Source organism: Benincasa hispida, chromosome 5 (assembly GCF_009727055.1).
Source record: "Benincasa hispida cultivar B227 chromosome 5, ASM972705v1, whole genome shotgun sequence".
Lineage (NCBI taxonomy): Eukaryota > Viridiplantae > Streptophyta > Magnoliopsida > Cucurbitales > Cucurbitaceae > Benincasa > Benincasa hispida.
Window position 1 is genome coordinate 381,430 of NC_052353.1, and position 72,089 is coordinate 453,518.

The 72,089-nt window shown below is 32.8% G+C and overlaps 3 protein-coding genes across 4 annotated transcripts; 1 reads left to right on the forward strand and 2 right to left on the reverse strand.

Moving 5' to 3' along the window:
* The first annotated feature begins 10,426 nt into the window (after nucleotides 1-10,426).
* On the forward strand, nucleotides 10,427-15,012 carry LOC120078251 (bifunctional pinoresinol-lariciresinol reductase 2-like). The gene is made up of 4 exons (XM_039032476.1): nucleotides 10,427-10,843; nucleotides 12,317-12,557; nucleotides 13,127-13,330; nucleotides 14,644-15,012. The coding sequence occupies exons 1-4, from the start codon at nucleotides 10,514-10,516 to the stop codon at nucleotides 14,805-14,807; spliced, it is 939 nt and encodes a 312-aa protein (XP_038888404.1). The 5' UTR covers nucleotides 10,427-10,513; the 3' UTR covers nucleotides 14,808-15,012.
* A 31,071-nt stretch (nucleotides 15,013-46,083) lies between these two features.
* LOC120078517 (MOB kinase activator-like 1A) lies at nucleotides 46,084-53,154 on the reverse strand. Of its 2 annotated transcripts, none has more exons than XM_039032787.1 (7): nucleotides 52,995-53,154; nucleotides 51,274-51,325; nucleotides 48,661-48,769; nucleotides 48,213-48,306; nucleotides 47,440-47,573; nucleotides 47,197-47,360; nucleotides 46,084-46,579 (listed from the first exon to the last, which is right to left on the reverse strand). In XM_039032787.1, exons 1-7 carry the CDS (start codon nucleotides 53,015-53,017, stop codon nucleotides 46,505-46,507), a joined length of 651 nt encoding a protein of 216 aa, XP_038888715.1. In that variant the 5' UTR covers nucleotides 53,018-53,154; the 3' UTR covers nucleotides 46,084-46,504. The 2 variants fall into 2 exon arrangements, with proteins under 2 accessions (XP_038888715.1, XP_038888716.1); XM_039032788.1 differs by having other exon boundaries at nucleotides 46,086-46,579; nucleotides 51,274-51,322; nucleotides 52,995-53,152.
* Nucleotides 53,155-55,478: 2,324 nt separating this feature from the next.
* LOC120077573 (cadmium-induced protein AS8) lies at nucleotides 55,479-59,874 on the reverse strand. Its single transcript, XM_039031511.1, has 4 exons — nucleotides 59,692-59,874; nucleotides 57,825-58,071; nucleotides 57,373-57,645; nucleotides 55,479-55,693 (listed from the first exon to the last, which is right to left on the reverse strand). Exons 1-4 carry the CDS (start codon nucleotides 59,692-59,694, stop codon nucleotides 55,680-55,682), a joined length of 537 nt encoding a protein of 178 aa, XP_038887439.1. The 5' UTR covers nucleotides 59,695-59,874; the 3' UTR covers nucleotides 55,479-55,679.
* Nucleotides 59,875-72,089: the final 12,215 nt, after the last annotated feature.

The following is a 72,089-nucleotide window of genomic DNA, read 5'->3' on the forward strand; positions in this document are numbered from 1 at the left end:
GTTCGCTCGATGATGAGCTATGTTCAATTGTCTAACTCGTTTTGGGGGTATGCAGTAGAGACCGCAATACACATCGTGAACAATTTTTCCTCGAAAAGTGTTTCTAAAACGGTTTTCGAGATATGGAAGGGGCGTAACCCACTTTGCATTACTTCCATATCTGGGGTTGTCCAACACATGTGCTTGTGACAAATCCTAAGATTGGAACCTCATTCAAAGTTGTACCAATATTAGATTTGATACTGCAATCAAATCTTTTTTTGGTTTTAACCAAAACATTGATGAGTCTTGTGTTTACAAGAAGATCATCAATAATAAAGTAGCTTTTCTAATACTTTATGTGGACGATATCCTACTCATTGGGAATGACGTAGGGTACCTGACTGACATAAAAAACTGGCTAGCAACCAAATTCCAAATAAAAGATTTGGGAGAGACACAATATTTTCTTGGGATCCAGATCATCAGAGATTGTAAGAACAAAACGCTAGCGTTATCTTAAACAATGTATATCAACAAGATATTGTCTAGATATTCAATACAAAACTCCAAGAAAGGTTCGTTGCCTTTTAGACATGGGGTTCATCTGTCTAAGGAGCAATTTCCTAAGACACCTCAAGAAGTTGAGGATATAAGACGCATTCCCTATGCCTTAGCTGTGGGTAGTTTAATGTATGTCATGCTTTGCACTAGGCCTAACATATGTTTTGCAATAGGAATGGTCAGTAGATACTAGTCCAATCAGGGTTAGACCACTAGACAATGGTTAAGAATATCCCCAAGTATCTTCAGAGAACGAGGGACTACATGCTAGTTTGTGGGCCTAATGATTTGATCCTTACGGGATACACGACTCTGACTTTCAGACTAACAACGATTCTAGAAAATCTACGTTAGGGTCAGTGTTCACTCTTAATGGGGGAGCTGTAGTTTAGAGAAGCATCAAACAAGAATGCATAGCAAACTCCACTATGGAGGTTAAGTATGTAGCTGCTTATGAAGCAGCTAAGAAAGCAGTATGGCTCCGGAAGTTCCTCTCATATTTGGAAATTTTTCCAAATATGGACTTTCCCATTACGCTATACTGTGATAACAGTAAGGCTGTAGCCAATTCGAAAGAACCCCACAACCATAAACGAAGAAAACATATAAAAAGGAAGTATCACCTCATACAAGAGATTGTGCAACGAGGAGATGTTATTGTCACCAAGATTGCTTCGGAGCATAACATCGCTGATCCATTTACAAAGTTTTCTCGGCTAAAGTGTTTGAGAGTCATCTAAAGGGTCTAGGTTTGTGATACATGTATATAGTATAATCCAGGGCAAGTGGAAGATGTGTAATGGGTATAAGGATGCCCTAGTTTATTGTGTTTGTATATTTACTTTCCATGTAATGTACATTATACATTTGACATTTCCAACTTTGGATTATTTTTATTATATCCCACTAACTAGAGTTTTAGTTCAAGTGGGAGTTTGTTGGGTTTTTACCCTAAAACTCGTTGATAGTCAATGTAACTTTTGACTGTTCATTAATAAATTACTATTAATGTTTTTCAATAAAACGTTATTATTTAATATTATGTTAATCATGCCTAAATAACTCTAATCCAATAAACTAACATCCTGGGTTTTTGTATGAGTCCTGAGCTGTATGTGGAGACATACAGAAATCACTGTTCAAGATACAAATTAAAGGGTCTATAGTATAAGGATAAGGTTGGGTACCTTATCCTGTAACACTATGGATACGACCTACTTTGTATTTGATACAAACAAAATGATTCAACATGTTCGTGTAGGAGACATGTGAGTGAGGGTATCCCATGCAATGAGTTTGCATGAAATTAGACTGTGAAATAGTAACCCCTAACTGTAACACCGTTAACTAGTTAGGTTTCTATTTCACTAGAATGACCTAGGCAACTTAGTCTCAATCCTGAGTGAGTTATGAACTCCTATTCATGAGGGATTGTCCTTTGATTTGTATGGGTGAGAGTGGCTAGTTCGCCGACTCAATAAATCTATCATTTTGGGGATAAAAACGAGTGGATAGCTGGGAATGAAATTTCATAAGATGGAATTCACTCCTTTCCGGGTCTTGAACAAAGGACCCTACCCTTTCATTGGCTCGAGAGGGATTTCTGTTTGTTAGTTGGACTAGAAACATGTTGTTCATTAGATGAGCACTGGTACTTAAGGATGTAGAAGTAACCCATGGGTAAAACGGTAATTTTGACCCAGCTGGTTTTACGAACACTTGTGAAGGTCTAACTTGCTATTATTAGTCTATATCCGTGGACACAGTAATATATCTACAGTGAGAAGAGTGCAACTGTGAATCTATAGTAGAATGTACCCACACTAACAAATATTGATTAACTTGGTTAATGAATTTAGTCAATTAATCTCATATCGTTGGAGCTTCTAATCTGTAGGTCCATTAAGTCCCACTAGCAGCCCATTCAAAGATATTGAGGAAATTAAAGTAATTTGAATCGTTCAAATTAACTAAGGAAAAATAATATAAATTAAAGTAATTTGATATATTATAATATAAATTTATTTTTGAATTTGATTTAAAAATTAATTTATGGGGGAATTAAATATTTGAAGGATTTCAAATATTAATTTTAATATGAATTAATTATTTTAATTTAATTATATTTAATCAAATATGATTTGATTAAATTAATTGAATTAAAACTATAGATAATATGAGAAAAAGATAATTGAATATGATTCAATTATAAGATTAAATTAAATATGTGATATTTAATTTAATGATTAATTAATTGGAGAATTAATTATTTTAATTTAATTATATTTAACCAAATGTGATTTGATTAAATTAATTGAATTAAAACTATATATTATATGAGAGAAAGATAATTGAATGTAATTCAATTATAAGATTAAATTAAATATGTGATATTTAATTTAATGATTAATTAATTGGAGAATTAAATATTTTAATTTAATTATATTTAATTAAATATGATTTGATTAAATTAGTTGAATTAAAACTATAGGTTATGTGAGAGGGATGTATTAGAATATGATTCTAATATGCATTTAATTAAACATAGGAGATATTTAATTATTATTAATTAATAATTATTTAATTTAATATTTTAAAAATTAAATTCGATTTAATTTATTTAGTTAAATTAAATATATATTTATTATTATTTAATTAATTAAAATAAATTAAAATTAGATTTACTTATTTTAATTAATAAGTATAATAATAATAAATTAAATTATCTCCCTAAGTTTTCTCCCTTTCCCTCTGATACTCACAGACGAGGCTCAGATCTCTGAGAATTAGTGTGTGTTAACAAAAAAAAAATCTCTCTTAGATTTTTTTTTCCCCATTATTCTCGCTTAATCCAAGATCAAGAAGAGAGGATCCCACAATCCCACCTCATCAGATCTGTGAGAGAATACAAGTGAAGGCTTCTTGGAGGTGTCGTTGATATCCAACAAGTTTTTTTTTTTTTAAGGTATGAATTCCTTTTAATTATTTTTTAACGTATATGTTTAGCCTAGGTTTATTTTCCAATACTAATTTTGTTTGATATTAAATTAGAGTTAGATTTATTGTCAAGAGTGGGGCTTTAATCCCTGCAATAAATATATAACCTATGGTGGGTTTTTAAACTATATGACATACAATATGACATATAATATAGAACATACATCATATGTATATAATAAACAGTTAATGGACCGGGGTCGAACACCTAAAAGGAAAGTTAAAAAGCTAACTACTACAGCATAAGAGTCATTCGGTTCTAATCAGGTGAACTAGACCTTGAACCGTTCGAACCGAACCGCCCTTCAATGAACTCTCTACAATGTTCATGTAGCAAACTTGTTGTACGATGTTGTAGCAAATACTACATGATTGTCTTGCAAAATCTACACGATGTTGTAGCATACAAGATCGTTTAGCAAGTGCTACACGATCGTGTAACTGTAGCTACACAATGTTGTAGAACTGCTTCGTCTTCTTCATTGAAGCAGAGCTCTAAATTCATCTTCGAAGCTTCCCAAGAACAGCATGAGCGACTCAAACAACAAATACAGACTCTTAGCAAAAATTACGCGCAAAACAGGACCTTTACAAACCAAATTTGTAAACGAAATAAAACCTTAAAACTAAGTATCCTATCCTGAAACATCCATCAACAAAACCACATTCAAGTATCTGACAGAAATTTGAATTTTCAGTTCTTGCTGCTTCGACCTTCTTCACTTCTTTCTTCAATTACATCCTAATTGCAACTCTAATGACTCCAAAGAATTACAGACATTTAAACACACATTAAGGCCCATAAAACAAGAGCCAATTACAAGAGTTACAACATTATTGAAAAGATTCAAATGCCAAAACACTAAAAAACTATATCAGTTCACCATTTTCATATAGTTTATGAAGAACACCCATCAAACTCAAATTAAAGATAATTGAGTGCTTAAATCATGCTTTGATACCAATTGATAGAGTATATTAAAATGCATCGAATAAAATCAGAATCAATAAGTACTCTAATTATACTTAATTTGAGTTTAAAACATGCTTCAAAATAACTATTACATAAAAGGATTTGTTGAACACAATATCTTTGATGAATCCTCTTCAACACCATCTAAGTTCCATGTAAAAGTGCTTCAACCTACAAGTAGACCCCCACGAAGATCTTCTATACTATTCTTTTGCAAGGATTGTGTGGTGGAAACACTAAATTGAGCTGGATGTAATAAAGATATGAAGAAGGTTTGAAAGGTTATGATTTCTGCAAAGTTCTTCAAAGAGTTCTTGAGAGTTTAATCCATTATTCAGCTCAACACTTTAATTTATAAAGCTTTCATCGTGCAAATTCATAGCTTGCATGAAGGCCAACTCCTACTTCATGGAAAAATTGGAATTTGGTGAATAAGGTACCTTGCACCATAGTGGAGATCTCCAACTTTCGAAAATCTCCACTTTGAGCTTTCCAAAATGTTTTTGTTTTCAAATTAGTTTTCCAAAAAATTGATTTCTAAAACCAATTTTTAAATAAACTAATTTATTTAGTTTTATAAAATTATTTCAAAACTAATTAATTAAACTTTTCAATTAATTTTGTTAATTTAATATCTAATATTAAATTAATAAAAAAACAATTCCACTATAATGAAATTAATTTCATACAATTAATATTTAAATCATATTTTAAACATTAATCGATCCTCCAATTTCCTTTAATTTCGATAAAATTAAACATTTCAATTATATCAAATATAATAAATAGAAACCCTAATTGAATTTGAACATTTCAAATTCTAAACCTTAATTTCAAATCTCATCAAGAATTACTCAATTTACTAATCCAAATGATGAACTAGTAGAGGGACCTTATGAACCTACAGATCATGAACTCCAACGATTTCTAATTAATTGATTAAACTCTTTAAACTGAATTAATCGTTAACTACCAAGACATTCCACTATAGCTCGATAGTTGCACTCTTCTCACTGTTGATATATTTCTGTCCATTTTAACCATAATCAGTAAGTCAATCCTTCACAAGTTATTTGTATTTACAGTTGGGTCAAAGATTAATGTTTTACCCCTGTAAATACATCTTGCTCCTTAAGCTCCCACTGATCCTCCATTGAAAAATTGACTAATTATAAATCATAACCCTCTCTTCCATGAGAGGGCAGGGTCTCGTTGTTCAAGAAAAGACATCAGCGCTTAAAAGAACAACCCATCTACTAATCCTAAATCGAGTAGGAGTAAATTCTATATTGCAAAGTTATGTCCCCAGTTATCTATTCAGTCTTATCCCTAAAATGGGAGGCTTATTGAGCAGTGTTGTTGGCTTACTCTCACCTATGCAGATCAAAGGACAATCCCGAATAAACAGGAGTTTGTAGTTAGCTTATGATTAAGATCGAGTTATCCTAGGTCATTGAGTTTGAGATAGTCAGCTCTAACAGAAATGGTTGTTTTAAAGAAAAGTGACTATTTTGAGGTCTGATCTTATACAAACCAATTGCACATGATGCCCCCACTCATTTGTCTCTAAATAAATGATTTTTGGATCACATCATTTGTATTAGTATATAAAATGGGCTGCATCCAATAGTGGCACCAGGATGAGGTAACCAATCTCATCTGTATACTTATAGACCATTTTGGCTACATACTAAAACTTGATCTATTTTTATATCGCCACATAAAGTTAAAGTATTCATGTTATAGTCATGGATTCGTTTATTGGATTTTCATAAAAAGGATGCAATATCAATAGTAATTTATTGAATAAAAAACTTAACAAAATTTTTATTGATAAATAGAATATGTTAACAACATTTACGAACTGCGAGTTTAGGACATTCCCAACAATCTTCCACTTGGACTAATACTCCAGTGAGACAAACATATAAATATATAATGTTTACAATGTTGAGAAATAAAGAGAGAAAAATACAATAAACTAAGGCATCTAAAATACTCTTTAACATTCTCTCGCTTACCCTAGATTATGATGCTCGTAGTCTTAGTCTAACCAGGTAGTCCTCGAACACTTTAGCCGAGAGGGCATTCATAAACGGATCAGCAAGGTTGTCTTCTGAGGCTATTTACGTGACTATCACGTCTCCTTGATGTACGATCTCTCTGATGAGATGATACTTTTTTTCGATATGTTTTCCATGTTTGTGAATTTTAGGTTCCTTGGAATTAATAACTACACCACTATTGTCACAATACAGAATAATGGGCAGGTGCATATTTCGAACCACTTCCAAATCTGTTAAGAACTTGCACAGCCACATTGCTTCTTTAGCTGCTTTGGCTTCCATCATGGAATTAGCTATATAACTTTGTTTAATGATTCTCCATAATATAGCTCCTCTGTTAAAAGTGGAAACTGATCCTGAAGTAGATTTTCTAGAATCTATGTCAGTCTGAAAATTAGAATCAGTGTATCTTGTAAGGATTAATTCCTTATGTCCATATACAAGCGTATTGTTCCTCATTCTCCTGAGATATATGAGGACGTTTTTTATAGTCATCCAATGACTGTGTCCTGGGTTAGATTGGAACCTGCTGACGATTCCAACTGCAAAGCATACGTCAGGGCGTGTACACAACATAACATACATCAGACTGCCAACTGCCGATGCATATGGAATTCTTTTCATTTCCTCAATTTCCTGAGGTGTCTTAGGACACTGTTCCTTTGACAGATGAATTCCATATCTAAGATGTAACATACCTTTTTTGGAATTTTGCATGTTATATCTTGACAATATTTTATCAATATAAGATGTCTGAAATAGTATTAAGGTTCTGTTCTTTCGATTTTGAAAAATCTAAATCTCAAGAACATATTGAGCATTTCCCAAATCTTTCATTTGGAACTGTGATGCTAACCATCTCTTTATGTCAGCAAGATAACTTGGAATTTTGTTGAGTTGTCTCATAGCAAGAAACCTATCGGATGTAAGTAGATCTATAAGATCAAGACTCACTCTGATGGTTCCATTGAACATTATAAGGCTTGTCTATAGTCAAATGGTATTCCCAGAAGTATGGTATCAACTATGAGGAAAATTTTGCTCTTGTTGCCCGAATGACTTCTGTTCGAAGTTTATTGGCAGTGGCTACTACTAAACGGTGGTCTTTTCTTCAAACGGATATCAAGAATGCTTTCCTTAATGGCACTCTATCAAAAGTAGTCTATATGAAGCCCCCATCTGGTGTCTCTTCTTTTCCTCAGAAGGTTTATCTACTTCTTCATGCTTTGTATAGGCTAAAACAAGCACCTCGCGCTAGGTTTACAACTTTCAATGAACTGTCACCTAATTTGGATGTCTCTAGTACTCATGATTCAGCTCTCTTTACTCATAAGACTCTACATGACATTGTTCTTCTACTTTTATATGTGGATGACATGATTATCATTGGTGATGATCCTCATGTTATATCTAATCTACAATGCTATCTGGGAAAACACTTTGAGATTAAAGATCTGGGACCCCTCAGTTATTCTTGGTCTTCTGGTCTCATTATATCCCGATGGGTACTTCTTATCTCAGGTGAAATATGCTTATGATCTTTTGGAGCATATGGTATCATTGATGTTGCCACTACACCAACATCATATTCAAATGTCCGTTTAACTACTTTTAATGGTGTTCCTCTTGAGAATTGTACTATGTATAGGAAACTTGTTGGCAGTCTTATCTACTTAACTGTGACACGTCCAGACATTACCTATGCAATCCATGTTTTCAGTCAATTTATGTCTGCTCCTCGCACTATTCGTTTCACTATTATCTTCATATTCTGTGGTATGTTAAAGGCACCCTAGGACATGATCTTTAGTTCTCTTCTCAGTCCTCTTTGATTCTCTCTAGTTATATTGATGCTAACTGGACTAGTGATCCTACTAATAGACAGTCCACCACAAGTTACTATTTTTATTGTGATAATTCTTTCATCTCTTGGTGGCGTAAGAATTAAACTATTGCTTCTTGTTCCAACACAAAGTCAGAATATCGTGCGCTTGCTGATGCTACTTCAAAGGTCTTATGGCTTCGTTGGCTCCTGGCTGATATGGGGGCTCCCCGAGCCTGTGCTACTATTCTTCATTTGACAATTGTAGTGCTATTCAAATTGTTCATAATGATATTTTCTATGAACGAACAAAGAACATCGAGACTAACTACTATTTTGTCTGTCATTATCTTTAAAGTCCCATCCTGCATCTTCAAGCCATATCTATGATCGAGCAACTGACTGACATCTTCACTAAAGCACTTTCCGTACACTTCAGTCAGTTGTCTTACAAACTCAAGTTGGTCTCTACTCTACCATCTTAAGTTTGAGGGGATGTTAATAATTATATAGTTGGTTGGTGTTGTTAAGTTGTTATGAGATTGTAGGCTAGAATATGTGGGTTGTTGGGATTCTCATGTATCTATTTTTGGGTATTCTATACAAATGCCTCTTGTATTTGAGCTATGTACCATGATACTGAAATATAATGGTATTTTCTAAAATAATTTTGAAGAAGTAAGAGGTGGTGGGTTTGGAGATAAGGATTGGTCTCATGGGAATAAGGTTGGTAAGGATGGTGATAAGAGGTCATTGGATTAAAAATAATGATTTTAGGTTCTATTTGGGAATTTAGCAAAATAAAGATATTTTTTCTCTAGTATTTTTAGGAGAAGGCCCCCTGCACATGATGATGATTTATGTTTATTCTTAATTATATCAACATCATATTAACTATAGTGTAATTAGTTATTGATTTTCAAAGATTTGAAGTAATCCTTACTTAAATTTTTGCTCCTGTTTCAAATTTGAAAATCGTATCCCACCTTTTAGAAGAGAAACTCTTTGTTGGATATAATATTAAATTTACATTCACCTATCATTTTAAACTTTTGAATCAATTGGTAATTTAAGATGGTATCAGAACATGTAATCTTAGGACCAATTTGCCTTCGTCTATCATCTCTACATTTTGGATTAGTTGGTGATTTAAGACTCTTATCTTCCTCTTATTCTATTTTTTTCTCAATTTTTTTTCATGATTTGATATTTGATTTGACAATATCTTTTTTCTATTTTTTTCAATTTTTTTTTGTGATTTGATATTTAATTTGACAATATCTTTTTTCTGACAATTTGATTTTTACTTTTTTTATTATAATCTAAAAATTTTAAACAATTAAACATATCTATCAAATAATTTCTTTTGTTATTCTCAGCCATTTTAGTCCTTTTATTTCATAGAATTACAGTATAGGCAACCCATAGCAACTTTTAAGTATGTAGGCAGCATCTATTTCTTTCTTGTTTACATATGTGTATATATAATATATGTGTGTGTATATTTATATATATATCAATTGTTTATTTGCTTTTTTATATGTTATTTTAATTAAAGTTTCTTGAATAGATCACTTCAGGTATTACTGTACTTAAGCTAAGGTTTGCATTCTAGAATATCAGTTTTTTATTCCTAATAGTTTATAAAATCTAAGGTTGAATGATTTAGAAAAAATCCGAACTTTTAGGATAAATTTATTTTAGGTGCCTTTTGAGGGTATTTCTATAATCTACTCATTATTAATTAATTATAAGCCTAAAATCACTTAAAAAAATGTTATTTCTTTTGTTAGCCCTACAAAATTTGAAAGTTTATAGTGTAAACGTGTATAATTTAACCTTAAATTAAGCATATAAAATAATGAACTAAAGATTGGAAGGGAAAAAAAAACTTGTCTTCTCTTCACTTCAAAGAAAAAGCAAAAAAAAAAAAAAAAAAAAGAGGTTGTAGGTGAGATTGATTTGTCAAGAGTGGAGAACATTTGTAAACAAAAATCATTTTAAACCCCACATTCTCTTCATTTCTTTATTTCTTCCCTCCACCATAGAAAAAAAAAACCCCACATATAATCACTTCCATTAGAGAGAAAGAGAGAGAGAGAGAGAAGAGATATGGGAAAGAGCAAAGTGCTAATAATTGGAGGAACAGGTTACTTGGGGAAGAGATTGGTGAAGGCAAGTTTGAGATTAGGGCATGAAACTTATGTTTTACAAAGGCAAGAAATTGGAGTTGATATAGAGAAAATAGAGCTTCTTTTATCATTCAAGAAAGAAGGAGCCCATTTGGTCTGTGCTTCTTTTAATGACCATAATACCCTTGTTGAGGCTATCAAGCTTGTGGATGTTGTTATTTCTGCTGTTTCTGGTGTTCATATTAGATCTCATCATATTCTCCTTCAACTCAAGCTTGTTGATGCAATCAAAGAGGCAGGAAATATCAAGGTGATCAAATTTTGATTTCATTTGGTTACTAGTTAGTTAGGTTTCAAAATTTTACACATTTAACACTTATTTTGAGTTCACTTCAATTTAGTTCTTAGACTTCAAAATTTACATTTTAACTTTGATTTTTCATTAAATATTCACTTTCAGTCATTAGTTTTAATGTCTATTAATTAATTTAAAATAATTATGAAGTGATCTTAATTAATTTTAAAGATAGAAAGTGAGTAGTTAATGAAAAATCGAGGTTAAAAGTCGAGCTTGAAATCTAGGGATAAAATTGAAACAAAATCCAAATATGAAGGATAAACTTTTAGCATTTTGAAACCTAAACACTAAATTGAAACCAAATTCAAAACTGAAAGATTAAATTCCTAACATTTTGAAACTTATGGTTCAAATAGAAACTAGACCAAAAACTTAGGGATTAGAAAAGTATTTCTCCCTTTTTTATTTTTTATTTTTTCAATTTGTGAGGTAGAGAGGTCAAATCTCACATAACTAAATTTTTTTTTCGGTTTTTGAACTTCTCTCGATGGTTTTTTTTCGTCGGAAAAAACTAAATTTCTTATAGTGTACTACTACATGGATATTGTGGGCATTTGCTTGGATTGAAAGAACCAAGAAAAATATAATTTTGTTTATTTGATCTTATTCTCAATCGAGATTGTTAGCGAGAAAGCATACAGAAACAAGTTCATTAAGAAGAAACTATTTGTCCGAAAAATAATTTGTGGTATTTATAGCATTCATAAAAACCCACTTTACAAAGATCAATCCCTCTCTTCAGGATCGAACATCAATTACCATGATTAGATAAACGGCTCATTGAGATAGATGTAAATATTCCAAAGTTATGATATATATTACCACAAGAAGAACATACAATAAAAAAGATATTATTAATTTTTCCCTATTTCCCTTCACGTGTTAAATCTTGGAAATAAAACACTGTACAGCAACCAAGAATAAGAGAGAGTTAAATATTAAAATCCTAACCTATTCATCAAACTTTTAGATTTAGTATTAATTTAGTACTAATATAATTAATATAAATAAAATAACATTAAACAAAAAGTATCATTTTTATGTAAATTCCTCGATCTTTTTTGCTTTAATTTTTTAATATTCATAAAACTACACTTTCATCTATATTTCTAAATGCTTTATATGTTTAGTTCTAGACTTTTTTTTAGACACCCATAAGTATTCAAATATTAAAACAAAAAAACATGTGAAACTTTAAAATTTTAATGACAATGTAATAGATGTCAAAATTTAATGACTAAAATAAGATTTGTGGAAATTAATTTGTATTATTCTCTCAATGGTAAATTGTTTTCCCTTCAACCCGTGGATGTAGTTAACATACTTATAGTGACCATGCAAATCTCTATGTCGATTTTTTTTTGCTTTTTTTATTTTCTTTATTAATCGATTCTATAACGAGATTAAAAGTTATTTTTCTTACAGAGATTTTTACCGTCGGAATTCGGGACAGATCCAGCAAGAATGGAAAATGCAATGGAGCCAGGAAGAGTGACATTTGATGATAAAATGGTTGTAAGGAAAGCCATTGAAGAGGCTAAAATTCCTTTCACTTACATCTCAGCAAACTGTTTTGCTGGTTACTTTCTTGGTGGTTTGTGTCAACCTGGTTCAATCCTTCCTTCCAAAGATCATGTTGTTCTCCTTGGAGATGGCAATCAAAAAGGTTATATACATACACATACACATATATATACATACATATACATCGACTTTTTTAGGTAATTAAGTCGTAAAAAACCTTTTTAACTTTACTCTTGGTTTAAAAAAATATCTTTTATTCTTTCATAATATCACCTTTAAAATTAGTTTTATTTTTCTTTTTTGTAAAATATATTTTTTTTAAATAAGTGTCTATTTGATCTCTAAAATTTCAAAAAGACACTCACAGTATTTTGTTCAAAGCATAACTCCTTATTTGTGTCTTCTTTAACTAAACTTTTTTTTCCTTTTCCCCCCTTCAAATCCATAACTATTTGTTTTAGTGGACGAGGAGATCCAAACTTTTTATAGTACAAAAGAGATGGGAAGATTCACATCACAGTCCACATATTTCAGGGTCGTCATTAATACATACTATATATCAGTTTAGTCATACTCATTTTATCAAGGGAAAGATTCAAACATTTAACTATTTTTCTTGATCGAAAATATGTGTCTTAACCAGTTAAATCGTACTTAAGATTATTTTATACGTAACTTTTTTTATATGAACCTTATGATGAATGGTGACAGCAATATATGTGGATGAAGATGACATTGCAATGTACACAATGAAGACCATAGATGACCCTAGAACTCTAAACAAAACAGTGTACATTAGGCCACCCAAAAACAGTTTATCACAAAGAGAAGTTGTTGACATTTGGGAGAAATTAATTGGAAAACAGCTCACAAAAACCTCCATCTCTGCCCAAGAATTTCTAGCTAATATGAAAGGTGAGCTCTCAATCAATCTCATTATATATATATATATATATATATTATTTATTTTCTCCCTACATATTTCTTTTTTTTTTTTTTTGGTTAAAACATTTTACTCCATGATGTTTTAGATGTTTTATTAAAATAGGTCCTTCTAATCTTAGAATTTGCAATTTTGTTCCTTACGTTTAGCATTTGTAAATAATATGGGTTTAGAATACATTTTCAAGTGCTTAATTTAAAAATAAATCATTTTTGAAGAATTTGAAGTGTTTGACATTTACTTAAAACAATTTTTCAAGTATATTTTAATCAATTTTTATCAAAAGTGTTTAAATAAAAATGAGTTTTTTTAAAAACACTTTTTTTCAAATTATTCCAAATGGGTCCTAAGTATGTACCATGTTGAGCATCATGAGTCAATTTTAACCTTTATGGACGAATGTTATAATTGGAAATTGTTAAAATATGAAGGATTAAATTGAAAATTTTTAAACAAAGTCGATAAAAAAAAAAAAAAAAAAAATTGGTTATACGATTTTACCTTTGAGATTTGAGTTTTGTTTTAATATGAAAATTTACATTTCAAGATTTACACTTTTAACTTCAATTTTTTTACTAAATACTCACCTTAGTCTTTGGCGTTAATATTTATTAATTATTTTAAATTAATTTTGAAGGAAAATTTTAAAATCAATTTTAATAGTGATGAAAAAATAATGAAGCTTAATTAATTATAATTTTTAAATTTTTTTTTTAAAAAATTATTTAATAGGCATTAACACTAAAAATTTAAGAATAATTATTTTAAAGAACAAAACCACTATAAATATTTTCAAATATAATATAATATCACTGTCTATTATAGACAATGTCTATCAATATCTATATTTGTAAATAAGTTGACCCAAGACTGAATATGTAGTTAGTGAAAAATTGATACTAAAATTATAAATCTTGAAACCATGAAACAAAATTATAACAAAACTAAAACTTCAATGGTATACTTGTAACGTTTTGAAACCTATGAACTAAATTAAAATCAAACTCAAACTTAAGGATTAAATTCAAAGACCAAAACGATTTTGTTTTCCCTTTTTAAGAAATGTCACCTAACACTAGAGAGTAAGACATATATATTTAGTACAATTTAGTCTACCTAATGTTTTGTATTATCAATCTCATGAAGGTTCGATTCTTTGGTAAAAAGTAACTTTTATACTTCTTTATTCTTGCATGTAAAATCTCGATAATGTGGTGATTGTGTTGACTTGGACTTTTTTCTTTTATCTTTTTTGGGAAATTTAAACCTTTTTTTTTTCTGAAAGGTCAAAACTATGCGGAGCAAGTAGGGTTAACTCATTATTACCATGTATGCTACGAGGGTTGTCTCGCAAACTTCGAGATAGGAAAAGATGGTGAAGAAGCTTGCAATCTCTATCCAGAAGTCAACTACACTAGTGTGGAGGAATACATGAAACGCTACATTTAAGGGCTTAAATGCAAACCCTAAAATAAACCACAAGGGCCTATATACAAACCCTACAAATAAACCATAAGGCCTTATATGCAAACCCTATAAATCACAACCAATGTCCTAAACTCATATGTTCAATGTCCAAATCTCAAATTTATGTGTATGTTTAAACTCCATTGACAATATTGATGGAAATGTCAAAGTCTCCTTTATTTATTTATCATTGTTGGCACTCAGATCTCGTTCGCTTTGAGTTGCCTTGCGGGTGTCCTAAATGAGATCTCTCCTAATATGGGATTATAAAGAGATTGAGTGTATATTGTTTTGGGTATATTGGGGACCAAAACTTTAAGGTCTCTTTATATACTAGTTCAAATAGAACCTCATACCACAAGATTGATAATATGAACACTAAGCCAGTTAGCTACGCTCTTGTTGGCATATGTAATAGTTTTTTATTTTTACTTTTGAATATACATTAAATATAATATATATTGTAATTAGTGGTTGGGTTTTCATTTAATATTTTTTAATGGTATCCTCCTACTATAAAATCACTATATTGTAGGAGTATTTTTAGGTAAGTAGGTTTAACAATATTTGTTGTATTGCACGTTGCCATTGTTCGTCCGCCGTTGGTTAGGTTTGTCCGATTCTTGATTCCATTTCCAATCTCCAATTTTTCTTATACGTTTTCATTTACTTTCATTGGTCAATTTACCATTTCAATTGTTACCGGACGTATCTTCAACTTTGGGTAATCTGTATCATTCATTTTTGTTTGAGTTTTCGATGGGTATGTTATTGAGTAGGATTTTTTACACTAATAGCCTAATTTAATTGAGAAGGGCTTTCATTTATGTTTTTTATTTACTATATTTCTGGGTCAAATCGGAGATCCTAATTGGGTCCCCAATCGGGGACAGGGAGAGTATCTCCACCCTTTTTTATTTTTTATAATATATATAATTTTTAACATATATATATATAGAGAGGGATGAGTGCGGGACCGTTTCCCAACAGGGATGAGGGAAAATACTCCACGGGGACAATGATGAACCATGATATGTGTTTTGGTAAATCTTATTTGATTTTTAAAATATTTGATGCTTTGTTTTTCATTATATAATGTGGTATATTCGAGATAAATTTTTTAGTTCATTGTTTCACACCTTGTAACTTGTAATATATATTGTGTTACATTCGAGATAACTTTTATATTTCATATATAGTTGGACATAGTTCTTGTTATATTCATATTATAATAAATATGTATATTTATTATATGGCAATGCATATTATATCTTATATTTGTGTTTTGTTATATACCATAGTTTATTTAACATATTGATTGAATTCTACATTATTTTACTATAGGTAATTCGAGTGTCTCTATTTGTCATCTATTAGTATAGGATGTTTCTTATTTGATAGTGTTACTCGGCTAAAAGAACTGAGAAGGTATTGGCTTCTGCGTATATCATTCTAGCCTCCAGGAAACTCTACACGAACCATGTTTCCCATTGCCTTAATAAATACATAGGAAATTAAATATATGCATATTAGTATATATCATGTGTGCATAGTATATATATAACACTAAAGAACAAATACCCATATTAAACTGTATATTAACCACATTACATTAGCCATGTATTTTAATCAGAAAAGAATATACAATAATATTTATAGAAATGAACATATCTAATAAAAGTTTATGTTGAACATATAACTAAACAAAGTAGGTCCTTCTTTCAAGCCATGATTTACACATATCAAACCAACAATATAAGTATACAAAGGGACATGTAATACCAATGTATATTAAATATATAACAGAGCAACATAAAGTCATCATTGATAATATATAATATATATATATAATATATATTATATATATATATATATATCTCGACACAAGTTGTAGATAAAAGGATTCATGGAATATAACAGACCAATAAGGATTCTAAAAGGATACAGGAGTACCCCTTGTGGAAGTGATCACATCATGATTCTAATTTTACATAACATGCAGAAAATATAAAAGATGGAAACAAGATATACAAGATCTATTATGCATATATTTATGTAGAAATTAAATAAGAAAAAGAGATTCAAAATTCGCATATCCTTGAAAATTAATTTCTTCTCAATTCCTCTTCGGAACTCGAACACAACGAACACTTTGATCGTAAAAATGCAGCAATTAATCAAACACCACCACGTGGAAATCTCGTTATTCTCAGGGTAGATAATCGATGAGAGTTGTGGGCTTCAAGATTAATTTGGAGAAAGGATTTGAAGGAAATAATTTGAGAGAACAAGGTAATATCACACCCCACATCCAAAATCTACACACTTTAGGTGTATTTATAAATGGGTAAAAAGAAGATAAAAAAAATAATCTATTCATCTTCCATATGCCAACTAATGGGAAAATATGAAGAGAAAGGTTATTTAAAGCCAAATTTCTAATTAAAAAATATATAATTAAACAAAAAATATTAAGTTTTCTTTAATTAATAGATATACATAAATTCATTCATCTTCCATATGTCAATTAATGAAAGAATATGAAGAGAAAATGTTATTTAAAACCAATTCTCTAATTAAAAATATTTAATTAAACAAAAAATTATTTTTTCTTTAATTAATATATACATATACATAAATTAACTAATTTAATATATATAAACAAAACACGTTCTCTCATTTAATCAACAATATTTAATATGGACAAAATTCATACTAATATTTGAATCATATTCAAATAATTATTTTTCTCTCAAATAAAACTTTATATTGTAATATATTATATGCATTATATTATATCTCATAATTATATTTTATATAATTCATCCCGTTTATTAATTTGAACAATTCAAACTAATCTAAATGAATTTGATTCTCTTATCTCAAATGAGTTAACGAATGGACTTTATGGACCTATAGCTTGAGTACTCGATTAATTAATCAAACTATTTGATTAAATTAATCAACTTCCATTAATTGTCGGTCACTCCACTAAAGACCGACCGCTACACTCTTCGAACTATAAATATATTTCTGTGTCCATTGGATATAACCAATGAATAGTTTATCGACCCTTCATAAATTGCTCGTAAGTACAACTAGGCCAAAATTACCGTTTTGCTCTTGTAGTTACATCTAACTTTCTTTAAGTATCATTGATTCTTCTAATAAATAATAAGTTATAGTTTAACTATAACCAAACCCCTCTTCGGCAAGGAGAGGATGTGGCATTGTTCAAGCCTAGAATCAACTCTTAAGGAATAATTTCTCTACTCACTCTAACAATAGAGAATGAGTGAAATCAGTTGTGTTCTTAGTTCCTCAATCAAATGAATCCCAAAATGGTAGGCATATTAAGTCAGCGAGACTGACCACTCTCACCTATGCAAATCAAAGGATCACCTTCATAGATAGAAGTTCACAACTTACTCAGGATTCAAGTCAAGACACCTATGATCATCTTGGTGAAATGTAAGTCTCATCTATCAAAGGTATTATATAGAGAGACTATTTGTTTCGTGATCTGGTCATTTACAAATTCTTTATATATAATACCTCTGCTAACATGTCTCCACATGAATGATAAGAATCAGATCATTTGTAGTACTTTACAACAGTTGCAATAACTACAAAGTCGGTCGTATACATAGTGTCACCAGAATAAAGTATCCAGTTTTATCCATCTATTATAGACGGTTTAGGTTATCATTTAAACATGATACAACTGTATGTCTATATATATATTTAAGTTACAAATGATAACTCTGGATTTTAGTTTAAAGGATTATTGCCTGAGTTTCATAAAACTAATCGACCATTGATTCAACTAACATATAACTATGAGACTTTAGGACATACATCCCAATAGATGCTAATTTCAAGCGGTAATTTACATAAAACAGAACAATATAAAAAGGGGTTTTGATACTCAATATACCAATAATTTTTCGTCAACAAAAAAGAGTTATTTCACGAAATATAACAATAAATTGGGGTTAAAAAGTTTGATTTTGTCAACAAAAAAGAGTTATTTCACGAAATATATACCTTGTCGCCAGAGAAGTCTTATTAGATAAAAGTTGAAAAAAAAAGGGGAAAAGGACTTATTAGATAGACGGAAAGGCTCTTCAAGAAGAGGTTTAATGTTCTTGCGATTATTGTTCGAAACAAACGAAATATACAAATGAAACCCCCAAATATACCGACAAATGTTAGGATTTAAAAGCTTAATAATTACCTATATGTGAAGCTCACCGTCGGCGAGTTCCTTTTTCGGAAAGCGGTAATTACAGGTCGGCAAAACCCTAAGATTTTATGTTGGTTTTATTCTGTCGAGGGTCTATGGTGAGCGGAAAACGGTACTGAGCATACATAACATTATATCTAGACATATATATACTTGAGCATATATTAGACTTCCAACCGCTAATGCATAGGGAACCTTTTGAATCTCCTTAGTCTTGAGTTTAGTCTGGAGGCATTAACCTAAATGAAATTTATCACCTTTAGCGACATGGATATCTCTTGGTGCACAATCTTTCACGTCAGATCTACTCAAAAAAATTTCAATGTAGTTCTTTTGTGACAATCTTAAAATACCTTGAGAACAATCTCCCAATATTTCAATTCCTAATACAAAAGAAGCATTCCAAAGATCTTTATCTCAAAATTCCTTTTATGAAATCCCTTAGTATTATGCAATAAGCTTATATCGTTACTTGATATGAGTATATCATCGACATATCACATCAGAAAGACAGATTGACTCCCACGAAACTTGTGATAAACATAATCTTCCACTATATTCACCTCAAAACCAAACGAGGTAATTACTTCATGGAATTTATGATTACCATTGATGAGAGGCTTGCTTGAGACCATAGATGGATTTCTTCAATTTGCCCACTATAGATTTGAATTACCAGACACAAAGTTTTCTGGTTTCACTATATGAAACGTCTCATCAATGTTTCCATTGAGAAATGCAATATTTACATCCATCTAATGTAGCTCTAAATCAAAGTGAGCAACAAGTATCATGATTACCCTAAAAGAGTCTTTGGATGAACTGGTGAGAAAGTCTCTTTGTAATCAATACCTTCCTTTTAAGTAAAAGCCTTAGCAATAAAATGAGCCTTATATCTTTCAATATTGCCTTCTGAATCCTTTTTTATTTTAAATATCCATTTACAACATATGGGTTTCACTCTTGATGACAATTTGACAAGTTCCCAAACGTCATTATCTTTCATGAATTTTGTTTCCTCTTCCATAGTATTTATCTACTTGTGAGAGTTAGAACTTTGTAGTACTTGTTGAAAGTTGATTAGATCATCTTCTATCATATCATTCTAATGTTCTTGAAGAAACACAATATAATCATCTGGAATTGCATTTTTTCTCTCTCTCATAGATTTTCTTAGTTGCACTTCTTGAAGTTGTTGGTCTGAACTTCAGATTTAACAATAAGAACTACAATGTTGCCTTGTTCTATAATTGACTCAATAGTGATGAAGTCAAATATCAAAGCCTGAACATCATCTATAACCACATTAAGGAAAGAAGCGAATTCCTCTTCAAAGACAACTTTCCTTATGTTATTTTCCCCTCCAAACTCAACATCCTCAAGGAATCTGGCAATTCCTATATTGAACAATGATCTAGAAGTGGGATCATAAAACTTGAAACCCCAAGAGCACTCAGGACACCCAACAAAATAGTAGCTAATAGTTATTGAGTCTAATTTTCTTTCATTAGGGTTGTAAGACCTAATCTTAGCTAGACAACCCACATGTGGAGATGCCTAATACTAGGCTTTTTTCCTGTCGACAACTCATAAGGTGTTTTAGCTACTGCTTTACTTAGTATCTTATTAAGGATATATGCTGCAGTTTTTAGTACCTCACCTTAGAAAGAGATTTTGGTAAAGAAGAATCACTAATCATATTTCTCACCATATCCTTAAGTGTTTTATTTCTCCTTTATGCCACACCATCCATGTTGGGCTTGCCCAGAATAGTGTATTGTGGGACAATTCTGAAGGAAATCGGATTCGAGATTTCCATGAGCAATAGAAGAAAGATTATTCCAAATCACAATCATGAATCAATAATACATTTACAGTCGACTTTAAACAAGCAGTTATAAAATTCACAGAGAAATTACAGCATGAAAAAACTCAAATGCACAAAGGGAAAAACTGTATGAACAATGGCAGAAACGTCTCCACGCTCCTTTGTGCACGACCGCTCAAACAACAGCAACTTCGAACACTCGATCTACACGACCACAAATCAGCAGCACGATCACCGCACTCATCCTCAACGAATGCCTCGACCACGAACTCCTCAACAATAAGCACGAACGGCCTTCAGAAAACCTCGACGGTGTCGAGTTGAGTCTAACACCACCAACAAGGCTACCTTGGTATTCTCGGTATGAGAATCCAGAGGATGGGCTCTGTTCGGACTTGGTGTGAGGCAGATGAAGGAGGACACACCGATCGTGTACTCAACTGGGCAAGTGAGAGATGGCGGAGACCTATGCTATAGGTCGATGCCTAATTGTTTAGATAAATCTAAGCGATCGTCTAGCAAAAGCTATGCGATCGTTTAGCTCAGTCTGTCGCCTACAGATACTACACGATTGTTTACTTAAGGCAAGCGATCGTCTAGAACATAAGTCATAGTTACATATGTCTCCTTATGTACCACTGATCTCTCTAATGAACATAAGTCATAGTTCTACTATGACTGAGTCTTCTCTTCCAAAGAGAAGTTGTGGTCACTATGTTCAAGCCCCAGAATCAGCCCTTAAGGGAGCAATCTCTCTACTTATTTCTGCTTCGGGAAATGAGTGAATTCCATCTTGTGGATTGAGTTCCCAGCTCCTAGATCAAACAAGTCCCCAAAAAGGTAGGCATGTTGAGTTGACAATCTAGCCACTCTCACCCATACTAATCAAAGGACCGCCCTCAAAGGCAGAAGTTCCCAAAACACTCAGGATTGAGATCGTGTCACCTATGGTCATTTAGGTGATATGTAAGTCTCTAGTATCAACGACGTTATATACAGAGTCTAGTCATCTCGTGGTCCAGGTCTTATACGAAATTTTTGTATAGGACACCCCCGCTCGCACGTCTCACATGAATGGTTAGGATCTACCATCTGTAGTAGTTTACAACACTTGCAAACTTCTACAAAGTGGGTCATATCCGTAGTATCACCAGGATCAGGTATCCCATCTTAATTCTTATACTACAGACCTATTTAGGTTATCACTTAAGACATGATCCATTTGTATATCACATATACATGCTTAAGTTCACATAAGATAACCAATGAGTTTTGCTTATTGGATATGAGTAAATGTCAGAATTAAATAACACTTATTTTATTCATTGAACAATGTGTATCTTTATAAAACAACGAGACTCCGAAAGAATTAGGACATCAATCCCAACATCTACATACATGTCTAAGTTACAAAGATAACCTTAGATGTTAGTTTATTGGTTTATGGTTAATGCAACTAAAATATAATATATTCTATAGATAATGAATAAAATATCATATATTTTATTGAGTTTGTTCAATAAAGTTTACAAACTATAGGACCCTACGAGATTTAGGGCATCAACCCCAACAGCTACGTGGAACTGTCCCTAGACATAAAAGATGGCATTACCACTAAAGGATCCCAAACTGAAGGGAACCATGAGTGGAAGAAAGATCGTCCCAAATCCCATTTGTCATTGAATGTAAATTTTACAGTAAATCATGAACAATGTATTTACATAAATTACAGCATGCTATATAATTAGGTTTTAGAAACCTTACCTTTGAAGACTTTTCTTCAAGAATTCCTCGAACAGTACACGAACGCCTTGAAGACTTTCTTCAAGAAAACCTCGATCAAGAGCACGAACACTACCACAAAGGCTTCCTCAGTATTCTCAGGTAGAGAATCAGGACTGGTGGGCTCTGACTATTTTGGAATGAGGGAAAGTTTTGAATAGAGAGGAAGAAGTTTTGAAGATCATTCACTAACAAAAACAAACCAAACTCACAGAACTCTTCTGTCTTTTCTCTTTCGACCAAGAAGCCACAAAATCAGGAGGAAAAAACTCTCCTTTTCAAAAAGCTAAATATAACAACCACCCATTTACATGGGTAGAGAGAAAAGAGGGGGAGGGAATTATAACTCCCTCCCTCATTTTTATTTAAAATAAAAAAAATATATATTATATATATATAATTATATGTTATATCAAATATACATATAACCTATAGTTTTAATATTGTATCACATACAATATAACCTACAGTTTGTTTTCTCTCTTATATATCATTTAATATAAATCATATTTATATTAAATTTAACAATTATGAATCTAATTCATATTAATAATATTTGAATCATATACAAATATTTATTTCCTCTCAATTAAGCTATAATGTATCAAATACATTATAATAATTATATCACATGTAATTAAAATAACTTAATTATATCATATATAGTTCAATCCATTTATTAATTTGAACAATTCAAATTAGTCCAAAAACTTATTCTCATTTTATCCTATTGAGCTACCAAGGGGACCTCATGGACCTGTAGCTTGAAGCTCCAACGGTGCATGAATATTTAATCAAACTCTTTAATTAAAATATTCATCATCCATTAACTGTCGAACACTCTATTAAAGATCGAAAGTTGCACTCTTCGCACTACATATATGTTTCTGTGTCCACTGGATATAACTAATCAACAGTATGATGATTCTTCACAAATTGCTCGTAAGTACAGCTAGGCCAAAATTACTGTTTTGCTCCTATAGTTACATCTAACTCCTTAAGTACCACTGATCCCTCTAACGAACAATAGATCATAGTCCAACTATGACTAAACTCCTCTCGAGCCAGAAGAGGATGTGGCGTCACATTGTTCAAGCCCTGGAATCAGTCCTTAAGGGAGCAATTTATCTACTTACCCTGACCTCGAGGAATGAGTGAATTCCTTCTTGTGTAGCTATGTTTCCAACTCCACAATCAAATGAATCCCCAAAATGGTAGACTTGTTGAGTCGGTGATCTAGCCACTCTCAACCATACAAATCAAATGACCACCCTCATAGACTCTCACAACTCACTCATGATTCAGGTCATGTTACCTATGGTCATCCTGGTGAAATGCAAGATTGTAATTTTGTTAGAACACCTTTGAGCACCAATCAGAAATTTTGTTTGGAAGATGGGGGAGAGAAAATTGTTAGTCATCTTTATTGAAGTTTGATTGGTAGCTTGTTATATCTCACAAATGGTAGACCATATATCATGTAGGCGACTAGTTTGCTGTCTCGGTTCATGAAGAAACCAAGTAGAATTCATCTTGGGGTTGCTAGCAGAATACTAAGATATTTAAAGGGAACAATTTCTTATGGGATTTAGTATTCTGATACTAATAACTTTAAGTTGTGTGGCTATTGTGATAGTGATTGGGCAGGTTCATGAAGATCAAAGAGTACATCTGGCTATGTCTTTAATCTTGGTTCAGTTGCCATTTGTTGGAGTTCAAAGAAATAACCATCTACTGCCTTATCATCATCAAAAGCTAAATACATGGTCACTTCTTCAGCAGTTTGCCAAGCAATATGGTTACAATGGATACCAAACGACATGTAGCAAACACAAAAGAATGCATGACCAACTTTTTGTGATAATCAAGCAACAATTGCTATGATAAAGAATCCAACGTTCCATAGTCGCTCATGACATATTGAGACTCAACGTCACTTCATAAGGGAACTAGTGGCTGAAGGAAGTATAAAGGTTGATATTGTAACACTAATGATCAAATGGAAGATTCATTCATGAAGGCTCTACCTTTAACTAAATTTGAATACTTCATAAGCATGTTAGGTGTTGTAAATTTCAGAATTATGGGGGAGTGTTAGAAAGAATGCTGAAATTAAGTTGTGAGTTTGTTAATTTTCAATTAGTTTGTTATTATCCTAGTCTTTTGTTTAGTTGGGTAGTGCTTCCTACTTTATAGGGAGATGAGTTAGGTGATTTTCATTATGGCTTGAATTTAGGATTTGTAGTTGAGCTCTTTGTATTTAAATTCCGCCTGTTAGTCTAATAAAGTTGTGCTCTTAAGATTTTTTACCTCTCTATTTTATAATTAGAAGATTGTGAGTTGAGTTCTAGAATTTCTTTTACAATTTAGGGGAGAAGAAATGTCCACCAAAAGAAGGAAAAGGGAAAACAAACATATGATATATGGCCTTCTACTTACGTTAGAGGGCACTTCTAGGGTTCACATTCATATCAGGTTAAGGATGAACGATCTACTCCAATGAATTTTCCTAAGCCTTAAACCAATTTCATAATAAAATCGGGATGAATATTTTTCACATTTTTTCCCATCCAACATCGGATCACGGTAGGGAAGCCAAGCCCAGCTTGATGCTTTTCCAAATCTCTAACCCAATTTTAAAATAAAACCATGATGAATATTTTCACATCTTTTTCCATCAAACATTGGATAGTGATAGGAAAGTCAAGCCTAGCATGACAAAATTTCCAAAACCCTAACCTGATTTTAAAGTATAATCGTGATGAATATTTTTCACGCTTTTTTTCATCCAACATCGGATCGCAATAGGGACCCCAAACATAATCCAACGACTTTTCCAAATTCCTAACTCGATTTTAAAGTAAAACCGCGATGAATATTTTTCACGCTTTTTTCCATCCAACATCGGATCACAATAGAGAACCCGAGCTCAGCCCAACGATGGCTTAGCCCTAACCTGATAACATGGCCCAACTCGGCGACATTTTTTCAACTTTTTTCTCTCATCATTACTCGGGGTAGGGAAGCCCATCAAAGTCGAATGGATTTTTCAAAGCCTTGGCCCGATTTTGAGAAAAAGCATGATGTATAAATTAAAGTGTTCAAAATTCCATTCAACGTTGTTTCACTAATATCGACCGTTGTGGACTCTGCATTTTCTAAAGAAGCTTTTTCTTTTTCTTCTTCTCCCTACTCTTTTCAGTCATCTTCACATCTCGAAAAAGATTAGACCATAATCCTTCTTTTGATTTCTCATTGTTATGTTGGTCAGATTTAAATACTTTTGTCTGTGGTAAAATAATGTTAATAGAATTAGAATTTTCTATTTGGAAGGAATTTTGTTGTGTGAAATCATGATTCATCGTGTGTCATATTCATGTTTGTTCATATGAAAGTAGGGCAATGGGGATTACATTGATGCTCAAAATACCCATATATATTCTAGGGCACGGTTGTTTTGTTAGTAATCCCGATTCCTTAGTATTACCTAAATCTCACGTATGGCATCTGTTTCGATTAAGTGTAGGTAATATATAGTACCAATTTTGAAATATAGGGCAGAGGATCAGCTCCCTGCCTCACAAATCTATCACACATTAGGCATACGAACAAGGTGGTAAAAGAAAAGCTTTCATTAGCATAGTTGGACATGTTTAGATGAACCACCATTTTTTATCGTTTGGTTGATTTAGACTTTGTGTTCAACAGTCTTCTTATCCATTACATACTTCAAAGAGATGTGGTTGATGATCGACCAGGTGTCATAAGCTTCCTTGTAAATGGCAAGGTTGTGACATTCAGTAAGGAAAATTTTCTACTCATTACGAGACTCTAGCCATCCCCAAATGATAGAGAAACATTCCATCGAGTACCAACACCATTTATCTATGAGACAAACACTTTAAAAACATAGAAATCATGCATCTGACAGATATTGAAGTTGAAGTTTGAGAATGATGGAGATAAAATGAAGATGTCTCTTGTGTATTATGTTAAGATCGCAATGATGGGAATGATCGAGTAAACAGGAAGTTGGATATATCTTTATTTACGACAGTCGAAGATCTCAATGCTTTCAATAAACTTAACTAGGGAAGCCTCAGGGGTTACAAGATTAAATATAGTCTCACTAGTTTTCCACCTACTTTTCTGGTATGCCCCTTGTATAAGTTGACCTGCTTTCTTTGTTAATCAATAAGTTTAATGCATAAATAGTTGCGTTATTCTTATGTAGGTATGGTTGTATGAGACTATCCCACTACTAGCAAGACGGGCCGCTAGGGAGTTAAGCTCCAATGTGGTACCTCCAATGCTTGGATGGACGTCAACTCGGTCTGTCACAATGAGAAAATTGATTAAAAAGGTTTTTGAGTAACCTTAGGTATGGTTTCACAATTATGGGTACTATAAGTAAGAATTACATTGATATTAATGACATATGTATTGAATTGAGGTACTTTTGTTTGTATTTGGATGTCATATTGGTCATACATGTATCTGGTACTAAGCATGGTTTTTGGAAGGCAACAGTAGTTGACAGGCTTATACACAACATTCCTGCTAATCTATTGGTCGATCGGGCTTCTAATAATGATGTCCAAGAATTATTGGATGAGAATCCTTGTGGATTCATAGACATTGGTGGAGACCAATCCATGTTGAATGAGATGGGCGGTCCAAATGATTTCGTGGAGAATTTCGACACAGTAGACGATCATGTTACAGTTGTTCCCTTGAAAAATTACAATGATGTCTTGCAAGAGCTATCAGAGTTCAAACAACAGTTGCTGAAGGAACTCTTAACGAAGAGCATCCATGAGTGCATTCGGATCTTTCTGATTTCATAGTGACCGAAATACAACACATACATTCTAACATACAGTTATGCAAATTAACACTAATTAAAGGCATGCTTTGAACAATAAAATTACAAGGAAAGAGTTCTCATACCAGTTGAAGACCCTCTCCAAGCTTTGGAACTCAGATGCAGCAGAAGACCTCTACGGTACTCTATCGCCCAGCAAACAAGTTGGTTGCAGCAGCACGAACAATCACGAACAAGTGAACGCAGCGGGGACGACATCACCAAAATGAAGCCCTTGGTATTCTCGGAGTGAGAACCCAAAGTGTGGTCTTTGGTGATTTGGTAGAGGTTAGAGAAAGAATTAATCGTATAGACGATAAGCAAGTGGGAGAGAAAATGAGCTATCATATAGCTAAGTGCTTATCGTTTAGAAGAAGCTACACGATCGTGTAGGTTTTACTAAGTGATCGTTTAGTAAATGGTAGACGATCGTTTAGAAAATGTGGAAGTGATCGTTTAGGACTAGCATGCAATCGTTTAGGCGCGAGGTGTGCGATGGTTTAGGCGATGAGTGACTATCGTATAGGCTCTCAAGCTATGTGATCGTTACGTTTTAACACCGATGCCAATTTTTTCGAAATTTTGCAAAATGAAACAAATTTTCATTTTATTCATCGGTTACCATAAACGAATGCGGCTGCTCCCACTAACGCACGTCCAAGAGAAATTTTAGGCCAATTATCATATAATTAACCAATTTAATAATTAATGAATATAATCATATTATATTCTTACCCTATAGTTTGATATCACATATCTACTATATTAATTTCTCCTCTACTTGATATAAATCATATTTATATCTAAATTTTCTCCAAAATAATGTATCTCATACGTTTAGTTAACTATATCATATATAATCAACCAGTTCAATTATATCCTATATAATCGAACTCCCTCTTGTCAATTTGAACATTTCAAACTGCCCCAAACACTGATTCTCGACTTTATCCAAGCTACTTAGAGGACCTAATGAACCTGTGGCTCGAAGCTCCAACGGCACGTGAATAGCTGACTAAACTCTTTAGCCATGAGATCCACCATCCGTTAACTGTCAGGCATTCCACTAAAGACCAATAGTTGAACTCTTCTTACCACATATATATTTCTGTGTCCATCGGAAATAACCAATCATGAGTACGTGATCCTTCACAGATACTCGTAAGTACAGCTGAGCCAATTTACCGTTTTTCCCCTGTAGTTACATCTCACTTCTTAAGTACCACTGATTCCTCTAATGAACAATACAACATAGTCCAACTATGTGTGAACACCTATCGGGCCAAGAGAAGGTGTGTGGCGCCACATCATTCAAGTCCTGGAATCAGCCCTTAAGGGAGCTATCTATCTATTTACTCCTACTTCGGAGAATGAGTGAATTCCATCTTGTGTAGCTGAGTTCCCAACTCCCAAATCAGACGAATCCTCAAAATGGTAGGTTTGAATCGGCGACCTAGCCACTCGCCCCCATGCAAATAAAAGGACCGACCTCAATAGCAGGAGTTTCCAACTCACTCAGGATTGAGATCATGTTACCTATGGTCATCCTAGTGAAATGAAGTCTCTGTCATGAACGGTGTTATATAACGGGATGTTAACACTTCGTGGTCAAGTCTTATACAAACTCTTTGTATAGAACGCCCCCGCTCGCATGTCCCCTACACGAATGATCAGGATCAGACCATCTGTGACAAGTCATAACACTTGTGACCATTCCACAACGCAGGCCGCATATGTAGCGTTACCAGGATAAGGTTTCCCTCCTTTATCCATATACTACAGACCATTTTGGTTATCACTCAAGACATGATCCACTTATATGACACCATATACATGTTTAAGTTACATACAGATAACCAGGGATTTTATGTTTATTGGTTTGTGGTAAAGCAAATAAAACATGCAACTGAACAAAAAACAAGATGTGAAGTAAATATCATATATTATACAACACAAGCATTCGTACAAACTGTTTACAAACTACAGGACACGAGACTATAGGGCATCAACCCCAACAGTTGCAAGGTTGATGGTGAGTTGGTCACAATCAAGTTGGAACTTACAAATACAATGTCATTAATTTAGGAAAGAGTAAGGTAGAATTTTGTACATACTAAATATTTATTATTCTAGTCTATCGTAGTTTTATTATGCAAGTTACGTTGTCTATTACAATAAATGCAATGTCAATATCGGAAATTCGTTCATATAATAATGATATCAACATGTCAATGTGTCACATGTGCATCGCGATCTCGCTATTAGACTTAATTTGATCGTGATCAACCACCTCAATCCCATAAATTTATTACATGTCATTTCCCGTGGTTCACCCATTAAGTGAGTAGACATGCATAACTTATGGACATCCCCATCCATTTCAAATCAACTAAATTTTTACAATAAAAGTTTAATAAAAAATTATAAAATTGAACTTTTTATATTAGGATTTTCAGTTCTTGATGAATTATTCTTCCAACTACACAAACCATCTATTGGAATTCAGAAACATGCAGCGGAAGAAAGGGGGATCATTAAGCATTCTAATTCCTTAATTTTGACATTAAAATAAGCATGTTCATAGGGTAATAAGATGGTTTCAAGAAACACATACCTTTGAAGAATTCCTCTCCGATTCAAGCTACTCCTCATGTATTCTCAGCTTCAAAACTTTAAAGATCTTCTCTACTATTCTCAGCCTTGAATTTGAGTGGTGGAACTAAAAAATGGAGTGAATTTGTGAAGGGAATAGGATTAGGTTTTGTGAGGAAGATGAAGGACACTGCTGAAAACTCTTTTTCAGCTACTAACCAGAACTTCATCAACCAAAATTGAGAGTTTTTATCCTCCACTTACATGCAAACATTGAAGTATCTTACTCCATGACACTTCAATCATCAAAGCTAAATTGGCTAGGTGTGTAGTTACAAGGAGAACACCTCCTACTTCAACCAAAAGTGGGAAATTCCCACTTAAGATTCCAAAATTCAATTTTCATTATTTTGTTTGATTTTTAATTAATTTAAAATCAAAAATAATATTTCAATTTCATAAATTGAAATAAGATGAAAATAAATTTTGAATTTTTTAATTAATTAGACAATTTTAATTAATTAATTAATAATTTAATATCAAATATTAAATTAATTAAACACCTAACTTTAAACATGAATCCTATTCATGTAAGTAATATTTAAATCAATATTTAAATATTATAAACTCTCCAATTTTGTTTAAATTCGATAAATTAAATATTAATTAATTATATTGAATATAATTATACAAACCCTAATTTGAATTTGAACTATTCAAAATCAAACCTTAAATTCAATTTGAACATTTCAATTTGAATGCTTCAATTTGAAATCATTCCAAATTCACTCAATTTACTAATTCAAGGTGTTCATGTTTTACGAGCTAGTAGAGGGACCTTATGGACCTACAGATCATGAGCTCCAACAATGTGAGATTAATTGGCTAAAAACTTTTTAGACCGAATTAATCAGTATTCGTTAACTATCGAGTCACACCACTATAGCTCGATAGTTGCACTCTCCTCACTGTAGATATATTTGTGTCCACTTGATTTAACCATAATCAGTAAATCAATGTTTCACAGGTTGTTCGTAACAACGACTGGGTCAAATGTTGTTTTACCCTCGAAATTACACATTGCTCCTTAAGTTCCATTGATTCTCTAATGAACAATTGATTTGTGATCCAATCACTCAACCGGATCCCTCTCAGACTAATGAGAGTGTGGGGCCCCTTGTTCAAGACCTGGATTCAGTATTTAAGAGAACAACCTTCCTCCTATCCCTAAATCAGGTAGGCGTGAATTCCGTCTTGCACCCTATGTCCTCAGCTGTCTACCCGGTCTTACCCCTAAAATGGGAGAATTATTGAGTCAGCGCTGTTGAGCCAACTCTCACCTATTAAAATCTAAGGATAATCTCAAATAAACATGAGTTCATAGTTAGCTCAGGATTAAGATCGAGTTACCTATGTCATCTAAACGAAATAGTCAGTCTTAAACAGTAAACAACGTTATAAAGTAAGAGTGACTTATTTCTTGGTCTGATCTTATGAAAACTCATTGTATAAGACGTCCCCACTCCTCATGTCAATATATGAACGAATCAAGATCACTTCGTTTGTAGCATCTTACAAAAAATTGTAACAATTACAGATTGGGTCGCATCCAATAGTGTTACCAGAATAAGGCACCCAACCTTATTCGTATACTATATATCATTTTGACTATTTACTTGAACCTGATCCACTTTTATATCTCCACATAAAGTTCAAGTATTCATATAATAGCCATGGATCTTAGTTTATTAGATTTAGTCTTTACAAGTGCAATTTACAAATTCAATAACAACTTTATTGAAGAAAAGTTGAATAACATCTTTATTGATAATAGAAAATGTTTAACTCTACAAACTGCGAGTTTTAGGACATACAACCCAACACCATCAAGAGTTCTCTTCAGCAATTTTATAACTCACATTCATCATCAACAACTCAAATTCACTCTTCGATCTGTATATACTTTTTTTACAATGGCACCACCAACAAGGTATGTTGTTTCAAAAACCATATACATGTGTATTTTCACAATGAATTTGATATAAGTAGTTCGATAATATTTTGCAGGAGAGGTTTGTACATTCAGTTTGGGGGCCGATGAAACAACGACAATAAGTGCTACATTTCTGGAATGGTGAAAAGGATACTTATTCCAACCATAACAACATACAACAAACTAGTAGCTCGTATATTGATAGCTTGTAGAAGTACGAGTTATTGTAGCATTTTCCTTAGAATTATGAGGGCTAATAAGTAGAATATGTGTTGATAATATCAAGAATTCATGTGAAAAGGCGAGCTTGCGTCGACCAGCACTAGAACTTCTCACTAACCTTATATCATGTGTTATTATGCATCAAAGCATCTATTTTTACAACCATTGCAGGAATTGACCACATGCGTCAATCTCAGACCACTGCAAGAGTAATGCATGCATTTTCATAAAGATTAGTTTGCCGCATGGAATGTAGTGTCCACAGAGTGATAATCGTAATGGAAGATTGATCGCCAAGTGGGTGGAATGTGTTGACACTTCAGGAGAAACAAGCTTGAACGCATACCTTGGGAGAATCAACAAGATAAGGTGATGCTGACATTTCCCATACCATGACAAAGGTAGTAGTGAGTCAGAATGCAAACATCAATGTTGTCGACGTTTGAGCTCTATAAATAGCACATTGGATCTTCACTTCAAATTATCCAAGTTTCTGCCTTAGCCAGATCTTTATGATCACATATGAGAGCATGAGCAAGACACTCTTTGAGGATTCTTCACCTCCACAGTCCCTTTCGAGTGACGACCGGAGTTTCGCCAGAGATAGAGATAGAGAGAGACTTCTCCACCATCCATCCATGGCGCTACTAGCAGCCTTGACACAATTCAGATGAAAAGCAAGAGATTGTTTACATCTAGCACTCCATCTTTCTTTTTATCTCTGTATGTATTACATTTTGGCTTAAGACATTAATACATTTTGTAATCAATGTATCTATTACTTCCTTCAGCACCATCTTTATCATCTTCTTCTTCTTTATCATAGTCTACATTCATCAGTTAGTTGAATATTGAAGATAGTCGCATACTCAGTCATGTGGTTTAGAGATATGATGCATGTAACTACCCACCGAGAGGTGTGCGTTGTGGGAGTATAGTGAGTTAATCCTCTTCGCATGGTGTGAGGTTGTAGCAATGCTTGTCTATGAGCTAAATAGCTGCAACTAACTACTCGAGAGGGTAAGTAGTAGAACACACTAAAGCAAGGTAAGCTTTGCTCCTAGAGATAGGAACGATCTTATGCTCGACGCAACCATGCATTATAGAGATATAGGCATGCGGCTGGCCACCGAGAGATGTGCGATGCGTTAGTGTGGCGAGCTGGGATTACTCAAGCGATCTAACATAATGAACCTTATTATGTATTAACAGTTGTTGCATCTCTACTAATTCTCACAATTAAACTTCCATTGCTCAATCTGTTTAGTTAAGAGTAGGAGTAGCGCATTTTCCATTAACTTCTATCTTTTTACTTTTATTTATCGCCTCAAACGCATGGCTTCACAAACATTATTGAGTTACAAGCCCCTGTGTTTAACCTCGGATCATCCCGAGGAACTTGCATTCTCGTTATACTTGGTGAGAAAGCAAGAAAACTTATGACAGGAACGCATGGTCATCGCATACGTGCATATTGCATATTTTCTAGTCCAATGCATGACCTTCGACGCATGGAGATTAACGTATAACAAAAGATTAGTGTATTTTTCCTCTCCCTTTTCCAACCCACATATATATAATACGCCCAGTAAAGAACCTAATGAATATGATGTTGAAATTTCCATCAAGGAAAATTTTGCGTAGTTGTCCCCTCTAGTGTACATTAAGATGATGAAGACGTTGAGTTCATTCTTAAGCATCTATCAACTCTCCAATTATACATAAACACATCATATAAACAAAAAACGAATACTGGCGACAATGACTATGGAAACTTCCACAATTCATTTTATAAGGAAGTTGATGACGAAGACAATGAAGACGCTAATAACTAGGTCAATGCTTACGAAGAACATTGTAATCCTTACACCCAAGATACCGTAAACTTGGGAAAAAAAGATGAAAATTCTTGGGACACTTATATCTGCCCTCTCAGTGACAATACGTACAACTATTGGGGTAGTACTGGTGGGTGGGGTCAACTTACGACTATAGACCACATGTCACTGCATACAAAGTCGAAACTTCGAATATAGTCGTACAATTTAGTATGCTTACCAGCGTTCCTCCTTTAACCGTACGGTCCAACATCGTCATCCCCACAACACTACCCTCTTATCCAAACACGACATCCCAACTCCATATCAAAATAGTTATTGATGAAGGGGGAATATTCTTGTCGAATGATGCATTGAAGGATGAACTGTCCATGTTTGCAATCAAAGGAAACTTCGAATTTCGTGTTCTAAAATCATGGAATGATTTTCTTAAAATGGCATGTAAAGAAGACAATTGTAAAATGGAGACTTCGTGCCATACGGATGGATGGAAGTCAAATATTTAGGATCTCTAAATATTGCAACGTCCACACATGCTCTCGACCACTAATAAGTCACGATCACAAGCATCCAAGTTCTTTAGTCATTGGTAGGTTAATAGTGGATAAAGTTGGAATTCATGGTCGTGTGTACAAGCCGAAACACATTATTGACAACATAAAGAGAGAATATGGAGTCAATATCTCGACAAAGCATGGTGTGCACACGAGACAGCATCCTCATTGCATAGGGGCTCACTGAAGGAATCCTACGCTATGCTACATGCTTACAATGAAGCTTTAAAGATCGAAAACCCAAGTACTATATTTGATATACAACTAGAAGATTCAGTACTTTTCAAATACATGTTCATGGCATTAAGCTCTTCTATTCGAAGGTACGCCGGTTTTCGTGTTGTGGTAGTAGTTGATGGAGCCACATTGAAGGGAAAATATAAAGGTTGCATGTTGGTCGTTGTTTGTTTGGACAATAAAAATCAATTATATCCACTTGCATTGGAATAGTTGACAAGGATATGATTCATCCTGGACATATTTCATGAGACGCCTTCATTCTTGCATATAGGAGGATCCGAACATCGTCATTGTTTCTTATCATAATCCTAGTATATCAAATGCAGCAAATTGAGTCTTCCCAACTACATTCTATGCATTGTGTACTTAACACTTGAAAAATAACCTAGCAACGCACTTCAAGGATGGTGCAATTCTAAAGGTTTTCAACGATGTAGTGAAAGCATATAGAGAATCTAAATTCAACATGTATTGGGACAAACTACGTGGATTCAAGAATGGAGCTATGACAAGATACCTGGAGAACATCAGATTAAAACGATGGACCCATGTCCATCAAACTTCAAGACGGTATGAGAATATGACAAGCAATGGTACAGAGTGCTTCAATGCACTTATAGTTGAAGCGAGATTCTTACCAATCATATCATTGCTTGAATTTATTATAGAGAAGCTCCAAGAATGATTTTTCGAACAAAGAAACCAGTGGTCCACATGTACGTCTTTATATTTGAACTACGTCAAAAAAACAAGTGGCTAAGGAGTTTCAAAGGCATAGATGGTATCAAGTAAGCCCAACTGACTGTCATACATTCATTGTCAAGGATGGTCACTTGGACAGTATCGTTAACATAAACATCTGTCAGTGCATATGCAAAAATTTCGACTATTTGAAGACTCCATGCTCATATGCAATAGCCACTGCAAGTCAAGGAACATTAACCCCTATATACTTTGCACTAAATCTTATAATGTGGAATCCCTTATCCTAGCATATGTAAAACCAATCTGCCAAGTTGGACATTCTTCAAAATGGAGGAAACCACGAGGATATGTGGAATGCATTATCTAACCACCAAAACTAGCAACTATTATTTGTAGACCACGTGTCAACCGAATTCCATCAACAGGAGAACACTGTCCAACCCAAAGGTTCACTAGGTGTGGAAATCCAGGACTCAATAGCAAAATGTGTTGCCAACCATTTTTAAGTAATATAAATAGTGACCAACGAAGATAGAGGCAATGAATATACTCTTCGATCTGAATTTGGATTATGCTTACATTCAAATGTGCTTCTCATTCTGTTTTTTCCTTAAAATTGGGATAGGGTTGTGGACAATCCATCGAACTGGTTTGGACCTCCTTAATGTGAAACGATGCTAAATGGAAAAGGCATGAAACGAAAAAAGGTGGCATCGCATTGGGCCATGACATCGAGTTAGGAATTCGACACCATCAAGCTAGGAAATTGGTCTTTATCGCGATTTCACTTACAACAATTTGGGAGTGTGCTCTAAGGTATGAAACACATAACACATTTTGGAACTTTTTTAATTTATTTATCACGGTTTTATTTTAAAATGGGTTAAGGATTTGGAAAAGTCATCAAGCTGGGTTTGGCTTCCCTACCGCGATCTGCTGTTGAATGGAAAAAAACGTGAAAAGTATTCATTGCATTTTTATTCTTAAATCAGGTTAGGGCTTGGGAAAAGTCGTCGAGCTTGACAGTTCATCCATAACCTGAAATGAATGTGAATGTTGATAGTTCCCTTGAACATAAGCAGAAGGTTATATATCATAGGTTTGTGGGAGGTGGGACAAAAAATATAAATGCTTCCAAGAAGAGGTCATCCGTACAAAAAACTTAAATTTAAAACTCACTTTCATTAGTTTTATTTTTATTTTTAAACATATTTTATTATGGGCTGGTTGAATAAGTAACAATAAATAAAAAAAATGTCGAACAAGAAAAAACATATTAGGGATATGGTACAAAATTAGCCCTAGATATCACTATAGCAGCTATCAATGATGGCTATATAGGTAAATGACTAAAAAACCCACACGCAGCCCATCAATTCGCACTTCTTCTTACGATTTTCTCAAATTAAAAAATATCACTGATAGTAATTATCAATGATAGTAATTGATAGTAGCTATCTGTGAACCCACTGATAACTACTATCAATTACTATCGTTGATAGTTGTTATCGGTGATAGCTTTCAATTTGAGAAATATTAATATAACCTTAAAATAGTAACACTTGAAATATCACCTTCAATTTGCTATATGTTTTCAATGGCTATCATTAATACACCTTGATCAATTGTAATCAAAATTGAAATATTAACACCTAAGGCTATTAGTGGATATCAATGATAGACTTTTATAAGTAGTTATCAACTTTTAAAAGGAAACTATCATCTTTCAAAGATTAACATTTAAAGTTATAAGTGATAGAAGTTTATTAATAAAAAGTCTATAAGTGACTATTTTTTATATTTACCTAACTCATATCGCCAATATCATTAATATCATTCATTTTATTGATATATACTTAAGTCATATCACTGATATACGGACATCAATGATAGCTATGGCTATCATTGATAGCTTCAATCAGTGGTTATCACTAATAACTTTTAGCAATAGCTATCAATGATAGACTTTCATCAAACGGAATTGACTTTTATATTACTAATATCATCGATATCTGGATATCACCTAAGTTCTATCACCGATGTCACTGAGATCACTTATATCATAGTTATTAGTGATAGCTTCTATCATTGATAACATGCTATCAGGGATAACTTCTGTTATTCCTTTTTACCATCAAATAACATGTCATCGTTGATAGCTTCTATCACTGATAACATGCTATTAGTGATAACTTCTAGGCACTCCATGTACACTTTAGTTCGAGATTCAACTTTATTAATTAAATTCACTAAGTTGGCTATCAATGATATACTTCTTTAAATAGATATTAATTGTTGAAAGATCATCAAAGATTAAGCTATCAACGATAGAAAATATTAGTGGCTATCACTGTTCATTAGTGACTATCAATTTTGAAATACTAACATTCAAAGCTATCAATGGCTATTATTGAGAAAGTTTTGTCATGATTATCGTAGACTTTTATCACTAATAGACTTCTACCACTGATATCTACCTAAATTTGATATCACTAATACATGAATATGACCGATATCTATCTATGTTCTATCACTAATATCACTAATAATTGTTATTATCAATACACAAATATTACGGTACACAAATACCCAAATATTTCAATTTATGCCCTTCATTTTAGGTCATCTATGCCATTTTTTCAAGTTTATTTTTGATAGACATCATACTCTTAAAGTCTTATAAAAAGAAAAAAAAAAAAAAAAAAAAAAATATTGGCCTATTTGATATCATTCACATTTCTCCTTTTTTTTAGAAATAAAATTGTTTAATAACTATTCTCGTTTCTTATTTCAAACTTTTAAAAAAAATGTTTCTAAAATGGTGCAAATTTGTGGACTAAAAAAAAGTAGTTTCTTTCAAATCCATTTTCATTCACTATTTATATTGAATGTTTTGTTATTATAATCAATTTGATGATTGGCTTGTTGAGGTTAAATCTTATGAATTTGATACTTTCAAGTTTTTGGTACAAAACTCAACCTCATAATTCTTATGAAAAAAAAAAAAGTAAAAATCAAATAAAGGAAAGAAAATTAAAAACAAAAGAAAGAAAGAGAAGAAGTAAAAATTGAAAATAAAAAAATATAAAAAAAAATGAAGGGAAGAAATAAAAATTGGAGAAATGAAAGAGAAAAAAAAGAAGAAGAAGAAGAAAGAAGAAACAAAAACCGAAGGAAGAAAATAAAATTAAAAAAAAAAAAAAAAGAAGATAGAAGGGAAAGAAAATAAAAAAGAAAGAAAAAGAAAGGGAAGAAGAAAAACTAGATAAACGAAAGAAAAAAAAAAAAAAAAAAAAAAAAAAAAAAAAAAAAAAGAACAAACCGGAGAAATGGAAGAAAATAAAGAAAAGAAACAAAGCAAAAATCGAAAAAAAAAAAAAGAAAATTAAAAAAACAAAGTATACAACAAAACGAAATTTTCAAAGATCGACTAGTCTAACATTTATATGTATGCAAATATTTTAAAGAGTCATATAATTTTAGATTTTTTTTTCCTTATTTGATTGTCTATTACAAACATCCTTTTATTATTTTGGGCTCACTTCAACCAAATCTCCGTACCCTTTTTCTACCAAGTTCAAAATAATTACCTTCCTTTCCTTTATTTTTCTTTAATACAAAAGCAAATTAATTTTTAACAAAATTCTCTTTTGAAAAAACAACATTTTTTTTCTTCCTCTTCTTCTTTGTAAAAGAAAACAGCTACAATAAATTTGTTTGATACTATAATAATAATAACAATAATAACAATAAACCTAAACTCCAAAATTGAAAGATTACCGCTACACTAACAAGTATCGGATGTTACAGTTAACCATCAATCTCAACCTCCTTATCAAAGCAAAACCCGGATGCCTATTGTAAGTGGTTAATTTAAAAAAATAAGTTATTTTAGAAGAAATTGAAGTATTTGACAATCACTCAAAATAGTTTTTAAACGTATTTTAATCGATTGTTATGAAAAGTGTTTAAATAAAAAATGAACTTTTTAAAAAATATTTTTTTTTATTAAGTCAATCCAAACGGGTCATAAGTTGTTTAAAGTGTTTTTTTCACCAAATTTTCAAGAGAGAACTTGCGGTTTATCAAATTTAAAAGTAAGGGCCCATTTCAAAAAATTCGATTCAAGTAATAAAGAAAAATGATTAGAAGTATTACGAGAGAACCTTTAGAGATAAAAGAAAACGATCGAGCTTCAACATCACCCGTTTTTAAAACGTGTCGTGAGCCCATCTCTACACGTTATTAATGATGCTTTTGATAATGACTTGCTTGACCTCTCACATTCCAAGATAAAATCTTGATTTGCGCAAGGAGGTCTCTAAACTTTCCTTTTCAATAATATCCTTTTTGTTCATGTCCTGTGTGGGAATTGGGATTCAACTTAATCTTGAGATCTAAATTTAAGTCACACTCTTTCTCTGTTTCAACCATCGTTTCCTCATAAGGGATTCTCCAAGTTATTTTCAACATCAATTTGAGGAGAAATAAGAAAGATGCATCAACTCGACTGCACTCATCTATTGTGTAATCCCTGTTGTACCCAATAAAAACATACCACGTGACAATTAAATATCTACCTCATTCTATCGACATGACAATTAAATATCTACCTCATTCCATGGATTTTCTCGCCTCTTAGCCATTTCCTATTCGTGGGCGTCACTGTGTTTGAATAGTAAAGTTGTCCATTTTTCTCTGTTGTTTTTGTAAACGCGGGAATTTGTCCATTTTCCTCTGTTGTTTTTGTAAACGTGGGAATGAAGCTACAATAATTGTTTTTTACTCCGATAAAAACTTTTATGAGATCGGATTTCCTCCCTGTAGAGAAACCCACTTCTTCAAAACCACTGCAAGCATCGCCAAATTTTGTTTAGCCTTAGATCATGAAAATGATGTAAGCATGATAAATTTGGGTTTTACAATTACTCTTATGCCCCTTATTAAATTTTCATTTTTAAATTTCAACAACCAACCTACCAAATTAATTCACCAAAAATTCTCCACCACAAAAAATTAATTCAACCAAAATTAATTCACAAAAAATTATTCACATCCCAATACAAAAAATTCTCCACCAAAACTAAATTTTTTACAACCACATAAAAAGTTCTCTTACTAAATTATCTCCAAAATGAAAAGTCTTTCATCAAGTTCAAAACTTGTATTTCACGAATTTGTAATTTTATACACTCCGTAAGAAGGTAGGTATTTCATTTTGTATGTATACAATAGTTCGATAATTTATTTCATGTTAGAATTCATTTGCTTGTATTTATGCTTGTTTGTTTGATTATTTTTTTTTTTTCCTAATGTCATAAAGCCCCTACATTTGAAAGTTTAAAAAAAATGAAAAAAATAGAGAAAAATAATTTTTTAAGATACTCAGCCGGGCTTCACCGAGTCTTCACCGGGTACAAAGAAAATTGGTTGAAGTCACCCGATCATGCTTCACTGTATAAAATAATTGTTGAAATAAGTTTTGTTATAAATTGTGGAAAAATGCCTCGCGTTTTGATTTGTTTTAGTGGCGTTTGGAATGAAAGGGAACAGAATTACGATGGAGGAGAGTTGCAGAGGTTTGACATTAAGGTCGGAACGACATATAATGAATTCCTAACCAAAGTTTATAGAATAAGTGGTATAAATTCAGTTGAGTATAATCTTGTTATAAGACGTATACTTCAATTGAGGTCCAAAGTCCCTACATTTGTAATTCGGAATGATGGAGATCTACATACATTCCTCACATGGAAAGATGTCTCAGTAATACCTCTTTACATATCCACACTTCCAGAGTGTTCAAGTAATCAAGGGTTTTGTCCAAACAAGTCATATATTCGACGAGTTGAAGAAATCCCTTTAACATCTAGGGCCAATACATTGCAAGATGGAGTCAGATAGTCTATTTTCCTCACATATTTTAACCCATGACTTACTTCGTTGCCTAGTAATTTGGCGACTCATAACTTAGGGGATGATATAGACCAAAGTCAATATTTCAATTATTGGTCTTGGAGGGGGAAGGATCATGGAGAGGAACCCAAGATTTACTCACCATACACCTCATGCTAAAGAACGAACAATCCAAGACTATGAAGGCTCGTCTCATGTTCCACATGCACTGGATCGTGACTTGTCACATCCATCTAGTATCACAATCGTCTGCCAGGTCAATCTTCTTCTTCTAAAGATGTAGAAGTTGGTGACATATTTATATCTAAGAAGGATTCAAAGATGTGGTTATCTATGTTAACAATTAGAGGTAACTTTCAGTTTAGGGTGAAGAAGTCGACCATGACATTATACAAAGTTATATGCTTAGTTGAAGAATGCAAATGGAGACTTTGAGTCGTTAAATTGAAAAATTATGAAATATTTAAGATCTCTAAGTACGATAATGTCCACACATGTAAACATAAACATTAACTAACGATCATAGACAAGCTTTTAGTTGGGTTCTTGAACATTTAATAAAGTCAAAGTTTGAAGACGTTAGTCATTCATATAGACTGAAGGATATTGAAGGATATAAAACTATGAAACACAGATACTTCATGTGAGACAAAGAATCCGTATCAAACACGTATCGGATATCGATACTTCCAGATACTTCCCAGATACATATCTAACATGCGATTTGACTTATCTATTTCTACGCGTACCTTTTTTTAAAGAAAAAAGACAAGCAACTCATCTAATTTTTCCCAATCTAAAACTAGGCAACCTATTTGAAAAGCTTACTGTTCGAATCTAAAACTAAAAGGAGAAAAAATAAATAAAAGACCAAACCCTAGAATCATCAAATCTTTATCTTCACGTTTGATTCCGCACAAAGTCCACCAAAATATAAACCATTTGGATATCTTCAATAATTCAATGAAGAAGTTCTTCATTTATCTTATCTTCAATAATTCAATGAAAAAGTTCTTCATTTATCTTCATACTTCTCCCTCTAATCTTCTTCTTTTTCTTTGTAATATGAGTCACTTTTCTATTGCATTTTATAAACTATTGTACTACAACATCTTAGATGTTGCTTTTTTTTTTTTTATTGTATTTCAGTGTTTGTATTCTATTTTGTGTTGTTGTTATTAACTTGTATACTAAATTTATCTATATCCTAGATTTTTTTAAGAAAAAGAAAATGTATCTTCAATGTTGGTATCCTCGTTTTTTAGAAATATATATATATATATATATATAAAATGGTGTATCCTTAGACGAATCTGTATCTTAGTTTTTTAGAAATTGACGAATCGTCGTATCCGATCGTATCCATATCGTGTAACCATATATGTGTCTGTGCTTCATAGATATAAAACAAGAGTATGGTGTGAATTTAAGTTAAGACAAGGCACGGAGAACAAGGGAAGAAGTGTAAGTGCTTGTTAGGGGGTCACCAGAAGAATCCTACAAAAAGTTACCTAAATTTGGTGAAGCCTTACAAATTGAAATTTGCATATGACCCACAAGAAGATAAAAATTTCAAGCACATCTTCATGGCTCTTGGTGCTTCCATTAATTATAGATGGAACACATTTAAGGGGTAAGTACCGCGGTAAACTTCTATTTGCAACTAGGGTCGATGGAAACGATCAAATATACCCAATCGCGTTCGATATATCTGGTGGAGAAACTAATGAATCTTGGGTATGGTTTTTTTTCAACAATTAAGATGTGCAGTTGGGCAAGTTCGTGATTTGGTTATCATGTTAGACAAACATCCTTGCATTAAAAAGACAATTATCACATTCTTCCCAGAAGCATTTCATGATATCTGCATCGATCACTTAAAAGCCAATTTATTAACTAATTTTAAGAATAAATATATTTTCGATATTTTCGACAAAGCAGCTAAGGCAAGTCATGAATCTATGTTCAACTTCCATTGGAGCATAAATACCTAGAAGATATTGTTCTTGAGCGATGGATTAGGGTGTACCAATATAGTATAAGGTACAATCAAATGACGACAAATCTCGCTGAATGTATAAACGGAGTGTTAAAAAATGCACGACAATTACCAACCACGTCATTTATAGACCATATTAGAGGTTGGTTACAAGACTTGTATTACATATGTTGGATGGATGCATCAAACAGTACGTCGAGACCGTCGGACTATGCGATGGCAATAATTCGTGACGCGGCAGGCAGAGCAAGTAGACATGAAGTTAGGCCAATTGACCAACATGAGTTTGAGGTGACAGATTGGAGTTTGGGAGGCCATGTCAATATTCACGCAACGTGCACTTATTGCAAGTTTGATTATTATGAATTCCCTTATTCACACGTGATTGTTGCATGCTGAGTTTGGGATATTGATCTCTCTTTGTTCACTGGTATACTATATCGAATCATAATTGGTTGCTTATGTTGAACCTATATGTCCACTTGGACACTTTTCAGAGTGGAAGTAATCATTGGCCTTCATTGATGTTGAAACATTGCCTCTAAAAAAAGTTCCAAGAATAGGTCACCCACGAACAACAAAATTTCCTTCTGCAGGTGAATTTTGTCAAGTACACAAGTATTCCAGATATGGACAACAGGGTCACAACAAAATGACATGCAATCAACCTTTCAATAATGTCGAGTGATGTATGGATTTTTTTTATTATTATGTCTATTATCTTTATGGATTTTGGTGGATTTGAAAAGTCATGGATGATTTTGGATGATTTTTGTATGATATTTTGCATGAGCCCGATCGGAAATTGGGTCCTAGTTGCATGGACTCGATTGGGAATGTGTGCCTTTTGACGATATTTAAATGGAAAGGCCAAACGAGTGGGTGAGGGTTGTGAAAAAAGGTTGTGACTTTTGAAAGGTTCAAGGGTATTGTAGTAATTTTACATTGTTTGAAAAATTGTAGGGGTCAAAAACAATATTTTCAAAAGGGTATAAATTTACAAAATAAAACTTGAAAAATGCCATTTTTGTCCATTTCCCGTAAAATAGCCTTATCCGCATGAAAGCGGTTGTATGAATCAATAGAGTCATTTAAAGCCTCGAGAGTTTCCTCAATTTCTGCCTAGTCATCATGGAAGCATCTTCTAGAAAGGACCATGAATGAGGTCCAGGTGAAAATTTGAATGTACTTTTCATTAATGATTTGTTCTGATGTCGATGTTGTTGATGCTGTTGTGGTTGTATCTAAGGTGTCTATTGTGGAGCTTTTTGTTTTGACCGCTTCTACATTCTTCACTGTTTCCCCTTCCTTGGTCACAGGTCTAGTCTTTTTCGTAATTTTAATTTCTTTTAACATATCGTGGAAAGCCATCTATCCCTTTCTCTCAAAACCTTCTGGAATCATCAAGCAACATTTTCTTCCTTTATCATCAAGTCTATAGATCTCAGCAATATAACCTTTCCTATTTGATGTTTTTTCAATCCAAACAATTTATGAGTCATGTCGCTTTTCCTCGAAGAAACATTTGTTCCTAGGGATCTTTAGCAACGTTGTGAAAAAGGCCCTCAACCAATCTAACGATTCAAAGTATAAGAACGTGGAAAAAGATTTATAGTCACTGCTTTCAGATAGAATCACATGGTTGCCTCTTCGTTTTTTATCCTAAGCTAAGGTGAACTCTTCTCTCTCTATTGTAATCGAACGGGGAAGATTTCTATTGAGAGCCATTGGTCTTCCGGCTGCGAAGTTTCCGACAGAACTCAGTACTTTAGTTCTTCTTTGCTTCTCTCATTCTCTGAGCATTCTTTAGCTTCAACAACCTTCTCTGTTGATTTCCATTTCCTAGTGGCATAGCTTCTTCGACCCAAATAGATAGTTGTGGCAATGGCAAAGCACAGTGAGTAGATTGTGTGAGAGATGAAAGTTAACCCAAAACACAATTATTTCAAACAAATAGTGAGGGCAAATCAGAGGCTTCCTTTGGGAATTGTCAGTAATGCCTACAGAAACAGAGCAATTCCAATGTTTTTCAGATCAATGGATGACTCTGAAAACGCTTTTGAAAGCTATTAAGTATATATCATGAGTGTTGTAGAAGAGAAATAGTTGAGAAAGATTATAAATGCTGAATCAAGTGCCATGTTGCTGCTGCATTTGTGAACAAACAATACCTCACAGTCCTCCTTGAAACGTGACCATTTGGTACATAATTTGATTATCGTACTATTAAAACATGACCATTTTAATCTATATTTGCAAAATTGCAACACAAATGTTATACACAATGTATTGCTACATTTTATTTTACTTTTTTTTTTTTTTTCAATAGTGTCTAAGCTGAATTTTTTATTGAAAGAAATGAGATAAAAATAAAAATGAAAGAACCAAAATGAACCAAAATGAACCAAAACCAAAAGTACAATAATATTTAAACAGCATCGGGGGGGTTTTTTTTCTAGACATTCAATGTATGAAGACGTCGCGAAGAAGAGAGAAATTTTACACCATTCTCTGAATATATGAATACATAAATAAAGAATTTTGGACAAAGACTAAAGATTGAAAAGGCAACCCTTTTTTACCAACCCAAATAGTTTACCTAAATTGAAACTTATGCACCTGAAATGCAACCTCATGTGAAAAAAGAGGAGAGAAACATTAAACTAGCAAGCCTTTCAACTTCATTCCCTTTGAATCAAGAAGCTGGTTTCTTTAAATCAGCTTTGTCCATGGGACGAGCAGGAGCATCATCCACAACCTTAAATTATCCAAAACACAGAACATGTACACAGAACAACACCACATACAAACATTACATTGAACTTCAGAAAGCAATTGATTATTTAATTAGTTGTGTTCCTAGAATAGGATCCTTTTTGTCCAGTTATGCCAAACCCTGTTCAGTATGGAACAATAATGGATTCAATCAGCTCTTGAAGTGGAGCCAGCTCCTTTTTGTCAATTAAACCAAATTCCTGGGGAAACGGCAAGGTAAAGGTGGATTGGATTAGATTTTTTCCCAAGCAAGTTTGAAAATAACAAGTAATATTCACAACAGATACAAGTGTTAATACCAAAAATCATAAATGAAGTACGAGAATTTAGAAACAATTATAAAGTGCATATATCAACTTCATTCAATGCAATTGATTGATAGACACGTATCAACTTCATTCAGTGCAATTGAAAACCATCAACCCATAAACTACAAATAACCTTATAAAGTGCATATGGACCAAAGGTAACCAACATTTTTTTTTAGTACAATAACTATGGAGATAGGAGATCAAACCTCTAACCTTTAGGGAGGAAGGCCTCAATTATCGTTGTGCTAAGCTCATTTGGCAAAACAAAACTTACATTACAATGTCTTCTTAATAAAGAAAAAACCTTGTTTAACATCAAGGAAACTAATTGCCAGTAAGACGTAGGACGAGAGCTAATACAGTGTCTTCTTAATTTGTAAACTAATACATCCAATAGATTGAGTCAGAGTGTTTTATTTTATTTTTTTTTTTAAAAAAAAGGAAAAGGAAACTTCTAGTAGCAATAATAAATTATAAGAATAAGCTAATTTGAATGAGAGACTTACATGGGTAAAAAGTATGAAATGCTTGAAGCATGTATTTAAATGTGCCTCCTCCTTAAGGCTCACAATTTTCTGAAAGTGAGAGTGATAAATGTGGGCATATACACGGAACAACCTTTTGAATATCGTCTTCACAACCTCCTTGAAGTTGGGAGGAAATGGCGTGCCTAACAGAGGACATTGAACAATGAATAAGAACGAGACTGAAAACTGAAAACCTTTTTAGCAAACAAGTGCGACGATTACCAAGCTTTTGAGGGAATATTGATTCATCATCAAGCTGGGATTCAATCCAATCCATTAAATATTCAACATATTTTGGAGCAGAGACCTCAATAGGCTTTTTTATTTGTACACCATCAGCCCACCTATACTCATACCTGAAAATTTTTAATTTAAATCATTTCAGAAGAGGGGAGGATGAAAAAAAGAAAAGAAAAAGGAAAATATTCAAATACAAACTACAGTTCTAAATAATAAATACTGGGAAGCCATAACCTTGACATTGTTACATCAATAAACTATATTTAGCCATATGAAAGCCGCCTATAAGGAAATCAGATAATTAATTCCCACATTCATACATAAAAATAGGCATAATTTCTTGATATGGACAGGGTTTTAAATGATCTAGTTAAAAACTTAAACAACATTTAGAAGTTCAAATAAAACATTTCAAAACAAGGAGAAAAGCCATTCAAATGCAAGGATATACATATTACCATGTGCAGATACAAACCCTAACACACAATCAAAAATCTAAAGTCGAAATTTATTGCAACTAGATATGAATCAACAATCATATAAAACAGCAAACAATTCTCCAAATTGAGAAATTCCTATATTTAGAAAGCATGATAAGTTACCATGGATAAATGTAGTCACACGCATATGTCAAAAAAGAAAAAGAAAAAGAAAAGAAGAACAGAAAAGAACAAGTTAAAATGATAATATAGAAGCTAAACTAAATTGTGTTAAACATCAGAAAAAAACTTGACTATTTGTCCAGTATCCCGTACTTCGGTCCTGCAGTCATTGTAGGACAATTCTCAGGAGTACAGAACTCTGTGAGGGTACCATATAGCAAATTCACCTGGTTGAAGAAATCCACAGCTGAAATAAAAATTCAACCACATTTTAGATATTGATTTTCCATGAGAGATCCTAGCTAAATAGAAATGGAGAATGATATTTTTAGAATTGGGGAATAAAATTTTAAACATGTTCTGTGTCAACTACATAAAGAATGTAACAATATTCATCAAGCGCGTGGAGAAAAGAAGAATGCGTTTATGACAGAAACAATAAGCAGAAGGATGATGATACCATACATGAGAACTGTAGAAAAAACTACCAAAATTTAAAACCATTGAACAATCCAAAGACAAAGATTTATCCCCGGAAAAAATAAATTAAAAAAAAAAAAGCTGGAGAGACAATATAAAGAAGGTATAATCTACAACTTACTGTTGACAGCCAGCCACTCATTCAAATCCTCCCCAGTTGGCAGTCTCACTGCTTCCCTTAAATTTCCACTACCAAGTGTAGCATCAATGTGCTTTCTGAGCTGAGCCCCCTGCAATAAGATAAAACATCAATGAAACACTCACCAAGAGAAGCTATCGTAACAGACTTCCACGGATGAAAAAAAATAAATAAATCAGTGACCCACATTTTAAGATTTGCATCACTTAGAAACAGAGGATATATCATAGCTTGACGTAGAATTTTAACAAATGGTTGACTGATCAAAACTAGACCCAAAAAAAAAACCTATATCATAAGAAACACACCTATGATTGGTTTTTTCCTATCAACAAGCCTTGAGAACTGTGTTGAATAGTGAAATAACTAACTCAGACGCTTTTTTTTTTCTTTGATAGGAAACAACTTCATTGATTCGATGAAATGATACAAAATAAGAACCCATCCAGAGAGATTAAAAATATTTCTCCAATTAGAATAAAGGGAATTTAAGCTGTAATTCTTAAAAGGATTCATATTTTACACTTTACATCAATAAAAGCATTAAAAAGCAACTCAAAGGCTTCGGTCGAGGACCTTTCTTGGCCTTGGAAAATTCTCGAGTTTCTTTCATGTCAAACCTTCCAAAGAACCACCCTCACTATGTTCAACAAAAGGATTTCCTTTGTTGATGTAAAAGGATATTCTGTCTACAGCAACCTTAACCAACCAAGGGAGTCTGATAGTGGAACAACGCACCATCCAAAAGCACCAAAAGCTCAGCCCAGATTTTTTATGTATAAAAGCAGTGGATAAATAAGTGGCTCTGTGTTTCACTAGCTTTATTACAAAGATAGCACCAGTTTGGAGATAGCTTAAATCAGGAGCATCCCTTTTGCATTCTGTGTTGATGCATGAGTGGCTAATCTCCCAAAGAAGTAACTTGATCCCTTTTTAGCGGTGGAATTTCCAAATCTTTTGATATAGCACCTTAGATAGCAAACAATCTTGTGGAAAAGGGTTCCGTTGCTGTCAAGAGCCCACACTCCAGTATTGTCAATCTGTAAGATGATGGGATAAGCTGGATGAAAGAGGCCCATTTCGTGATTTCTTCTTTTTTGAGATTCCCTTTATAATTCAAAGTTCATGAACTGGAAAACTAACTCGGCATTTAAAATTATATGACCTAGGTAATAAAAAATTTACTCAGTTTATTTTCCAAGAAACTGTCGTTAGCCATCAATCAGGTGGTTGACCGGGAGTCCAAACTCCAGGCAAACACTTGTGTGCTAAAAAGCATTCAGGATTTGGATGATAGAAAACTATATTTCTTTTGTTGGGCCCATGCTAATCTAAAATTGGGTATAACAATCCATGGACACATAAAAACTGAATCCTAGTCCAGAGTTCAGACGGCTTTATACAAGTCCAAAAGAAAATATCTATCATTTTTTCCAACCAAAATGTCTGAAATAAAACCATTATTACAGTTGAGGTCTTCCTTACAAACTAAGTAGCCTATTACACATGAATGATACATCTTAACAACACCTCACAAGCAGCTGAGTAGACTCCAACACAAAAAAATTATGCCTTTTTTCATATCTTTTGAACTGGAGAGACTTAGCAAAATGTAGTATCAAAATCTACTGTCTCCCTTTGAAACGTTTATAAAACACTCCCCAGTTTGAACTAATTACAAAGGCAATATAGTTCCAAAAGAATTACAAATAGTCAAGTTTTAAACATGCTCCATCTCCATGCTTAAGGTTCAGGAATGAAAAATTCTTAAATTTATCATCTGGTGAGGAATACACTATTCACTCCTTTTCATCTCTCCGCCTTTCTTCTTCCTTAGGACCAATATCTTAACCTATAAGATCCTTCCAAAAAGGCTGAAAGACATGATAATGATTACCCGAATAATTAAAAGAATCAATATGTGATTCAAGGAGACCGTTAACTTCCATTTTTTTCAGCACTATGTTTCCATGCCTCGGGTCTCTTTCCCCTCATTGAAGCAATGCCTAAAGTAAAAATCTTTTTTTTTATATATATACGAATAGGAGCGACGAAGGCTGAATCTCAGTGAATCGCAGCAGCAAGGCACTTTGCCACTTACAATACCCTATCGCGTATAAGTAAAAATCTTCTTAATAATCCACTTTCATTGGTAGCTCGAAGCATAGATAAATATTAGTGATCCTCATACAAAGGCAAAGACCCAACCAACATGCAAGATCAATAATATTAATAATCCTCACACAAAGATAGAAAATATCTAGATTATCCATCTTTCAATTCCTTGGTGTATCTAGCGTTCTTCCCAAGTCTTTTGACAGTTTTAGCTAGCATTGAGATATAATTTCTGGTGAAGAAACCTCCTCGGTGGTTTTGCTCATGGAAAATGACAAAGGTAGCAGGTCCTTACAAATCACAACTTATAGTTGGGAGGTCGTTTGGAAAAAAGCTGATGCATTCATTACAAGAAACACCACAGTGCTTTGACAACTTGGCAGCCACACAATTTATTAACAAATCAAGTTAATTTATTCAAACAATCAACTTAGGACAATAAACTCAATGTTTCTTTTAGAAGTAATGAGGAGGACAAACCTTACTCCCTGATGGTGCACTCTTCTTGGGGCGAAAAGTCCTTTGATTTCTGCTGCACAACAATATTTTGGGATGTATTACAGACAGCATATATGATTGGGGCATAAATAACACAGCAAATGCCAACATCAACAACAAACTTTAACTGGATCATGGAATTAAGATGCCATGACATTGATAGAATAGTCAGAACGACCAAAGAGATATAAGTGGTAAGGTTCGACTGTGCCATGTTTCCCTCTATGTACTTTTAGCATTCTATGTAATGATGGACCACCATCCTTCACACAATTCTTGTTATCTGGGATTCTTAAGAAATAAAATCATGCACAATAATCCTAACTAGAATTTTTAATCTTCTAACCCTCAGAAAAGTATCAAATTGATGAGCAGATATAACATCAACCTACTCAAGGCCAAAGAAATTTATAAAAGGCACTCCAATTGAAACGTCTATCCAAGAAATCATTGTAATTCCGAAATAGCTCAGAGGAATAACCTCAATAGGAGCCTAAAAGTATAATAGTCTCCCATTTTCTTCCCAATACCAGTCTTTGTACTCATAAAATACATCTCTCCCATTTTTTCCCAATAGCAGTCTTTGTACTCAAAATATATCTACAAGCAATCTAACACATCTAAGGTCTATAAATTATTTGAAAGAAATTCAACTCAGTCCAATTTCCAACCCACGTGAATTATCTTCCTAAATTACAAGTACTCCGCATCCGATCATAATCTTATTTTTCTGACATAATATCTACGTTATTCCCTTAACCATTTTAGATAGGAATACCTTCCAGCCACAACTTATTGACATTTATGTGAAACCTAATACTCACTATGACAATGTGAAATTCAGAGTTTTCAATAGCATTGAATTGTTTTTCTGGCCATGTTCACTGCTAATCTGATCATCTTCGTTGGTACAGCCCCTTTTTTCCAGAGAAATTGACTTTTTATTCTAATATAATTCTTTAACTCTTCCCAGAAGGAAAACTTCCTGCAATACGCTTGATTATATAACTACAGAACCCCCCATCTATACAATTGCCATTGGTACATGTGTGTTACTAATTTGTTGCGTCTTATACCCCAAATAAAATCAACATCAACCCGATAAAAATGCATATAAAACAGGATAGAAAAGTTCGAGAGGAAAATTATAAATCATTGATTACTTTTCACGCACTCACATATGAACACGGGGTAATTTGCAAAGAAAAACGAATAAATCATCGACTGAATTGCCAATACAGAATTGTGTAGACCAATCCATGGGAAAGAAAATAATGATGATGATAAAATAACATAAAAACGAAAGCTGCTTTCACAGTGAGATAAGAACCTAATTTCACAGGACGATGACAAGCATGAAAGATAAGGCTATCAGATAGAAACCAAGCAAACATAAAATTGAAATCAACTCACATACAAGACGCATCTGCGCATGCATGGGGAATTAGTACGCTAACTAAAAATCAAGATACACAAATCGCATCAGAAGAATGAAATTCACACTAAAAATTGAATAAACAAGATTGCAGATCTGATGAAGCTGAAAGAAGAAAATCCCAGGATCGGTAGTGAAACAATCAAAATCAAGGAAGTAGCTAAATTACACTTCACAAGAAAAAGGGAAAACGAAGAAGAAAGAGAAGGAAATTGATTGTTTCATTGAGGAAATTTTCGATGAAAGATCATCAATGATTTGAATTTACCTGCCTAGACCGAAGAGACTCATTGCTTCAGAGAAGGAAGAACGAGCGCGCGAGAGAGAGCTGGATTTCTGGTCTTCGCGTTGTTTCGTTGAGTTGGACGAAGGGGGCAAAAAAAAACGCTAACTTTTGTCTTTTTGCATGATTTCCCCTCTAATTTCGGAGAATCTGAAATATGGCCCTGTAATTGTTTCCAGCTATTTAGTTTGATTTTCCAGTGTTTTTTTTCTTTTCTTTTCTTTTCTTTTCTTTTCTTTTTATTCCAGCTATTTAGTTCGATTTTCCAGTTTTTTTTCTTTTCTTTTGTCGTTTTTTTGGTTGAATTTGACTGCTCTTTCAATGATTAAGAAAAATGATTATCGGGTTGGCTAAATGTCTCTTGAGAAAAAATTCTCTTCCAAAAAAAATTATTTTTATTTAAATATTTTTAATAAAAATATTAAAAATACACTTCAAAAGCTAATTTAAGAGGTTGTCAAATACTCTAGTTTTTCTAAAATAACTTATTCTTTAAGTTAAACATCTGAAAATGTATTCCAAACACAATTTCGTAAAAAGAGTTCTTTTTTTTTTCTAAGATACTGTTTTGATCCTATATTATCACTAAATCTTAAATTTATTCTTTCTAAAGTTAATTTTTATCAAAATTTGTTAAATAATAACAATAATTTTAAGTACTAAAATACACTACATAAATATATTTTTACGATCTAGGAAGGAGATGGTGGTAGGCTAACTAGTAACTACAATGACTAGTTTTAATATTTATTAAAGTATAAAGACTAAAATTGAGCAATTGAAAGTAAAGAACTAAAATGGTTAAAATCTAAAGTAAATGATCAATTATGCTCAATCTAATTGGACTTAATCTTATAATAATTTTGATTGGGTAATAGACATTTTATCCATTAAATTAGGTTTAGAATAGAAAAGGTTGTTAATTGTGTGTGTAACAATTTTTAATGCATCAATCTTATAAACAATAAATCATTTTCAATTAAATATCGGTTTTATTTAATTCAACAAATATGAAAATGGGAGATCAAACTTTCAACAATAGAGAAATAATAAATGTCTTATATATTGACGAGTTACTATCAATTTTAAGAAATACAAATTTTCCACCCATTATTTTCTTGGTTAACTTTAGCGATTTGTATCGTGACAACTAAATTAAAAAAAAAAAATCAACATAAAAGACAATAAGCTAAATTGAATAATGAATTAGACAATAAGAACGGGCAAAATGAGATGACGTAATAATAAACGGATATAATACTTGTATATTGAAAAAATAAATAATAAAAAAACGATATTAAGAATTCAAAATATATCATAAATTTATTTTCGATATTTTAATTTTTTTTATGTTTTAATATTATCTATTAATCAAATCAAATAAAAGACTAGCACTGAGGAAGGGGACGCGCAATTCCTAAAAATTATGAAAGTGCACTCATTTTCTTGTATAAATTGCGGAACGAAACATAACAGACAGGCCAAAAAGTTTGCTTAATTATAATAGTGGCCCTGATCTGGGCAGATCAAAGCCAATTTCGAAGGTCAGTTTTATTCTTAGGCAGCGTACGTTTGAAGCAGAATAAAATGATGCACGAAATTCAAGTACATCATGATCTCAAATACATTATTAGGGTGGAGATTTGAACTTCGACTAAAGTCGAAAATGTGTATCTTAATCGGTTGAGTTATACTCTGACAATTACACCGTTTTGATTAATGAATCTAAAACACTTGCTTAAACTATATAATATCGATTAATGTGACTTATACGTATAAGCCGAAATGAAAAATAGAAGACTAAATAAGAAAAATATTCCTAAATTTTGCTATTTGTTTCAAGCATACCTTTATTCTTCCCAGAAGTTGCAATATTAACATTAGTTTTTCATAAAAGTTTCATAACTATGCTTAAAATTAAAATTCGTTAAAATGCTAAACAAATATAGACTTGAAACAGTGTGTCAATGATCTAGAATGGAAATAAGAACATGGACATTGTCACCCTTATTTCACGTCTCAATTTTCACCCAAAATTCTCATGGATATCTATTTCAAGATAGTTTGAAAATTTATGAAAACTTGAGGATACTATTGCAACATTTGAAAAAAAAAATAGAGATTTTGTAAACGAATAGTAGAATTTGGAGGTATTTATTGTAGTTTAGCCCAAACAAAAGAAACGGCAAAACGATGAAATAAAATCAAACCAAAGTTGATTCTAAATGCAATTTAGACTAAAAACCAACTCGAATTGATTTGCTTACACTTTTATCATGTTTAAAATCACTTGGAAACACATCTTTTAATCACTCAAAATCAATTCAATCTTCAATTTTACACTTTTAAACACAATTTTTATACTATTAAAATTGATTTTTGAATGATTAAAAGCATTTTTAGAGTGATTTTGAACATGAGAAAGTAATTTTAACCGTTTCATACTCTCAAACAGGTCATAAATCCAACTTCAAGGAGACCCTACCATATTTTATTAAGAGCAAAAAAAGAATGCAAAGAAATATTGCTAAACAGTTACCAGCCATTGCCAAGAAAGAAGAGGTACATAACGGGTAAAATGCCTAGTTTTTACTCAGTCTACTCTTGGTAGCAGAAGCTCGCTATCTATGTACAACAAAACAGTATACCAATAGCTTAGTGCTTAATATGTCAACCTTTTGAACCTGCAAGAGAGACAGCTTTCACAAGTTACAACTATTTTATAGCATTAAGTTATGATGGAAAGAAAAAAGAAATTCAGAATAACATGAAGAAATTGCAATTTAATATATATATATATAAGGAAATATTGTTAATGGTAAGTGTTAAACAGTATTGTACAATTTATAAGCAAAAATGGAAAATAAAGATATCCAGAATAGTGCTTGAAGAAAATGAATGACCAGGGACTCTGGCTACATAGAATGATTGTCCTTCTTGTAAGGTATGTCAAATTAGCACATAGCATAGACTATTGATAACCAAACCCAAAGGCAACAACCAAGAAAGTGGGTCTATGTGAGATGTGTAAGGCTGATAATTGAGAATTTTGCCTAACAGCTTTATTAAATCACCAATTTATCCAAAATGCTTAAGCTGATAAGTGATAATAGATTTAATATTATATCATCTAACAAGCTTCAGCAAGAAAAATAAGAAAACTTCTCTGCGCTCAATTCACTCCCTATGTGTTACTGACAGGAACCCATCTTAAAACAATGGACAACTCTGACCAATTTCAAAGTACTGTCAGTCCCATACCTCAGTTTTGATCTGTTGCCATGCCACTTAACAGTTCACGAGAACATGGCAGCACACCAATTACAGAATGATAGGGCTCTAATTAAGGAAACGAGCACGTGAAGTTGGTAAGGAGAGAGAAGGGGACAAACATTAGGTGAAGTATCTTAATTAGATTTGAAAATCTGTGATTTGTTCCCTTTCCTGATAAGAAATGAATATATATGTATAACCAAAGGGAAGAAGTTACACCAAAACGTAGGGGTAGAGGTAACCCACTGAAGAGATTATAAAAAATATCCCCTCAACCTGTCATAATCGAGGTGGCTACTATAATTTCAAAAGAATTTAGTATGGTTTGAACGTTACCAAGAAGCTAAATGATACACGTTATCACAAAAAAAATCAAAAGAAACCGACTTATTGAAGTCCTCTCCAAAACTGAGATATGTGTTGAGGGATAATAAATACAGAGAAAGAGCATGAATTGGATAGGGAAGGGTAAGGTTCAAGATAGAGTTTGGCGCCTCTCCGAAACTTCTTTTTCTGCAACTAGCTGGCGGGTAAGTGAATTTTCCTAATGAAGACACTTATACTAGAAACTTAAAGCTTCAAGTACAATTGGAACTAATCCATCTAGATGCCCTTTCCAGACCCACTTTTCCTTTTTTCTGAAGTCGCTATTGATCTTTATCTTTCCCAAATGGCCAGCTTTTTTATTTACTTTTGGATCCTTTTTATATTAATGATCCACCTTTGCAAATTTATGAGCAAACTTGATGTTACAGCCTTACAGGTTGTGACCTCCATGATCACTCTATGTCATTGTAAAAGCTTATTCCATCTTATTATCATAATATGAGATGGATACACAATTTAACCAGCTCCTATCACGCCTCAAACGAAAACATTGGAATATGAAGAGAACTAAAATATCACATTCACCAAAAAGAATGAGAAAAAATTACAGGTTTCCTCCAAAAAGATGATCAGACAAGAAAAACAATGAAGATTTCAGGTAGCACGTCATTCCATTCCAATTGATAACAAAAAATTCAAATTTCTAACAGGTATAATTTCTTCACATCTGTTAGAGATGAAAAAAGAGCAAATATTAGATTACCTTTGTGGAAATGAGAGAGGCGATGACCTAGTGTTCCTAAACTTTCACAGATAAACCTAGTAGGAATGGCTGGTAAGATCTTCATATCAGGCAAATTAATCTTTTTGTCCAAGCAATCCACCTTGATGTTTGTTAATCGTCTACTTGCTTCTCTTTGCAGCCCAAATATATGCTGTGTAAAGTCATTCCATCCATTACCAACAGAAAATTTTATGGGTCGAAGACTGTTGGATTGGCTTAATTCTACTGCTCCACTTCTTGTGGCCAGGAGAGCTGTAAATTAGTTTGCCCATCAATTGTTTCATTAAAGAGTACAATAGGTAAGTTAAATAAAACATTCTCTTAAGCAGCTCGGACACAACTATTCCATTCCATGAAATAAGTATTTGAGTATTTTGATGGTGTTTAAAGAATAAAGGGGTATAACAACAAAGATGACAAAGATGATGTACCACTGTAAGGGACATGATAAAGCATATTTGCTGGAAGACCAATGCCAAGACCTGCAGCCGTGAATCCCACACAAAACCCAAGGCCACATCCAGCACCAACATAGCCAATTACTTCAGGACCAAAACCAGGACCCCATCCAACACCACAACCCATGCCTATTCCCATCCCCCAAAAGGCCCCAAGAGTTGGATGTACAGGATTCCATCTTTCGTACCTCCTAAATAGGCCTTTAATAATCATGTATACCTAGTTAAAGATAATAAAGGAGTCATGGTCTCATAAAATATTCTTTAACAGATCAGATTTAAAAAAAAATGATATGACATCAATTAAACAGTAACAGTTCTAGGCTTCCTCCATAGTATAGACTAGAAAACAAATAGACATTTATCTACGTGTCTTGAAAACCACAACCATAATATTTTCAATGCTAATTGGTGTATAGATGAAGATATAAAAATCTTGTAGCCAAAAGATACCTACAACGTAGTGTCATGATACAAAAAGAGCTCAAACTGCAATCCGAACTGTCAAAAATTAGAATTACTAAACATAACCACCCCCCTCCCCCCGATGACCAAAATCAACTTCAACATAGACATTTTGACATAATATCACAAGTATTCAATATATTCAGAAAATACCATAGGGGTTCACAACTTGCTTCATTACTGACTCCCTTTTGGTTCTATTCAAAACATATACGAAAAGGGAAAATGAAATTTGTGAGTGAATAAAGCTTAAGCTTGGATAAAACAGTATGGCTCCCAATTGTGAAGATCTATGAAGATGCATGTATAAATCAACAGAAACAAAAGATTGCTCCAAGCACAAAAGTTGCAACAGCCCATTAAATTAACCTTTTGCATAACCCCATCTCAGCCCCATGACGCCAAAGGGATAAATCCACCAACATTTTGGGTTCTACCAAAATATTAGAAGTGCAGTTATACCATATCTAAAAGGTTTAAGGAAGCGATGGACTCCAAACACTATAAAAGGATCCTATGCCTTTGGTTTCTAATTGCCTCAATTTGAAGCACTTTAAGCTTGGTATATTGGCTCAATTATGTGAGTAGTATAATGCTTTGAGAGAGTAATCTTGTAATTGAGGTCATAAAGAAATTTCTGTGTGATTATAATATGAATTTTTCTGGTCCCACATTTTTTCTCCATCAAATTGGCGTTTTTCTAAGTTATTTCTTGTGTACCCAGTTTTATTGCTTTCTTTTAATTTCTTTTTTTTTTTTCTACTTATTCCTACGGTCTTATGAAAGGTGTTAAAACATTGACTTCCTTCAAATTCTTGAAAGGTATAGTAAATAGTAACGAGAGGACTTTTCCCCATACATCATTGGAGTAAAAATTGTTGCACATTTCAACTAGAATACAGTAGTACCTATACTTCTTCCCAGTTACTTGACCGTCACTACAAATTACAAAATCCGCTAACAGGAAAATTAAAGAATACCCGGAGATTGTCACACGCCATCTCAAATATTATGATTTCAATTTGGCGGTTCACAATCAACAATTAGATCCGGATGAAAAATAACAAGAAACAGCTAAACAATTATACGTCTTATAACATTCAAACTTTGGGCAACAGCGAAATGTTCAAACCCAGCTAGGAGAATTTGTATAACTAGCTACAAGTATAAGAAATTCATTATCCCGAAATAAAACACTCCTACTCTTTTAAAACCTCCATTTCTCGCTTCCTGCCTCCATTTTTAATCATACAAACACCAAATCTTCAATAAAAAAAGGAGCCACTCTAATTAAAACTTAAACCTCAGACAAAATTCCAGCAGATTATACGAAAAACAAGGGAAAGGGGTGAGGTTTAAATAAGAATTCACACACCATAAAAACCTGCTTCAACTTCAAGTAGTGCAATCTTTGTAGACTCAGTTGCTGCGTTTCTTGTTTAGCTCTGGAGAATTCGCCCTGTGAATGGCGGGAGCTTGTCAATCCGTAATAGATAAAACGATACGCCCGAAAGCGAAAAGGCGTCCAATTCAGTTTTCTGTCTTTTTTTTTTTTTTCACTTTTTTGTCGGAGGATGTTCGAAACTAGAAAAATAAGTCTGAGTTACAGAGTAATAAAATTTTAATCATATAAATGTCTATCAATAATATAGAAATGGATAAAAATCTATTACTAATAGACGTTGATAGAAGCACCTTTTTTACTAATCTATAAATAGTTTATCATTTTTCTATTTATGAAAATTTTATTTTTTTCTCGTTTTATTTTAAATTTTTAGAAAATTTATTGCTTTTATGTCGTGTTTAAAATCTCATAATTGTGAGTATTTCAATTTATAATATAATGGATTTCAAATGAACTCATTGTTTGGTATGATGGGAATATAATGATTTCAAATTTTAGAGTGATTTCAACATCCATTTTTACTATAAAAAATGGTTAAAAATCACTTTTGATACCTAAATTTTTTCAAGAGTAACAATTTAATTCCTGGACTTTGATTTCTAATGAGTTAGTCCTATATTTTCAATTTTGTAACAATTTAGTCCCTAAACTATAATATGTAACAATTTAATCCTTGTACTTTAGAAATTGTAACAATTTTGTCCATCGCGTAGAAAATTTCATCAAAATTAGATGTCAATTTTTAATATTTTATGATGTAGATTTTATATTTTGCAAAAATATTAAGTCTATAATTAGTTTAACCGTTTATTTATGCATTAAATCTCCTTAAATCTTATTATTAATTTATATAGAGAATAAATTGTTATAAATTTTAAAGTATATGGACTGAATTATTACAAAATTTAAAATAAAGGAATTAAATGGTTACAAAATAAACTTTAGGGACCAAATATTTAAAGTTGAGAGACTAAAAATGATTTTTAATCTAAAAAAATTATGACTAGAATATTCAAATTTAGCATGCTTTCATAGGATTTGAAAATAAATTTGGTACGGTGGAGCACCATATCAAAAACTATATACAATATTTATATTGAAGTATTGATAGAAACAAGATGATGCCAATGGAAATCTTAGAAAGTTAAAGAAATGGATGAAATCGTTTAAACTATGAAAATGTAGTTAACAATTAACAAAGTTTTTTTTTTTTTTTTAGTGTTAGGAATGTGAAGATTTAAATTATAGACTTCTTGATTCTGAACACACATCTTATGATTATTAAAATTAAATCAAATTACCATTGAAAAGGAATAAATACGCTATCATGTCTAGTTTCATTTCCTATGTTGGAAGGTGTAACCATTAGCCTTTCTAAAAGTATTATTTGTGATTAGTATTTTGATTTTGGATTAAAAGAGTAATATTTGTGTTTGCATCAAGTTAACGTCCCTTCGATCACAAATGAAAAATACAAAGATAAAAAGAAATCTAAAATCTAAAATATATTTTTTTCATTAAAATATTTTAAAAAATTTTGGTGGCGTCTTAAATTGCACCCATTTTGTGTAATCTACCAACGTATCCAATCACAAGGCACAAACTTTCTTTAAAATATATTTAATATTATTTTATTATTTGTGATTGAAGGGGATGTATGGAGATGAGTGCTACAAAGAGATGGCAAATTTTCCTATCGGATCGAATCTCTATGAATCCCCGACCCAATTAAAGCAGGAAATCCCCAGTTTGATTGGTACGGAGGTCAAATCATGGATCTAAATCGATTCTCTTGTCAGGGGATGGTAGAATTCCCAGTTTGATAGGTATGGGGTAAACAAGTGATCTAAATCGGGTCCCTAGTTGAGAACAGAGAAGGGATCCCTCGCCCCCACTTCAAATGTTTGTAATTGTTTTTGTTAATATGTCAATATATTTTTTCTCATATTATTAATAATATTATATAGTTCTTAAAAAATAATTTCATAATAAAATAAATTTAGCTTTTCTATCAATTTTACAATAAAAATGCTAAAATGTTTTTTAATCATACAATTAAATAAATAAATAAAATAGTAATACTAACTTGTTATATAAAATACTAACAATTTCAATCTAAATACAAATTTTTAATTGATTTAGATAAAATATAATTAAAAATAAAAAAAATAAATCGAGGATGAAAAGTGCTCACAAGGATGGGGATGGGGAGTGCATCCCCAACCACGCCTTCGTTGTTATCTCTAATGCTACACCCAAGTATTACTCTTTTAAAAGAAGAAAAGCTTACATGTACTAAAATATGAAAAATATTTAGGTTTCTATCTTGCTCCCATGTTTATGATTCTACCTAAATGTCCTATTACAAATTACCAAGTGACAAAAAGTCGGCCAAGCAAAACTCCAAATAAGCTAATAACTCTATTTTCTTTTTTGAAAAAATATATTTTTATTATAAATGTTATAAATATGTGTTAGATAGATGTCCATGTTTATGTCAAAAAAAAAAAAAAAAAAATCAAATGGCATTCTCTCACTAACTCCACGTGTCTTTATATATGTTGTCCATATGTCCTACAATTTCATACTCTTAGTGTCCATATAATACCACATCCTACTTGCCAATTTTCTCTTAAGAAGATTCAAAGAAATCTACCACATCCAAATTTATCATACTAGATGGATCAAATATATCATCATCTTGATATATAAAATTTGTTTTTACATTTTTCTATTATGGAAGCTTGATAAATATCAACTAAATGTATTGATGTACGCCGTATACATGCTCAATGCCTAGTCATACTACATCATAAGCATTTCTCTTCAACATGTCTTGAATTCTTATTTTGTGAAGATTTTCCTTTATAATTATCATTTCGCGTAGTTCTTTTGAAATTTGAATGATTATAACGACCACCATAGAATGAATAATTATTTATTTCTTTACCAAAGCCATAACCTCAACGATGACCATGAACATTAAACTTCACAACTCACTTCAGGGAATGGTGTTGTTCTAGTCGGTCGAAATTCATGATTTTTATTAATAACTCTTTATTTTGTTCAACCATAACAAGACATGAAATTAATTCAGAATATTGTATAAAACTTTTTTCTCGATATTATTGCTGTAGAAGCATATTCGAAACACGAAATGTAGAAAATGTCTCCTCTAACATATCCACATTAGTATTTTTTTTCTACATAACAACAATTTTGAACTAATTTTAAATAATGTGGAGTTGTAATCAATTACTGACTTGAAATATTAGTACCTCAAATGTATCCATTCATAACAAGGTTTAGAAAGAATAACTGTTTTCTAACGATTATACCTCTCTTTCGAATTCTTCTACAAGAGGCGGTGATCTTTTACTGTCAGATATTTCATCTTTAGTCCCTCACGCGGATGGTGATTAAGGAAGTGTTGGGGTTCATGCCCTAAAGTCTCGTGTCCTGTAGTTTGTAAACAGTATATACGAACACCTGTGATTGTTAATATATGATATTTACTTCACATCTTGTTGTTTTGCTCAGTTATTTGTTTTATTTGCTTTACCACAAACCAATAAACATAAAATCCCTAGTTATCTGTATGTGACTCAAGCATGTATGTGGTGACATACAAGTGGATCATGTATTGAGTGATAACCAAAATGGTCTGTAGTATATGGATATAGGAGGGAAACCTTATCCTGGTAATGCTACAGACGCGACCCGCTTTGTGACATAGTCACAAGTGTTGTGACTTGTCACAGATGGTCTAATCCTGATCATTCATGTTGGGGACATGCGAACGGGGGCGTTCTATATAAAGAGTTTTTATAAAACCTGACCACGAAGTGTTAATGTGTCGTTATATAACACCGTTCATGACAAAGACTTCACTTCACTAGGATGACCATAGGTAACATGACCTCAATCCTGAGTAAGTTGGGAACTTCTGCTATTAAGAGCGGTCCTTTGATTTGTATGGGTGCGAGTGTCCAGGTCGCCGATTCAAACCTACCATTTTGGGGATTCGCCTGATTTGGGAGCTGGGAACTCAGCTACACAAGATGGAATTCACTCCTTCCCGAGACAGGGGTAAGTAGATAGATGACTCTCTTAAGGGCTGATTCCGGGGCTTAAACGATGTGGCGTCACACACCTTCTCTTGACCCGAGAGGTGTTCATACATAGTTGGACTATGTTATATTGTTCGTTAGAGAAGTCAGTGGTACTTAAGAAGTGAGATGTAACTACAGAAGCAAAACGGTAAATTGGCCCAGCTGTACTTACGAGCATCTGTGAAGGGTCATCGTACTCATGATTGGTTATATCTGATGGACACATAAATATATCTGTGGTAAGAAGAGTTCAACTGTTGGTCTTTAGTAGAATCACTGACAGTTAACAGATGGTGGATCTCGTGGCTAAAGAGTTTAGTCAGCTATTCACGTACCGTTGGAGCTTCGAGTCACAGGACCATTAGGTCACCTAGGTAGCTTGGATAAAGTTAAGAACCAGTGTTTAGGTTAATTTGAAGTGTTCAAATTGACAAGAGGAAGTTCGATTATATATGATATAATTGGACTGGTTAATTATATATGATATAATTGGGTTAAATGTATGAGATACATTATTTGGAGAAATTAGATATTAATATGATTTATATCAAGTAGAGAGAAAATACTATAGTAGATATATGATATCAAATATAGGATATAAATATAATATGATTATATTATTAATTAAATTATTTGATAATTAATGGATTTATGCATGTTCGAACGTGGGAAGTAGGGTTGCGATGGTTATGGTAACCGGCGGATTAAAACGATGAAATCGTTTTCATTTTAATCACAATCATGCATTCGTATTATCGCGTGCCCAAAAGAATCCGTGAAAGCGATCGCGAGAGCCTATACGATAGACGCTCGTTCGTCTAAACAATCGTTTGCCTCACGCTTTCTCTAAACGATCGCATACATTTTTCCTAAACGATCGTTTAGTTTTTCCTACACGATCGTGTAGCTTTACTATACGATAAGCATTTCCGCTATACGATAGTAGAGTTTCATCTCCCACTTACTTGTCGTCTACACGATGCCTTCTCCTCCGTCCTCTACCAAACTCACTAAAGCCCACTCTTTGGATTTTTGACACCGAGAATACCCGGGTTTCTCTTGTGGTGGTGTCGTCCATGCTGCATTGTTCGTGTACGTTCAGATCGTGTTGTTACAGTCGACATACTCGTCGGGTGTTGGTAGATCGGTGGGAGGTTTTCCACTGCTTAAGGTTTAGACATATGAAGAGAGTATTCATCTGGTATGAACCTTTTTCCTTGCTAATTATTGTATTCTGAGCATACCGATAATGAGTTTTATATGCATAACTGAATGTGTTGAATGTATATCGTTTATGTTTCGGTCACTGTGAATCATAACGATCTAAACCCGCTCATGGAACTCTCGGTATGAGATCCTTCAGGAAGATCATGGATTTTGTCTTTTCCTAACTGGATGTCGTATTCCCTTCTTTAATTATTTCCTCAAGTTCATGGCATCCAAGTGTATTTTGGCATCAAACACCCATGCCAAATAATTATTATCATTAATGTCAAAGGCGGTGAATTCTAGTTTTGTAAGATTTATCGTGGTAACACTATCACAAAACATTATAACCATTTTAGAAATTTAATATATACCAAACATGCAAAACAACATTTAATTTATTAATTATAATAAAGAGAGACAAAAAAAAAAAAAAAAAAGACTATATCTAGGACCTACCTTCAGTAAAGGAAACGATAAAAGCTCGTGCCACTCTTGTTGTAAATTTGATGAGCAAAACAAGGCACCATGAAAATACCAAAATTGCAAATACAGTACAAAGTTCAGCAAATTTAATTAAAGGATTTGAAAAGGCAAATATTATTTTGCCTAGAGGAACAAAATTTATAATCGATAATGCATTGATCTCTAATTAACCAAAGAGAAATCTATTAAGTTTTAAATGAATGGGTTGGAATTCCCTACAGCGAAAGTAATTGAATGTCATTGTCTTTAAATTTTGCTTTACAAAACATACAATATAATTCAAAGCGACATAAACACAAGGATTAATCTAAGTATGCTTGCACTGTGATAAAAATAGAGAAGAGGGATAGGATGTCACATACTCTCGAAGACACCATCTTCTTGCTTCCTTTCCACGGCATGAACACAGACTGCTTCTCTCGATCTCCCAAACTTGGCACCATGAATACAACAACAACAACAAGGAAGTGGATACCACCACGAGATCTTCCTCATTATTCTCAAGGTGAGAATCACGGTAGAGTTTCATGGGCTCGCTTGGAATAATTTTGGTGAAGGGAGATCTTTATTTTGAGAGAGGAAGAAATACACAGTGAGAGATTGAGAGACTTGAAGAAGATGATCATCCCCTCTTTCCTATTTTTCACGTAATTGAATGAGATGTTAAGGGAAACCACTTCTCCTTATTTTTAACTACAAATTTTGAGAGAATAACTCCCAAAGAGAGTTGTTAAATTAAATGCAAATTCAAAATTTTAATTTAATATATATCAACCATTTTAATACATACATTATATATATATATATATAAACTATATTTTATATTATATCACATATAATATAACTTATAATTTGTTATTGCTCGGATAACCTATGTATTAATATGAATCATATTTATATTAATTTTAATCTATGGTATTAATATGAATCATATTTATATTAATTTTAACCTATGGTATTTATATGAATCACATTTAAATAACTATCTATCTCATAAAACTATATAAATTTAATATGAATCACGTTCACATTAATTTTAACAGATAGTTTTTATATGAATCACATTCTTATAAATAATATTTGAATCATATTCAAATATTTATTTCTCTTATAAAATTATATATAAATTTAACATGAATCATATTCACATTAATGTTAACATATAGTTTCTATATAAATCATATTCATATAATTAATATTTGAATCATATTCAAATATTTATTTCTCTCATAAAACTAATATAATGTATCAACATACATTACGCTTTATAATATATTGACATACATTATAATGTATCAACATGCATTATTTAATTGCATCTTATACAATTAATTTCCTCTAATTAATTTGAACAATTCAAATTAAACCAAAATTAATTTAATTTTCATTAGTCCTTATTGAGTTAACAACAAGACCTTATGGACCAATAGATTGAAGTTCCAATGATACTTGATTAATTAATTGAATTATTTAATTAAACTAATCAACCTTTATTAACTGTCGGTCCCTGCATTAAAGACCGACAGCTGCACTCTTCCACTATAAATATTCCTGTATCCATTGGATATAACCAAACCAATCAACAGTGTGTCAGCCCTTCACAAATTACTCGTAAGTATAGCTGGGTAAAATTACCGTTTTACCATCGTAGTTACATCCAACTTCTTAACTACCATTGATCCCTCTAATAAACAATTATAGTCCAACTATAACTGAACCCCTATCGGGCCATGAAAGGGTGAGGTGCCTCATTTTTTAAGTCTTGAAATCAGTCCTTAAAGGAGTAATTTATCTACTTACCCTGACAACGAGGAATGAGTGAATTCCTTCTTGTGTAGTTGTGTTCCCAATTCCCCAATCAAACAAATCCTCAAAATGGTAGGCTTATCAAGTTGACGACTCTGGCCACTCTCACCCATATAAATCAAAGGAACACTGGCAGGAGTTCACAACTCACTAAAGATTCAGGTCAAGTCACCTATGGTTATCAGAAGTTCGCAACTCACTCAAGATTCAAATTATTTGTAGCACTTTACAACAATTATAACAACTACAAAGCAAGTTCTATCAATAGTGTTACCAAGATAAGAAATTCAACCTTATCCATATACTACAGACCATTTAGAAATCACTTAAACATGATCCACCCGTATGTCTCCACATACATGTTTAAGTACATTAGATAATCTTGGATCCTTGTATAGTGTCTTATTGCATATAAAACTAATCAACTATTAATTCAAATAACAGAACTACAAGGCTTTAGGGCATACATCCCAACATTAAAGATATACGTTGTAATGATTATCATATTGAGACGACATAAAGAATGAGATAGAGTATCTTTATATCATATCTACTATCTTGCATAAAAATGTATACTGAAAAAGTTGTTTGCTTTATCATCTGGATTATATTATTGAAACAACTTGACTCTCTAACACTTACAGGAGGACGTTACTACATGCATGCATGACTTGAAAATGGGACTTTTCTAAATTTAAGGAAAAGAAACAAAACCTTTTTTGTTAAATAAAGCTTTAAAATAATAAAAGCATAAAATCACTATTTAGAGTATCCCTAACTCAATTTAAAATAAATTAAATAAATAACCAAAATAAATAATCAAAGAATTTTAAATGTCTGACTCCTAAACCAAAACATAGATATTCGAGAAAATATATGTGCAGAAGCGATGTTAAGTCCTAAAGCTTAGTCATGGACTCATCTTGCCATTTGCCGATTGGTGCATTCCTTTACCGAAAAACATGTAGAGAAAAGGATGAGTATATAAATACTCAGTAAGTGACCAACTACTAACTCCGCTAGGTGATCTTGTTAGCCATCTTATTGAGACACAAGTGTACATCACGTATCATAGGCATAGGCATAAGGGGTAAACCCGAAGGCACGCTTTCATAGGCAGTGATTCCGAAGGATCACAATCATAAGCATAGGTGGGGATCCCATAGGGACACTGAAACATGAACATAAGAAATGAACTCAAAGGTTCACAGACATGAGATGTATAGAGTTCGATAGAAGTGCTGACAGTCACTATTAGTCTAACATGCAACATTCAACATCCAAATTTCGTATCAAACCATAAACATATTATCATAACTCATAAGTCCCATAACACCCTCAACGATCCATCCATTAGCAAATCATTCCATCACAATAATATCATACTTTCACATGTATACACAATCTTCACATCAACTTAGTTATGGCATTTGGATTGAGGGCAAACCGGTAGGAAGACACTTAGCTCGAGTTGTAAGTCCAAAAATTAATCCAAGCAATCAATCTCCAACAAAATCTTGATCATGTTTATTCAACCACTTGACAGGAGGCTGAGAAGTTAGACACTGTGGTGACAGGTACGCTTCCAATCTTGGGTCACTATGCATTGGTGTTGTTTGATTCCGGTTCATCTCACTAGTTTATATTATCAATATTTATAAAGTATGCAATGTTAGAATTAAAGCCTTTACATTATGTCTTATCAATCTCTACTCCATCTGGAGAAATTATGATAGCAAGTTTAAAGATAAAGGCGTGTCATATTGAAATAGCAAATCATACACTAGATGTGACCTTAATAGTCTTGAATATCCGTGATTTTGACATAATATTGGGCAGGATTGGTTGGCTGCTGACCATGGCAGTGTAGACTACTCCTGCAAGGAGGTGACTTTTAATCCTCCTATGGATGCTAGCTTTAAATTTAAAAGGGTCAAGACCATGGTCTTGCCTAAAGTAATTTTAGCTATGAAAGCCAACAAGTTGCTTAACCAAGGTACCTATAGTATCTCAGTGTGGTTGATGAAAGAACTCGTGTGAGCAGAACCTAGAGCGAAGTGGATCAACCAAATTCTATAAATTATCGAATGTAAAGTTTACAGTAAACATACAAGAGATATGCATTTAAAGTTAAATTACAACATGCTTTTACAAAAAAGGGGTTCAAGATACATTACCTTTGAAGACCTTTTTCTTCACGAATCCTCCCTCGAACGGAATCAACTTCTTAAAGACCTTCTTCAAGATTTTCTCGAACCAAAATCCAAACACAACCACAAAAAAGTCCTTGGTATTCTCAGGGTGAGAACCTAAGAGTGGTGGGCTCTGACTATGTTGGTTAGGAGGGATAAGTTTTAGTGGAGGAAGAAGAAGATTGAGAAAGCTTTTACACGAAACACAAAAGACAGAACACTTTTGTAAGTTTCTCAATCGTCTAAAAACAACAACATTCAAGAAGAAGAAAAATTATTTTTCTTTTTATTCTCTTTTTCACCATAAAAACCATAACCACCCACTAAAGTGGTTTGAGAGAAAAAAGTGGGAATATTATTCAAAAAATAATAATATAATATAAATAAATATGACAACTAACTTATCATATTATATTTAAATTAAATTATATGTTATATCAAATATAACATATAATCTATAGTTTTAATATTGTATCACATACAATATAAACTATAGTTTCTTTTCTCTATTTTATGGCATCAATAAATCTCATTTATATTAAATTTGACAACTATGAATCACATTCATAGAAAATATATTTGAATCTCATGCAAATATTTATTTCCTCCCATTTAGCTATAATATATCACGTACATTATGACAATTATATCATATATAATTGAAACAATTTAATTATATCATATATAATTAAATCTCTCTTATTAATTTGAATAATTCAAATTAACCCAAAAATTAATTATTAACTAAATTCTTTTGAGCTACTAAGGGGACCTCATGGACCTGTAACTTGAAGCTCCAATGGTACATGAATAATTAATTAAACTCTTTAATTACATTATTCATCATTCGTTAACTGTCGGGCACTCCATTAAAGATTGACAGTTGCACTCTTCGCACTACAGATATATTTCTATGTCCATTGGATATAACTAATCAACAGTACGATGATCCTTCACAAATTGCTCGTAAGTACAGCTGGCCAAATTATCGTTTTGCCCCTGTAGTTACATCTAACTCCTTAATACCACCGATCCCTCTAATGAATAATAGATTATAGTCCCACTATGGATAAACCCCTTTCGGGCCAAGAGAGGGTGTGGCGCCACATGATTCAAGACCTGTAATCAGCTCTTAAGGGAGCAATTTATCTACTTACCCCTGCTTCAGGGAAGGAGTGAATTCCATCTTGTGTAGTTGTATTCCCAGCTCCTCAATCAGACGAATCCCCAAAACTGTAGACTTATTGAGTCGGCGATCTGGCCACTTCCACCTATACAAAATTAAAGGACCGCCCCCATAGGCAGAAGTTCCCAACTCACTCAGGATTCAGGTCATGTTACCTATGGTCATCCTGGTGAAATTTAAGTCTCTATTATGAACATCATTATATAATGAGACTAAACATTTCGTAATCCGGTCTTATACAAATTTTTTTGTATAGAATATCCCCGCTCACATGTCTAATACATGAATGATCATGATCAGATTATTTGTAGCACTTTACAACAATTGTAACACTAACAAAACAGGCCATACTCGTAGTGTCACTAGGATAAGGTACCCAACCTTATCCATCTACTACAGACTATTTAGATTATCACTTAAAAATGATCCACCCGTATGTCACCACATATATATTTAAGTTACATCGATAACCTTGGATGTTAGTTTAGTGGTTTGTGGTTAATACAACTAAAATATCACATATTTTATAGACAATGTGAATAAAATATCATATATTTTATTAATCATAGAAAGAGATTGTTCAGTAATGTTTACAAACTATAAGACCTTACGAGATTTAGGACATCAACCCTAATAGTTGACCCCTACCCTGTCTCTCTCCCTCACTTAGTCAACTAAGTCTAACTACTGGATAAGTCTGTCACTGTCACATCTGAACCGAGTCGTCGACGTCCGCCGCTCATTCGCACCAAATGACTTCATCGCACACTTAACCCTTAAGATCTATGAAGTCACTGCCTTCACAACACCGTCGGTTGCACACTGTCTGCTCACCCACGTTGGGTTTATTTGTTTGACGTTACCAGTCGCTACTTTGTTCAGCCTTCGAACGTTGCGAATCGTCGATGTCTCTGTCTCTCTCTTGGCCTTTGATAACTTGTAGAAATACAAGTTATTTATGTCGTTTTATTTAGATTATACGGCAAAAATAAGGAAAAGTTGTGTCGACAGTATAGAAATTGGCTTAGAAATATGAAAATGGTATCGTGAACACACCCGCTAACTCCATTGCGATGGCGAAATTGAATGTCCAAGTCTTTGTTTTGTAAGAAATAGGTCACCAGATGCAACAATCGCTCGAGGACAAAAATGAACAATGCATCCATATTGCATGCGACAATCGATCAAGAACGAAAAAGAATGTCGCATCATCACAGCATGCGACAATCATTCAAGAACAAAGAAAGAATAACGTAATTGCAATGCATGCGACGATCGATCATGGACCTAAATGATTAACGCATTTCCACTGCATGCGGCAATCGACAAGAGATCAAAACAATTACACCGCATGCGGTGATCGATCGAAGATGAGAAAAG

Coding starts and splice junctions, on each gene's coding strand:
- LOC120077573 (XM_039031511.1), bottom strand. Junction 57,646..57,824: donor TTATCATGTCCCTTACAGTG/GTACATCATCTT, acceptor ACTAATTTACAG/CTCTCCTGGCCACAAGAAGT.
- LOC120078517 (XM_039032787.1), bottom strand. CDS start 53,017: ATGAGTCTCTTCGGTCTAGGCAG. Junction 51,326..52,994: donor AGTCTCTTCGGTCTAGGCAG/GTAAATTCAAAT, acceptor ATTGTTGTGCAG/CAGAAATCAAAGGACTTTTC. Junction 46,580..47,196: donor ATTTCATACTTTTTACCCAT/GTAAGTCTCTCA, acceptor CCGTTTCCCCAG/GAATTTGGTTTAATTGACAA.
- LOC120078251 (XM_039032476.1), top strand. CDS start 10,514: ATGGGAAAGAGCAAAGTGCTAATAATTGGAGGAACAGGTTACTTGGGG. Junction 12,558..13,126: donor TGGAGATGGCAATCAAAAAG/GTTATATACATA, acceptor GAATGGTGACAG/CAATATATGTGGATGAAGAT. Junction 13,331..14,643: donor ATTTCTAGCTAATATGAAAG/GTGAGCTCTCAA, acceptor TTTTTCTGAAAG/GTCAAAACTATGCGGAGCAA.